Source organism: Urocitellus parryii, chromosome 3 (genome assembly GCF_045843805.1).
Source record: "Urocitellus parryii isolate mUroPar1 chromosome 3, mUroPar1.hap1, whole genome shotgun sequence".
NCBI lineage: Eukaryota > Metazoa > Chordata > Mammalia > Rodentia > Sciuridae > Urocitellus > Urocitellus parryii.
Window position 1 is genome coordinate 88335499 of NC_135533.1, and position 69976 is coordinate 88405474.

General features: G+C 52.0%; 1 protein-coding gene across 3 annotated transcripts; it reads left to right on the top strand.

The window, feature by feature from the left end:
- The first annotated feature begins 12572 nt into the window (after nucleotides 1-12572).
- On the top strand, nucleotides 12573-53657 carry Adcyap1r1 (ADCYAP receptor type I). 3 transcript variants are annotated; one of them, XM_026401549.2, is made up of 17 exons: nucleotides 12590-12650; nucleotides 14125-14230; nucleotides 27190-27297; nucleotides 29614-29634; nucleotides 30645-30686; nucleotides 33026-33135; nucleotides 33684-33781; nucleotides 34209-34341; nucleotides 35157-35310; nucleotides 35646-35706; nucleotides 36286-36355; nucleotides 39834-39925; nucleotides 42669-42752; nucleotides 47011-47094; nucleotides 50170-50299; nucleotides 51893-51934; nucleotides 53368-53657. In XM_026401549.2, exons 1-17 carry the CDS (start codon nucleotides 12600-12602, stop codon nucleotides 53554-53556), a joined length of 1575 nt encoding a protein of 524 aa, XP_026257334.2. In that variant the 5' UTR covers nucleotides 12590-12599; the 3' UTR covers nucleotides 53557-53657. The 3 variants fall into 3 exon arrangements, with proteins under 3 accessions (XP_026257332.2, XP_026257334.2, XP_026257336.2); XM_026401547.2 differs by lacking the exon at nucleotides 42669-42752 and having other exon boundaries at nucleotides 12573-12650; XM_026401551.2 differs by lacking the exons at nucleotides 29614-29634; nucleotides 30645-30686; nucleotides 42669-42752; nucleotides 47011-47094.
- Nucleotides 53658-69976: the final 16319 nt, after the last annotated feature.

Genomic DNA, 69976 nt, shown 5'->3' on the forward strand with positions numbered 1-69976 from the left:
TTTCCTCCCTGCAGGACTGGCTGCTCAGGCAGAGAGGAAGTGTGCCCAGGGTGGGCACCATGCCCACCTGCCCACACCCAGATGTGTATCTGAGAACAGAACAGAAAGCAGAGGATCTGGAGCCCGGGGTAGACCTGGAAAACAAAGAATATGGAACAGGGGATAAGTCAGGAACTAAAGTCAGACCTTCAAAGTTAAGGGACCATACATTTCCCCGGTAAGCTAGCCTACTGTGGGTTACCCAGATCTCCACCTGTCCACACACTCCCTGGTCTGAATGTCCTGTGCTCTGTGCTTCCTGATTCAGACTCCTGCAGCCTTGCCTTCCCTAGTAGGGTTCACAGTTTATAGAACACTTTCACACATAGCACCTCATTTGATCTTTCAGAACTTGAGCTGGAGGTGACTATGGAAGCAGACTCCCAGAATGTGGGGGCAACAAGCAAAGAAGGGGTCCAGCTGGGTTCCACAGGGAGGTTTTACCTGTGATTCTAATTATGGCACAGCTCCTCACCTTCTTCTCTCCTTTTTCTGATACAACTCATTCTTTTTTTTTCCCCCAGGTACCAGGGATTGAACTCAGGGGCACTCAATCACTGAGCCACATCCCCAGCCCTATTTTTTTTTTTTTTGGTAGTTTATTTAGAGACAGGGTCTCACTGAGTTGCTTAGCATCTCAATTTTGCTTTGAACTCAATATCCTCCTGTCTCAGCCTCCCGAGTCACTGGGATTACAGGTATGCGCTACTGTGCCCAGCTGACACATTGTTCCTCCAGGAAGTTTTCTTGGACTAAAGGGATATGAGCCATGCAGACAGTGTGGTGTGGCATCCTGGGCCAGTGTTGATGGGGGTAAAGAAAAACCTTCAGCTTGCTGCCTGCACCTAGGAAACTCCATGCACCTTTCTGGGTCCTCAGATTGTTCCCCTAGGTTTCTGTATGGGCTCATCTCCATTCTCCAGTCCTCTTCTCAGTTAGTTTGCAGCCCTTAAGGGAAATCTCAAGTGTCTTTTTCCTTCCTTGGGGTCTCCAGTTAGGTGGCCACACTCAGGACTTGGACCCACAGGGAGTCAGGCCAAGAACATACCTGAATAGGGTAAGGACAGACCTGGTTGCAGAACTGAGGTTTGGAGTATGGAGGAGGCTCTCAGGATGCATAGCCTAGGGTAGTGACCACAAACTGAGATCAGATGCAGGCAGCAACAACCCCGGGGGCCCACGGATAAAGCAGAAAGTAAGTAAGTACTCATTTGGGACTATAATGGCTTTTTTAGGCTGTGGCTCCACTACCACTGGCTCTGCAAACTTGATCTGTGTAGTTCCCTGGATTAAGCCTCAGTTTGCTCATTGGTATTAGGAGACTGTGGAACAGGACTACAATAACAGTAGCAATAGTAATTTATTCAGCATCAGTGAACCAATGAAAACTACTCTGCTATGCATATACTATTCTAATTTACTGCTGTTGTCATGAACTTGGGAATTGATACTAACATTCCCTTATGCATATGAAGAAGTTGGGTCTCTGAGAGGTCAAGCCACTTCCGCACGCACACTCACAAAGCTGGCCGGCAAGCAGATTAATTTAAATACACCTCTGTGGTGTAAGCACCCCGACCCCTCTTCTGGCTATAGAAACTTTCTCCAGAGCATTACATTTGAGGGCTTCCAGGTTGGTACCGCAAAACTAGCTAACCCCCCTCACTCCCTGTCATAACCCGGGATGTGAAGTGAGAAAAGAGCCCAAGGAGGATCTAAAACATGCCCAGGGGACATAGTAAGGAGAAAAGGGCTTTCCCCCGCTGGTGTCATGCAGAGGGTGGAAAGGAAGGAGGCGAGACAGGGAAAGGCCCCACTCAGCCCCGGAAGCTCCGAGACAGTTGCTTTTTTTTTTTTTTTAGGGGGGGGGTAGATGGGAGAGGATGGTGGTGGGATGGAATGGAGGCTGTCACCTCTGCATTCGCGCCCAGGGCGGAGTGGTCCTGGCGCCACAGCTCCAGCTAGGTCTGTGCGGCCGGCAGGGTCCCCACTGCGCTCGGTACGGGCTCCCCTCGGCCTAACTCCGCCCCGGGCGCTCATTGGTCTGCACCCCATCCCCAGCCTGCGAGCTCCGTGGAGGGAGGCGGTGGCCGGTCGCCTCCCTCCGGTCCCCTGCCTGGCTTCGCAGCGGAGGCGGCGCCTCTCCCGCAAGACCGAGCCCCGCTGGGCGGCCGTGAGGCGCGGGGCCGGAGAAGGCAGGCGGGGCGCGCCGCGCTCCGGCACCGGGCGGTGACTAACGACCGCGGCGGCGGCGGCTCCAAGCGAACGCGGTCTCCGCGTGCGCACACGCACACGTAGCCGCGCAGGGACACACGGACCCCGGTCGCCCGCGGCCACACGGACGCGGCGACTCGGCTCCGCGCGCGCGCTCCTCGGCTCACACGCTCCGCATTCCCCGGCGGCGCCGGGCGCGGACTCGCCGGCTGCGCGCCCTCCTCGCGGAGCCTGCCCCGGAGGACCCGCAGCCCCCAGCCCCACGGCCAGGCCCCGCAGTGAGCAGGTAAGGACCGCCCCGCCGCCCCTGCCCCTCCACTCCCGGCAGCCCTCTCCCAGCTCCAGAACCTTCGCCTTGCAGGGACCTGGGACCCCCTCCTCCAGCTCGGCGGTCTCCGCAAGTCGCGTCCTCCAGCGACAGAGAACTGGCGCGGGCCAGCGCGGGGCAAAGCTTCGGAATCGGTGAAGCTCTCCAGCCGCTGCTTGTTTCCTGCGCGTCAGTCAGTCTCACCCCTCTCCTAGTGTCTGGGGCCATTGCTTGGGGGGCCCATTCCTGCAGCTCACTGGAGTGGGGGTCGGCCTAGCCATCGAGCGTCCATCCTGGTGCCAAGAAAGGACAATGAGGGCAGGGATGACACAGAGGCCAGAGGGTCCCCAAGGGACCTGTCCCCCTAGCCCCAAGGCGGGCGGACGCGCCTACGCGGATTCCAAAGGCCACGGTGAACTGTCCCCTGGGGCTAGGTGCCGCAGTCTGCACGGGGTTTGAGGGGTGGGCAGGTGGAGTGCTGGAAAGGGGTGGGGTGGAGGCCAGTGGAGAATGTCTCCCTACAGGGGTACATTCGGAATCATTCAAGAGCGTAGTAGTCTCCGGTTTCCCGCGGCACCAAAGGATGGGATTAGGAATGCCAGGGCTTTCGTGGTCCCGCAAGGAAACGCCCAAAGAGGCCTGTGGGACAAACGCGCGCGTGGCCCCCCGGGGCTGAAGTGGGCCCATTCAAGACCCTTGCCCGCAGTCTTAAAGGCCCAGGCTCCTGCGCCAGCTGCGGGAGTCCGGGGGTACATCCTCAGCTGGAACTGAGCGGGTTGGGGACTCAGAAAAGACCAGGGTGCCAAAGAATGGAGTTAAATCTTCAGGAAGAAGCCCGGCGGGAAGGTGATGGCATTTCACACGTGGAGCTGAGGAGGGGGGACCCTGAAAGGAGCTTAGGCCCCCTTCAGAAGATTCTGGGGGTGGGGGGTGGGAGCCCTGCTCATTTTTCAGACCATTTCCGTCTTTCAGTGCAGGTGCGTCAGATTCCCTTTCTTTACCTCCCCCAGCCTCCTGGTGTGTACCACAAGCCCCCATCCTGGAACAAAGACAAAAACAAGACAGCATTTGGCTTTGCCTGTGAACAGCCCTGGGGTGGGGGGATTGGATGGGACTAAGCACAGTATGTGGAGGGCAATTTGCCCAGACTGCAGTTGGCCAGAGGCACATTGGTACCCTGAAGGTCAGGCTAAAGGCTTTTGGTGGCTGTGGGCTTCTGAAGGGGATTAGGAATTGTGTTGGAGCCATGAGGGCCAGGGCAGTGACAGCTCCTAGGTTTTCTCTGGAGCCACATCTGAGTTTGGTGCTACGTGCATCCAGGCAGTGGAATGCCCAGTCCCAAGCTGAGTCTGGGGTTCCTGCTCCTCACTGACCTTGGAGAGGGCAGGCAGGAGCATCAGTCTGGGCACAAGCAGGAATTTGAACAGTATAAACTAGACAGAACTCACTAGGGTGGGCCCTGAGCCAGATCCTCCAAAGAATTCATCAACAAGTGTGCGTGGTGTGACCAGGAGCCAGATGCTTCTTCTGCCATCAGAACTGGCTCATTGGTGGTGGGGTGTCTATGACAAGACCCCCAGGAGTCTGCCCTGAGTGTAGTGAGGACGGTGTCTGTGGGGAGCCTCTAGGAGCCTCTAGGACGCCCCTTTCCTGCATGTTAAAGACTGATTTGAGCAAGCACGCATTAAAGTCCTGCTTTGTGCTGTGGGATTGACTGGAGAAAGACTTTGGGACCCACTCTTTTTCATATGGCCACCTCTCTTTGCCGTCCTCCTACTTTGGGACACTTCACCAATTCGTGTTGAATAAACAGGTCTATACAACGAGTGTTTATAGGTCAGTGTATATGAAAGAGGCTGAGAAAGACAGCAGCTAAGGCCACAAGGTGGCTTTCCTCCTGGGGAGGCTTGAGTGCCCCAGGTTGCTGGCCTCCCAGGATGGACATTTCGCTGAGCAAGGGCTGGCATTGATTAAGTGGAAGACACCCTGTGCTGCCTGCCAGAGGACAGGACCAAGATGTGCCAAGTGCAGTGCACCAGCTCTGCTTGTGCCAGGCAGGTTTTGCTTGCCTGACAGCCCCTCACTGTGGAGCTGATACCAGGGGTGACAGTGAATTTCCTGTCCTGAGGAGGCTTGTGATCAGAGATCAAATGCTCCAGATGGGGGCTACCTGGGGGCTTTCTACCCTGAAAGGCCTACAAGCCTCAGGAGCCCTCTGTCACCTCTGAATAGAAGAATCCAGGGGGTCTGAAGTGTGGTCCAGCTGCCCGGCAACATGGAGGCTGGAAACTCCTCAGCTGTGATGTGTTTGTACTGAGCTGTGGATGCCGTCAGAGGCACACGGTGACAGCCACCCCCACAGTGACACATAGAGAGGGAGTGACACACAGCCAGGGAGGCATGTGGGCTTCCCATGACACCTACCAAGGAGTCTGGACAAAATAGAGTAAGGGAGATGAACAGAGAGAGTCTTCACACAGACCTGAGCAAACCTGGGGACTCAGGCATTTGCCCAAAGACCACAAAGAAGGTCCAGATGCATGTTGAGCTGAGTGGAGAAAGTGTGTGTGTGTGTGTGTGTGTGTGTGTGTGTGTGTGTGTGTGTGTACACTCTGTGCTGTATGAACCTAGAACGAGGGTCAGCAGCTTTTTTTTCTTTTTGTAAATACAGTGAATATTTTAGATTTTGTGGCCAATATTCCCTGTTGCAGTGATTTATTTTGTCTGATGTAGCCTGAAAACAATCAGACAACCGTCGAAAATATGTAAATAAAAACAAAGCCTAGAGGATATGTTCTGATAAACTTCATTTGTGGACACTGAATATTTTAATTTGGGGCCACTTGCATGTATCAGGAAGAATGCTTCTTTTAATTTTTTTCGGACCATTTAGAAACGTACAAACCATTCACTGGCTGGCTGTACAACAGCAGGTGACAGGCTGGATCCAACAGGCCTCAAGGGTTTGCCGACTCCCGGACCAGCAGTTAGAAAAGAGAAGGCGTCCAGGAGAATGAGGAAGGCAGGTGATTGGTGCTGGGAGCTCAGGACACCTGAGGGCACCGTGGTGCTTCACCCAGTCTATATGGAGCTCACAAGAGCCTGTCCCAGGGGAGGTCCTGCCTGGCCTCTGCCCTCTACCCCAGACCAGCCCCCCACGGCATCCACACAATAAATTTCTACTCTGAGGACACCTGGAGAAAACAGTCACGAAAAACTAATTGATGTCACCTGATCCCCAAAGGGCTCCTGAGCCCCTTTTCCTGTGTACCCTCTGTGCCTGGCTCTAGATGCACCCCCACTGTGAGGGATATCACCCTCAAACCTGCAGGCTCCTTGTTTCCAGATACAACTTGAACCTCACCGTGAACATGACAAGACCCGAAGCAGCCTGGGCAGGAAGGAGAGAGTTTTCATCCCAGGATTGGGGGTTCTCAGAGGAGGATGAGGTTAGAGGGGGTGGGTGCAGCCCGGGCGGGCTTCCTGGAGGTGGTGTAGGAGGTTAGGTTGGCCTTGAGGCATGGCTGGGCATGCTCCTCCTGGCTCTCCAGACTCCATGCATGGCCCTGGTTGTCCTCACCTCTCCTCTTGACAAATGGGCGCTGCAGGGGGCTGGCAGAGAGTAAAGCATAGAGCTCCTGTGCAGGCCTCTCGGAGTCTCCCAGCTGCTGATTTATTAGTTTGTGGAGTGAACCTGCCCTGCCCTCTCTTTCTTCCTCCCCCTGCTGTCCCTTTGAGACATTTCTTTCCTGCCACCTACCCCAAGATGAGCCAGGGAGACTTTCTGTTTTTCTGAGTCTTTGGATTCTGTCTCCCCATTCTGTTCCAGCTGCCCCTCAGCTCTACCCTGCTCTGCTCTGCTCACCAGCCTTTGGAGGGCTCTTCTCTAGGGGGCAAGCAGAGCTCCCACTCCCCTGCTAGCCCTCTCCAGGGCCCATCCCTTCCTGTGTTCCAGCCCTCTCGTGTCCCAGCTGGTCACCTTCCCAGGCCATCCAGCAGGCACTCATGTGCGCACTCTGGGCACATACCTGTGTGTGCAGGGGCCAGGAGGTCGTGCACAACGGAGCTGGGGCTAAGGGAAAGTGCGGTCAGTGGGGCTGGTCACCACTCCGTCCTGAGCCACGCCCCCTGCCTGGCCAGGAGCTCAGTGAGCATCGTCCAAAGCCACGCCCCCTCCCTGCTCCCGGGGCTTCCTGTTCCCCTCCCACACCCGCCCACCTTTCCATCACCTCTCAACCTCTTTCCGCTTTCCCCCAGCTTTGGTCTTCTGCCTCCTCCTTTAGCCTGGCCTGGGAGCGGGCAGCTCCCCCTGACCCTGCAGGACAGGAGGTGCTCCTGCACTCTCTGTTGTGGAAGGGGTTCCTCACAGGACATGGGTTTTTTTTTTTTGGGGGGGGGGAGGGTAAAGGACTTCACAGTGTGACCTTGGAGAAGCCTCTTGGGACCCCCCCACTGTCATTGATGGAAGGGGTGATTCTGCCAGAGTGCACCCCAACCCAGCCCTTCCCCGTCCTGAGCCCTGGTCCCCACTCCCATGTGAAATGAAGGGTGTGGGTGGAATCATTCCTGGGGCCTGTCTGGTGACCTGGCTCCTGTGGCCGACTGTGGACAGAACCTGAGCAGTTCTGAAAGGATGGCTTGGTTTGGTCACCAAAGAGGAGAATCAGTATGCATGATTGATCTTGTGATTGCTAGGAAGCTTCTCACCCAGGGCTCAGCCTTCATCAGCTTGGGCCTTACTAGGAGGAAAGAGGTGCTCGAACTCCTCCCTCTTCCCTGAAGCAACTTCTGTCCCTTCTATTGAGGGGAATGGGTAGGAGGAAGTGTTTCCTCTTTCACCTTCCCTCTACGTTTCCAGTTCTAGGAGGCAGAGGAGCAAGTGGGGTGGGACCTGTTTTCGTCTCATTAATAAAGGCAGCATGTGGAGAGCAGGGGAGGTGAGTGATGCTCTTTTCCTGGCCATCTTTGTCTGTCTGGGGTCTAAGCTTGGCACTGCTCTATGAAAGGAAGGGCTGTGTGGCCAGAGGAGAGGGAGAGGATGGTGCAGTCCTCACACCCGCCTAGGGGCCTCTGTAGGGCAGAAGACCCAGTGCTGCTTAGGGCTGGCTGCGAGGAGACCTGGAGACATCGAGGCTTCCCTCTGAGGTCCTGACCAGCTGCTAGAGAGGGACAAGAGACGCTAGCCAGGAGCCTGGCCCACAGCTGGGGTGCTGCAGAAGGGCTCCCGCTGGATCTGGTGCAGCGAGGGGGTGGCTGGAGGGTCTCTGAATCTCCTCCCGCTCAGATGTGGAGAGCAGCGCCCCGTGAGTCACCGCCTGCTCCTGTGCTGACTGATGACGCGTATTCCGTGTGCTGGGCCACCGCTGCCTGAGCCGAGACTCATAGGAGGACCGGGCGGCTGCTGCTGCGGCCAGTTCCAGGCTTCATCACTGGGCTTAGGGGGCAGGAGGAGGTCAGGCTAACCCCGGTTAAAGGGGGGGATGGTGTGCCACTGGGTCCCCTCACACTCCTCTTGGCTCACTTATCTATTACGCATCCCCTTCACGCTAGGCCAACCTCCAGGGTACCACGCTGTGTGACCTTGGGAAGTGTCTCCCCTTCTCTGACCTCAGTTTCCCCAGCCGGACCATGAGGAGGTGGCCTTTAAGGTCTGCTTCAGGCCTGAGATGCTGTGTCGATCATTGACTCTTCCTAAGGAGGGAAACAGATAGAGATGGGCAGGCAGGGGGTCATAGAGGGCCTGACCAGCCCTGAGGGTCGGGGTCACCCTGGGGCACCCGAAGGCTCTGAGCTGTCTTCCTTTGCCAGAAGCAGAGCAGCAGAAGCCCAGGATGCACAGACTTGGGAACCAGACTGCTTGGGCTCACTTCCCTGGTCCGCCATGAATATGCAGTGTGACCTTGGGGGAGTCGCTGAGTCTCCCTTGGTCGCCTCCTCTATAGAAGGAGGAGGGTGCTAGGAACCACTTCAGAGGCTTCAGGAGGCTGGAGGAGTTATTGCACACTTATTACTTGGAAGACAGCCTGGCACAGACTGAGTGTTTGATAGATATTAGCCATTGGCCAATAACTGTGGGTTTAGTAGGCTGTTGGGGGTGGAGAGCCGCCAGGGTGCGCAAAGCCTGCCCAGGAAGCCATGAGTCAACAGTACTGATCATACAGAGAGCCCCCGCTGGGGGCCAGGCTCTGGTACCCTCTGCAGTTTTTGTAAATAGTTGAGGGCCTTGAAGTAATACCCAGGAGACAGGCACTACGGTTACTCCCATTTTACAGAGGTTACAATGGAGGCAGGGAAGGCTCAAGCTGCTTGCCTAAGATCCTGAGGCTAAAAACTCTAGCAAAAAGGATTCCTTTGTCTGCCCCGTTAAATGTCCCGAGGCAGAGTTTGTCCTCAAAGCCCACTGCCCTGCAGAGCCTAGACCCAAGAGCAAGGTCCTGGGACATGGGTAAACAAATCATCCTGAGACATTTTAAGTGGTTGGGTCCAGGAACCTGATGACCGTCCTCAGAGCTGTGGTGGCTTGGCCCTTGTGGAGTGGGTCACCTGAGGAAGAGGCAGTGGAGTTGGGGTGGAGGAGGAACAGCTGATAGGGTGGCAGACTGGGGGCCTCAGAAGACTGTCCTTGAGCAGCGGAGCCACACAAGTGCCTGGAAGAACACTGGTGTGGGGACAGGACAGGTGACCTAAGTTTGCAAATTCTGGGCTCTGCCCATCAGGTCCAGTGCAAGGTGTGGGCAGGGACAGAAGCGCCTGGAGGGACTGAGGGTATTAGCACCCTGGGGAGGCTATAGAAAGTGATCTGAGGTCCCCAGAGGTGTGTGGTTGGGAAATCAAGGCCCTAGAGCCCCAGGTCCTCTCTCCCTGTCTTTGCTGGGGAGTGCCTGCCCAGTTGCACAGGGGATGGGCTGTGGCAGGGATGCAGGAGAGTGCAGCATGGGCGTCAAGAACTCTGGGTCTGGTTCCAGAGGAGGTGCTGTGCGGAGAGCCCCCAGCTCCCTTACCCCGTGCCCCTGGACTGAGACGTCTCTCTGCTGGCTCCTGTGGTAGCTTGAGCAGCCTGATGGTGATGCAGATTGCCGTGAAGGGAAGGGCTGGGCTCGGCCCTCTTCTCAGTCCACTGAAGCTGTGGTGGAGGAGCTGCTTGCAGAGCAGGGCGCGCACCCTGCAAGCCCAGGCCTTCCCATACTTGTGTGCACGTGCTCGTGTGTGCCTGCGCTCGTGCCCGTGCCTGTACCCAGGTCTGCATTCATGAGTATCTGGATGCCTTGATGTGTCTGGATGACTACAGACGGAGCACGAGCATCAACATTTTCATGTCCTGTTTGATAGATGTGTCTGAATGTCCCAGTCTCGGCTGCTGCTTCTGCACGTGATTTGGTTCTAAGAGTGTGTGTCTGTCACCATGAAGGAGTGTGTGTGTGTGTGTGTGGCGTTGTCTGCTTGGTCCTCAGGGGGACCAGGAGCTCTGTTTCCCTGTTTTTGACCTGTTCCGCCCTGTGTATCCCATCTTGGGAGTTTATACTGAGACTTTCAAGTGGGAGCCCTGGGGATCCGTGTCTCTTTTGTCTTTGTGAGGTTGACATGTCTTTATTGCATCTCCGTGGACCTGTTTCTGTGTATTTGTGCGTGTGCGCACAGCGTGTGGATCAGAAAGAGAATTTCGGAGATCAACCAGCCCTCACCTGCCCCTGCTGCCATAGGCCTCCTGTTGGAACCCTTCAAACCACAGCTCTGTGTGCACACTTCTGGCCTCTACTAAAGGTTAAGACAAACCCTTAGAGTTCTAATTCTGCACGATGCCACCTGGGAACACAGAACAGGACTGACCCCGGAGAGGCTCTGATTTCTCTCACGGAGGTGTCCTTTGAAGCTCTGCAGGTGACTCCAGTGGGCAGCCCAGGTTGCACACGGACCGGGCTGAGCAGTCACAGCTTGGGGAGGAGGCATGGGCCACCCTGTGGCGGCAGCTCTGTCCTATAGTGGGCCTTGCTTGTGCCGGCTCAGGCGGTCCCTGAGGACAAGGAGCTCTGTTTTTCTGTTTTTGACCTGAGGTTGTCCAAGGTCCAGGGCAGTCACCCCCTGATCTCAGAGGTTTCTGCCTTGCAGTAACTTCTCTCCCCGCTCTGCTGTCCCGGAGAGATGGCCTCCAGCCTCTGCTGAGGATCACTGGGACCAGGCACTTCTCTATCCCAGCAGGAAGGACAGGAGGCCATCTCTCTCTAAGCAGAATCTTGTACTTCCCAGGGCAGATGGAGGTGACTGAGTCCTTTGGGAGCCCCCCAGGGCCATGTCAGAGGCAGCCTATAGCCACCAAGGGTGTGTAGGAAGCTGGGAGAGGGTACAGGAGGTGGAAGCTTGGGTGTCTGGTGTAGCCAGTCCTTGGTGTCTGCCAGTGCTGGGGCCAGTGCTTTCCATCCTCCCTGACCCGCAGTCAGCACTGGACTTCTCAGGGTCTCTTGAGGTACCTAAGGCTTGTCTCAGCATCTCTGAGTGAGCCCTGGGCTGGGGATGACATGGGGGCCCCTTTTGTTGAGCCTTCCTGCAGCAGCTTCTATTTCTCCTTTGGGTGCTGGCTCATCACCAGCTTGAGCTTGGAGAGGCTGTAGGGGAGGCCAGAAGAGATGGACGGAGACATGGTTAGGTCGAGAGCTGGGCACAGGGGACCAGGGGTCACAGCAGCTGTGCACACTGGGCATGCACTTGCAAGGCCTAGTGGTTGCAATGCAGGGGCAGCGCTTGCTCCAGCCCCTTTTGTCCCAAACCAGACACGTGCCAGGTAGCGGTGCCCCTAATTTGAGCCTACTCAACCTTTTCTATAGCAATTTAATAATAACAGTAATGACGATTTTAAGCTGAGTGTGTGGTATTCCATTGTGTGGCCCTGCAGAGCCTGTTTAGCAGCGCGTGCTGGGTGGCTGCTGCTCTGTCCCCCTTTTTTTTTGTCGCAGATGCTATTTTAAATGATGCCGTAGTAAATAGCCTTGCTTATCCTTCTTTTGGTTCAACTGCAAAAATTTCCCAGATGTGGAGTTGCTGGGTTGCAGGGTGTATGTATTCGTCATCAGTTTCAGAAGCAGAATATCCTCTGTTGGGAGTGAGCTGGGTCCCTGCAGCTCCTCAATTGACTCCGTGTAACCTCTCTGGTCCCTGCCAGGGTCCCAGTCTTTGCATGTTTGTCTTCTTGGGGGGTCCGGGTAGCTCTGAGGCTTGAGCACACCCTTTAGTAGTCACTGTGCTTTCTGTGTCACTTGTTTCTTGAGGACAAAGTGGGGTGAGGCAGGGCAAAAAGAAGGTATATTCTATAAGGTGCCAGCCTAAGTGGCTGGAACAAATGGGTCCTTAAGAGAGAGTAAATTAGGTAGAAGTTTATTTCCCTTGCAGTGCAGTCTGGGGCAAGGTAGGCCATCCAGGCTGCTTAGCTGCACTCAGTGGTCCTGGCTCCTCTCAGAGCATTGCTCTCCCCGCCCACAGCTGGCATCCTTGTCTACACTCGGGAAGGGCAAGAAAATAGGAGAGGAGAGCATGCCAAGCCCTTGTGTATGGGATGCTGCCCACAAGGCTCTCCTGCTGCCAGTCGCATTCCTTAGATGCCAGCTTGATCCCATGCTCAGGAGCGGGGGAGACAGGGAAGTGTCACCTTTGGGTGGGCAAGCCGGTGCTAGGCAAAGCTGTCCATTTGTTGTGGAGCAAGGGGAGCATGCCAAGGTCGGGGAGACAACTGGTCTGCGGCAGATGAGAAAGCCATTCCAGACCGACCGTTCCAGTAGACTGTCGGGGCTGAGCCAGCCTGCACCCCACTCTATCCTCAATATCTAGAGGATGTAGACCCTGGGCCTCTCCTGTTTGTAGGAGTCGAAAGAATAGGATGGACGGCTGCAGGCCTGGAGGGAGTTTGCATGGGAGGCTGGGGACCAGGCTGCAGGTGGGTGGGGGAACAACCTAGGACTCACGCCTTTCCTTCCTCCCTAGCCTGTGGACCTCTGGGGGCTGAGCAGCGGCTGCTGGCGTGGGAGGCCAGCAGTGCCGGCTGAGGAGCACCATGGCCAGTGTCCTGCAGGTTCCCCTGGCTGCACTCCTCCTGCTGCCTGTGGTAAGCCCCGGGACCCTCCCCTCCATGAATCTGCAGCTCAGGCTCACCTGAGGCTTTCCCCAGAGAACCTATGACTTTTCTGTGTCCTCATCCAAGCTGAGATACTTGACTGGTATCTCTGCCAACATCCTACTGGACCATCTAGCACCTTTGTGTGAATTAGAAGAATGCCCTTCCTTAGGATGCTGGACTGATTAGCCCAAATAAATTTGAAATTTCAAATTTATTACGAGAGTGGCATGTGTGGTCACCTTTGGAGTTGTGCTCAGCCGTATGCAGGCATCCTGGTTAGGGCTGCAGAAGGGTCTTTTGATCTTCTCGTCTCCAGCTTAGGAGGCCTGGCCAGATTTGAATCCAGGAGGCTGCTCTCTGCTCATGTCTTTTCTGAGCAAGGATAAGGAGAGAAAGTGGGAAAAGGAGGCTTCCCAAGTACTGGCCCCTCCATTTGACCTGGACCAGCAGAGGTCCAGGTCTTTGTTCTGCTTCCCTGTGTGACTACAGACAAGCGCATCCCTCTCTGGGGGAGCTGCCTGCATATCTGTGAGCATTTGGGATTGGAAGTGTCCCTGAACATGGCCCTTGGCAGCTCCAATGTCTGCTGACTGCTTCTCCACGCATTGACAGTCCCCAGGGAAACCATCCTGCCTGGGGGTTGAGTTAAAGTGACAGCGTGCAGAGGCAGCTGTCATGATAGCATGCATGGCTGTGAAGTTACTTGATCCCGTGCTAGAATCCAAATCTGCCAGCAACCACTTGGGCTGCGCTTCCTTAACTCCTCTGAGCCTCACTTTTCCCTCTCGGTCAAGGAAGAGTGGTGAGCGGGCCTCTTGGCCTGCAGCCGCTGCTCCTCCACCTGCAGCAGCTAGAGGGCGCCACTTCCTCACCAGCCCTGAGAAAAGAGACCCTGAGCTCGCCCCCACCCCTTGCTTGCCCCTGAAGTGGTTAGATCCTTGTGGTCTCTGGAGCCAGAACATCTGGGTTCAGATCCCGACTCTACGGTCTACTAAGCCATGTGACACTGAGCAAGTAACTTCATATCTCTTTGCTTGTTTTCACATATGGAAAATGATAAAAAATAATACCTACTTCCTAATACTTCTAAGATATCTGCATACATATATGTGTGTCTGTGTGCGCATGTGTGCACACACACACAACACTCAGAATAAAGCATGTACTTAGTAAAGTGGGATTGCTAAAATTATTATAAGATGTGGAAACTGAGACCCAGGAGGGGAGTGGGATCTGTCCAAGGCCAGGCATTGAGTTGGTGACTGAGAAGAGCCCTCGTGGCCCTCATGACTAAGAGGATGTCCCCCTGCTGCCCTGAGGTCTTTCTGGCACTCTCCTCTTCCTGGTTCTGCCCTCCCCCCCCCCCCCCCCCCGCAACATGTTCTCTAGGACACGCCCCTGGGATTAGGTAGGAGGTGTCATGGGTGGGCCTCCCACCACCCATACCATGTGTCCCCTGCAGGCCACCGCCATGCACTCCGACTGCATCTTCAAGAAGGAGCAGGCCCTGTGCCTGGAGAAGATCCAGAGGGCCAATGACCTGCTGGGCTTCAACGATTCCTCCCCAGGTGAGCCGGATGGCTGGGAGGGCACGGTGTCCCCAGAACATGCAGGCTGGCCTTTGGCACCAGCTTCCTGGCCCCAGGTCCACCTTGGACGGGGTGGCAGAGGGTGCAGGTCTCTGGGAGATGGTGTCCTTCATCTGCCCTGAGCAGTGCGGCAGGGATTGCCCTGCTTGGAGCCAGTCTGTCCTGGGTGGCTCAGGGCTGTTCTGGTGGCTGGATGTGACCACCTTCTCTCACCTAGAGGCTATGATAGAGCTGGTGCTGGGCCGGGCAGTGGCTGTCAGAAAGCTTATTAGCAGGCCACAGGGCCCTGGTGGCAGCAGGGACGCAGCTGTTGCTGGCAGCTGGGCTGTAGAGCACCTGGTCAGCTTAGGGCAGAGCATAGGGTCATTTCCTGTCTTCTCTGCTCATTCCATCAGAAGCCAGGGGGAAAGGCAGCAAGCTCCCCAGTCTCAGAGACTGTCTGGTGCAGGGGTGGCCTCATTTGGGGAGGGGTACCATGCCCTGTGCTGGATGGAGCTACATAATGCAGGACATTTAGCATCCTTAGCTTGTCCTCTTAAATGTCCACAACACCCCTGATCCCAAAGATAAACAAAAAGTGCCTCCCAACATTTCACATGTCCCCAGGGACTGATGCAGCCCTGATGAGCCCCAGTGGTCCCATGTCACCCTCCCCTCCCAACTCCCCTGCTTTGCAGATGGGATCCCAGGCCCAAAGACTCCCTCTGCCTTCTGTCTCAGGGCCTTTCAGGGGCTGGCTGGGGCATCCCAGCGGCCCTTCCAGCCTCACTCCTGCCTCGGTTGCTGGAGGGCTGGCTGCGGGTCTACCCCAGGGTGAGGCTGTCTGCTCAGACCAGAAGGATGCGCTTTTCCCCTCCAGATCTGCCCAGCTCTTCTGAGCACCATCTGTTTGAAGACTTTATTAATCTCTAGCCCAGTTAAATGTAGCGGTCCCACTGGGCCCAACTCCACAGCCAGCTGCTTCTCCGTGCAGACTGGCTGGGAAGGCACTGCTCCGGGCTGGGCCTGCCTGCCCCACTGACCAGCGGACACTGCTTAGCCCTAATTGATGGCAAAAGTGGATGCTGGGCCCCACCAACTAGGGACACTCAGGAAGGGACCTCAGATGGGACCCTCTTCCAGATGGGTGTGGTTGGAGGAAACTCAAAGAAATGAAGACTTGTCCCGACCCGGTCTTTCATGGAGAGTGGGCTGCTGAGGGCAGGCCATGTTCAGAGCCCATGTGGGGGTCTGGATTGCAGGTGTCCTGCCTCCCAGCCCAGAGCCATTGTTCCTGCATCCAGGTCTCAGGGTGGAGCCGCACAGGGGTCCAGGAGGCAAGGGTAGAGGTTGAGGGTGGGGCCAGGGCAGGGACTGCAGGGAGATGACACCCATCTATTGAGCCCTGGGCTGAGAGAGGACAAGACAGGCTTGCCCATAGCGGTGACCTGGCTGAAGCAAGACAGAGACAGATGTGGGGACAGTCACCATTCTGGGACGGGCTGTCTAGTGCTGGGGAGTGTGCTCAGGATGGGAAAGAGGTGAGTCCTCCGTGATGAGATGGGGAGGCGCTGCGGGGGAAGGTGGCGTTGAACCGAGATCCTTGGTTTCCAAACCTGGCTGCACGTCAGGATTGCCAGGAGAGCTTTTAGAAGAAGGTGCTCAAACCACGATCCTGCAGCTTCAGTCAGAACCTCACGCAGTTTCTGTCAGGTTCAGAAGCTCCCAGCAGGTTCAAGTGAGAAGCTAAAGCTGAGAACCCCTGAGCTGGGCCCCCAGGATGGGTGGGCATTTGACCACAGCTGAGAACCGAGAGTGGGTGAATCAGGCGAAGGGAGTCATAGGAACAACAGGCCAGGGGGCAGGTGCCTGACCTCTGGGGGGACGGAGTGCCCCTGTTTGCAGCCCCGTCTGGGGTGTGGGGAGGAGCCATCCTGGGGGCTGGCTGTCCCAGGGAGTGAGTGTCTGCACATTTCAAGTCCATTTCCACTGGAGGCGGAGGTAGGGGCACAGCTGTGGCCAGTCCCCACTGGGTGAGAATCCTTCCCCAGGACCCCATCGGGCCCTCCTCAGGGACCCTGTGGAGCAGCAGTGACACAGGTCACTCCCAGACCTGAACTTGGGTGGGGGACCTGAAGCCCGTAGAGGACACTCACTGGCCCCCCACACCCAGCTCATTCGTTCATCCACTCCCTGGCTCCGCTCTCTCATCTTTCCTGCACTCTTGGACTCACAGGAGAAGCTGAAATCTTAGGTGTCTGGCCTGGGTGGAGTGAGGGCAAGGCCAGGGTCAGGGAATGCAGGCAGACATGAGAGCCCTGAAGTCAAGTTCAGAGAGGTTGGAGTCAGTGGGGAGAGCTGGAGCCCGTGGACTGGGGATTCAGGGGAGGAGAAGGCGCCTCTCACGGGCAGGTGAAGGTAGGGAAGAGCAGGCCAGGCCTAGAGGGGGCAGGGTGTGAAGGGTTCTTCAAGAGTGAGGAGGGCACAGGTCTCTTCTGAGGGAGGGAAGGAGGGATGGAGAAAGGGAGAGAGACAGAGAGAGAGAGAGAGAAAGAAGGCTTTGCCCTCCCATGGCCTGTTAGAGGAGAGAAGAGGATCTCACATCTCTCTCTTTGTCCTCCCTGAATCGAGGGGTAGAGCTTTACCGGATAGGGCTGACATTAAATTAAGCAGAAGGAAAGAAGAGCTATCAGGAAAGATGAAGCACTTTTCTGAGGGCCCAGCTAGACCACCGACTCTGTGGCTGTGGACCTTTTATAAAATGAAGATGGTGGAATGGGTCATGTTAATGGCCAAATACTTTATATAGACTTCCTTTATTCCAGTCACTGTGTGTGTGTGTGTTTTATTCAATCACCAAAGCAACCTAGCAGGCTGGTCGATTACTGCTCCTATTTGATACATAAGGAAGCTGAAGCATAAGGAGGTCATACGATTTGCTTAAGGTTGCCGTCCATTACGAGGCAGAGGTGGACCTTGAACCCAGACAGCCACTGGGACATAAAGCCTCAGAACCACATGCTTGGAACCTAGCACCGGTTCCCAGATCACCAACTGTGGGACCTTAGGAAAATACATCACACCTTAATTTTCTTGTCTGCAAAATGGAGGAAAAAATAATACCTACCACATAGGAATATTGGGCTAAGTGACGAAATCGGTGGGAAGGGCAGGGGATGGTGATGGGCTTTACTGAGCTCTCAGCAGAGACAACGGTTATTACGAGTAGTCATGCCACAACATGGGGGCCTCCAGGGTGACCCGTCTTCCTCTAGGTCTGAGTTCTGGGGAGTGTTGAGACTCCTCTAGGCATGCCATTTGGAATAATCCACAAAGGCTTTCTGGAAGAGCAGGGAGGGACTGGGGGCCAGCTTGGGCCTTGGAGGGAAGGAGGGAAGAGGTAGGAATGTGAGCCAGGTGGGGATGGCCTGGGTAAAGGTGGGAAGGGAAAGAGGTGGGTGGCAGGTGGCAGGGAGCGTCACAGCCAGCACTTAGAAGGCAGTCCTTGGGTTCTCCATGTACACCGCACCACGTCTGGGCAGTTTCTACCCCCTGCTTACAGATGAGGCTGTTCCCAAGAGCCTTCATTTCTCTGCCTGCTCACATCTAAGCCCACACAGAGAGGGTGGAGCTGCGGTGTGCATTCAGATGGTTCCAGAGCCACCTTTTCCACCACGGCGCTGCACTGCAGCTCAGGAGTGAGGAGGCACCCGCCCTTCTCTCCTTGTTGGAGGGAAAGGTCAGACAGCTGCGGAGGAAGTTGGAGCTGGAGAGTGGAGCTGGGAGAGGAGGGCCCTGGGTGTGTGCCCCAGGCCTGCCCTTTTCTTAGCTCTTGAAGGCTGGAGGGCGTTTGTTTTTATAAGAGCCAGGTTCTCAGCCTCCAGTGACCTGCTTGGGAAGGAGAGGGGCAGCGGGCAGGACGAGGGGAGGCCCACTGCGGGAGGCTGACCTCCAAGGAGCTTGCATCCGGCCTGTGGTCTGAAAAGCTTGTTTCCGCAGATTGAGGTTGGAGGACCCTCCTCAAGGGACTTTAGATCAGGCAGCCTCTGGGTTCCTTTCCAGGGCTTAAGTTCAAGGACAGTGTTATCCCACTGTCAGCTGCCAAACAAGGGCCTTAATTCCTCCTCAGGCCTGCTCCTAGGAGTGCCTTTGGCTGGAGCTGGGCTTCTTCGTGGCTCCAAATTAAACACACTTGTGGAATATGAACTGCAACCCCTGTTCGTGGTTCAGCCCATTAAAGCTCCCTGGGAGATTGCAAGATGCGGATGTCCAGAACTTCCCAGGCCCAGCCTCATCAGCATTTGTAGGGGCTACTCCACGTTGGTATGTGTTAAGATCCTTTAAGTTAATTCTGAAGAGTACCCAGGTTGAGAACTACTAGTTTTATTTGAGAACAGCACCCTCCAGGGTGTGCTATAATGTGAAGCCGGAGAGCAGCTCCCATGGCACAGGCCTGGCAGGGAGCCCATTCCCCGCAGAGACCAAAACCCGAGAGTCACCATGATTGACAGCTGTGCACTAGGCTATTAACCTGGGCTGGGGATGAATTGAGAGAGGCCAGCCCTCCCGCTGCACTGTCCCTGAGCAAGCACACCTGCAGAGAGGCTGGCCCAAGGGCAGCAGATGCCCTTGAAACACAACTGAACATGGGAAAACAAAGCCTGATGGCTTGCTCTGGTGTCTACGAGTGTGAACTCAGGGCAGTGCTTTTACACATGTGAGCACACACACATCTACCGGCATTGCTTGCTTGGTGGTAGTGAGACCCTCTGAGGAATGCCTTGTCTGTGATTTGGGGGTGGTGTGACGTGGGTGCTATAGGGCAGTCACTCCACGTGGCCCCTTGGTTCCACCAGGAGATGCCGTGACTACAGGATGTATGAGGCTGCAGAGCAGGGCATACAGTTTTGCAGTAAACTTTGATAAGTAGAAGAATAGTCTATAATGATGATACTGATTATAGTACAGCAAATATGAAAACAAGTAGCAAAGCTGTCTATCATCAGGTACTGTGTATGGTATATCATTGCCTGTGCTATGCCTTTAAATGACTGGCAATGCAGGTTTGTTCCCACCACAGGATGCAGGAGTCGTGCACTGTGTCATGTACAGCAGTACAGTGACTGTGATATTACTGAGCTTTGGGAGTTTTCAGCTCTGTTGTCATCTTATGGAACCACCGTGGTGTGTGTGTAGCCCATCACTGACTTAAACGTCATTATGGCATGTGACTGTACATGACCTGCTTATGTACATTGAGTTTCTCCCTGTAATCCTTTAGATCTAGTAAAGTGGGTCAGTTGGTCCTGGTGTGGTAGAGGTGAGGGGCAGGCATGTGGCCCTGTGTGTGTGGTGGGGGCTGAGGGGCTCCCGGGAAGCCACCTGCATTCCCTCAAACTCTGGCTCCTCACTCGTTCTGGGACCGCTGTCCCAGAGAGAACATGGGATGGTCAGGTGGATGGTGGTCTTCAGAGTGGAGGCAGCTGGGAGAGGCTGAAGGTGCCGACAGGGAGGTGGCCACCGACAGTAGCAGCAACTTGCTTTCTGGCTGGGTTTTTGAACACCCTCTACGTGTCTTAAAGGAGTTTCTGGAGAAGAAGAGGAGGAGGTCTGGAGATGCATTTAGTGGTTTTCATCTCACTCCAAACCCCTGAATGCTGAATGAGTCTGGAACCAACCCCAGTGCAGCTCTCACGTGACACAGATCCGCTGAGGTCAGAGGTGGTGGTCACTGGCGAGTCTCACCCAGGGTGAGAGCCAGCTCTGGGCCAGTGCCCAGGTCTGCCATCCCAGCCAGGGGCTGCCATTCTGCTGCAGGACTCTTGTGGCCAGAAGAGGTGGAGAAAGGACGGCTCTGCGTGGGAACTGCTGCTCCATCACACAGTGCCCGGTGCCCCTGCGGCCCTCAGGGAGCACCTGCTGGGAGACGCTTTGTTCCCTCTGCTGTCCTGGGGCATCCTGCCAGCCCAGGGCCAGCCAGCATCTCCTCTTCCCAGGGCTGCGGACTCCCCTCAGCCTGGAAGCCAGGCTGCATCCTGGCAGGGTTGTTCAGGTGTGGTTCTCCATGGGGTCCCACCTGCTGGGGGACATGGAAGAGGGAGGTTTTCTGAATCCTGTCCAGAAGGCCAGGTGCCTCAGCCCCTCCACCCTCCTCCGAAGGGGAGAGGCCCCCAGGAGGGAACCCCTTCAGGGCCAGGCTGGGGCTCCCCCACCCTTGAAGCAGGATGAGCTTGCTGTCTGGTCCCCTCAGCTGCTCAAGGGTGAGCAGGCCCTAGGTGTGGGGAGACAGGGGTCTGCAGGGCCTCTGGCCCTGCTCAGAGGGAAGTATTCCCTGTAGGCCTGGATGCCATATCTGACAAAGGGTTCCATTTCTGTCCAGATCCTTGTCTTCCTGGCTGGGTCCTTCTGGAACTCAAGCCTATAACAGACTCTCCTGGAGGCTTGTCAAATGCAGGTCACTGACACCCATCCCCAGGGTTTCTGATTCCTAGACCTGGTTCTCAAGTGGTGTTGCTGGCCTGGGGCCCACACTTTAGAGACCCCTGGATTCGAAGGAGGAGGGCTGTGTCTCTGGTCCTTCCTCTCCCCTCCAGCACTCACCTCGGGTCGAGGTGGGGGTCCTCACTGTTTGAACAGAAGCCTTGGCTGTAAAGTGAATTTCAGTAAATTGAATCATTTTTTAATATTTGAATTATAGGCTCAGATAGGGGGCCCTGTTCTCACAATACCTGAGACTCTGGGGTGGCTTTTGGAGGGAACGACCACCGCTTTGTCTGTCGCTCTGGTGTCCCTGGTCTAGGGGTTCTGAACACTGTGTGGAACTGGACAAAATCATCACCATGACAACCTGAGATGAGCTCCGTATTTTGTTCCAGCCGAAGGCTAATAGCTCTAGTGCTCTCCCTCAGTCTGACCTGCCTAAGTGGTCTCTATCCTTCCTGTTGTCACCATCCCTTGGCTACTAGGTGGGAATAGTCCAGAGAGTGTGCAGTATCCCCAGCTGCCCACCGCCCAGATTCCTCTGACCAAGTTCCACAGCGGGGTCTGGGCAGACCAGCCCAGAAGGCGTGGGGCAGGGGTGGCACAGAGTTGGGGGATGATAGGAGGTGGAAAGGGAGTCTGGGGCGGTGGGGCTGCCGAGAGCTGAGCGTTCTCTTGAGGGATGGAGACCTGTTCTGACGTCTGGACTCTCTGGAGGAGGAAACGGAGGGGTACTTGATGCTAGCTGCGCTTGACTGTCTGTCTCCTCCCTGAGATATGCTTTCCTGGCTGGCGTGCTGCTTTCCTGTCCTGGTGTCCCTCCTCTGACTTCCCTGCCAGCTCCTCTTCTAAACGTTGGCATCCTCTCTTCTGTCAGCACCAGGCTATTCTTCTTTCTTCTTTGAGCTCCACTCTCTTGCTGGACTATCCAGTCCATGGCCCAAATAGCATCCCTGCTGACCCCACCCACTCTTCATCTCCAGTTCTGACTTCTGTGGACCCCAGACATTTATTTTTTCTTTGTACCAGGGTTTGAACCTAGGGGCCCTTAAGCACTGAGCCACATCCTTGGCCTCTTAAAATTTTATTTAGATATTTATGGGCTTTGCTAAGTTGCTGAGGCTGGCTTTGGGGCTTTGCTAAGTTGCTGAGGCTGGCTTTGAACTTGGGATCCTCCTGCCTCAGCCTCCTGAGCTACTGAGATTCCAGGCATGAGACACCACAACCACACCACACCTCAGACTTTTTAGCTGCCTGTTTGATACCTGTCTCCACTCTGCTCTTAGGGCCTCTCAAACTAAACGTGTACTAGACCAAAGTCTTGATTTCCAACTTGCCGAATTCCTTCTCCAGCCAGGCATGGTGGTGTAGGCCTGTAATTGCAGCTACTTGGAAGGCTGAAGCAGGAGGACTGCAAGTTTGAGCAGCCTAAGCAATTCAGGAAGACCCTATCTCAAAATTTAAAAAAGAAAAAAAAATCCCCTCTATCTGCTGCTCACCCAGCCCTTTCCACTATAGTAAATAGCATAGTTCATTCATCTATTCATCTCTCGGTCAGTCCATCCCTTCATTCATTCATCCATCCATCCAGACGCCCAAGCCAGAGATCTGGGTGACATCATGGTACCTCTCTGCCCTTCCTTGTGTGACTCAAGATAGTCTAGACCACACAGCAGTGACAAATCAACCGTATGCTCTCAGAGATGTAGCGCAGTGACATTTCTTGCTGGCCTATGTCACAGGCCAGTGGGGTCAGCAGAGGTGGGGGCAGAGTCCCACTTCACACCGTTTATTCAGGCCCCTCCCACACGGGAACACTGCCACCCCCACGTGAACTCTGCAGGTGACATGCCAGGGTCCTACAGAGAGGGAAGAGAGGTAAAGGCTCTGGAATCCTGTGAGGGGCGTTTTAGAGATGAGTCCATCATTTCTATCCTCTTGCTGTGGCTAAAAAACTCAGGATGTGATGATAAGTCACGTGAGATGGGTGAGCACTAACCACCTCTGGCACTCTGGCAGTCATGTCCAGCTGGTCTGCCTCCAAGCCCTGTCATCCCTGTCTCCACCTTGTCCTATACAGGACTCTTCTCTGCGGCCATTGCTCCCTGTCAGACGCCTTCACCCCTCCCCAGGGTGTCAGCGGTGCCCTGACAAGTCTTTCATGTCTGCTTTCAGCTCTTGAAATGTATTGTCTTCACACACCGCGGAATGAGATCCAAAGCCCTTTGGTAGGCAGAATAAGGACCCTTGCCACTGTCCAGAGATAGAAGACACATCCTGTTCCCTGGAACTGTGTGCATGTGACCTTACATGGCAGAGGGATGCAGATGTGCGTCGGCAGTTATGTTGAGGGTCTCGAGATGGGGAGATCCTCCCAGGTTACTTGAGCAGACACAGTGTAAGCACGAAAGTCCTTATAAGTGAAAGAAGAGGGGAGAGTCAGAAAGGGAGAGTTGAGAAGGCTCAGCTTCTGACTTTGAAGATAGGGGAAGGGGACCATAGGCTAAGAAGGGCAGGTGGCCTCTAGAATCTGGAAAAGAAAGGAGACAGGACTCTTTTAGGACCTCTAAAAGCGCAGCCCTGCTAACACCCTTGACTTCAGCACAGCAAGACCCATTTCAGACCTCTTACCCCCAGAACTAATAATTTGTGCCATTTGAAGACAGTGAGTTGCTTACAAACTTTTAGCAGTAACAGGAAACTTAAGACACCACCATCTGGCGGCATCTGAGCATTTAGCATAATATCCAAAATCATTAGCAGGATCTGGCAGACTGGAAGTTCTGTGAAGCAGAGACAGGGTCCTTTCTCTTCACTCCTGTAGCATTCTGCAGGGTCTGACTCGTATTTCTTGAGTATGGATCATAAGGGGGAGGGGGAGGGGAAGAAGACAGGGAAAAGAGAAAAAAAAGAATAAAAGGAGGAGGGAGAGGAGAAAGGAAAAAAGGCATCCTTGAGCTTCCAATCTCACCAAAACTAAGGTGTGTTGAGACTGGAGTGTGAAATGAATGGGAATGTGGAAACAGGTCGCATTTTACCTGAGTGGCAGGAAAATATCTTGCTGTCCTTAGCTAGAGAAACCTAAGGCCCTCTCAAGAGCCCCTCCTGCTCTCCTCGGCTCCAAGGCTGTGAGCTCCCATGCTCAAGGATGTCCACTAAACCGACACTGGGATTAGGACATGGGGTGGCCAGGTCTCGTTTTAGGTTTCCTGTCTACTCCGATGCCACAGGAGTTGCCCTTAGGACTCTGGAGGGGACCCAGGATGGGGACTGAAGAAGACACCAGGAGGACTTTGAGAGTTGTGCTAGAGGGTCCTTAGCCTTTCCAGGTCATGGGGTGGGGTGGGGTTGGGTGCTGTGTCCAGTGCTCCTTGGAGGGCAGCTCCTGCTTGCCCTGGCCATCTCCGAGGCACCAGCAAGTCCCTGGGGAATCTCTGTTCCAGATTTGAGCTCTGGTCACTCAGAGTTGGACGTCCCAAGAGACACAAGGCCCTTAATGGGCACCTCAGGAATGAGCCATGGCAGAGGAGGCCAGAACACAAGTCTGGGGCTTCCAGTGCAGATGCCGAGGAAAGACCCTACCCCCTGTGAGCTTTGTAGCTTTGTGTGTTTCCTCCAGTCCCGTATCCTGGTGCCTAGAGGGTCCCTGGCACATGGCAGACACTCTAAGTGGTCTTGAGGAGAATGCACCCCTTTCCCTGCCACCACCTCTTTACCCTCCATCCCAGGATCCCCTGTCACCCCTCGTGCCACCTACTTGACTCCTGCATCCCAGCTGCCTCACAGCCCTCACATCTCTGCTTGCTGTCTTGAAGTCGCGTCCTCTGCCCTGCTGGCAGCAGCAGCTGGCTATGCTAGGGCCTAATGCTCCGCATAACAGGAACATCTGTTGGCTGGGATCCCTGGAGTGTGGGCCAGACATGGTCACGCTCCATGGCTGCTTCACGGTCAACACAAACTGTGGCGGCCAGAGATATGCTGTTGGGTCTCTTTCAAGGACATAATGTCACAGCCAACCACATGCTGGCTAGATGTCTTGCTGTAGTGGATAGACAGGTATCCCTGACAGTGGCCTATTGCTGGGACCCAGGGCTGGCACCCCTCATTTGATCCTCAGTGTCCTTGACCTCTTGGTGTGCTGACTCAGAGTATTGCAAAGTACTGCATTATTCCCAGCTCCCAAATTCTGACATTCCAAGAGCAGAATGCTATAGGTCAGGGTGTGGATTCTAAAATGGCAGGATCTACATTCTGGGAGAAGAGGTCTTCTACATCCAGAAGCCATAGATATCTCCTGGTCCTAACAGCACCCAATAGTGTGGACCCTGACAGAGACCATGGCCTCATGCTTCAAGCCCTCTCCCCTGCCTGGCATCTGTCCAGGGACACCTGACTAAAACAGTGAAATTGATGCTAATGACAACAGTGTGTCTGCATAGAGGGAGCCTGGTGCTATTTGGAGAACTTTCCATGTAGGAACTCATTAGTGCTCCTAGCGGCCCTGTGAGGTGGAGTGCAGAGGTCACTTGCTTTCCTGCTGTGATGTGGGAGTCGTCTCCGTGGCCCATGGTCTCTCTGCAGACCAGGTTCCTTTCCCGAAGCTACTCTGCGGTCTGATGTGCTGTGCTTCGGCCACCCCACTGCACCTCTGCATGCTGTCTAACTGTGTCTTTGTGTGTACTTCCCTGGCTTACCCCATAGATGCCCATGAGGGTCCCTGGGCTTCCTTCCTCCATGATCTTCTCACTTGACATCCTTTTCTCATGACTTCCCTTATGCTGGAGTTAAGGATGGCAGGTGGACTGTGGGACTCGGTTGAAGAACTGGGACGCTAAGAGAACGGAAAGCTTTTAACTGCTCCTGGGGTGGGTGTGACCCAGTCGGAGACTCATTTTGAAAACCAGTCACAGCTGGGTGGGGTTGATGGAGATTCAAGAAGAGGCTGTAACGGTGGTCCCAGGGAAGGGTAGAGGATTCCACGATCATCTGGAGGGAAATCCAGCAGGATTCGACATGGAGCACCAAGGAGGAGAGAGAACAAGGTGGGGTGGCTGTCACGCTTCTGGGGCTGGGAGAGATGAGGGTTTAGTGGGTGATGCTGAGTAGAGGCACGAACTGCTTCATCTGCTTCTGATTGGTCTTGGGTCCCCCAAGGTGGGAAAGTCCAGCAAGGTAACTGGCCACAGACCCAGCCCTAAGGGAGTGGCTGGAAACAGAGAACTGGGCATTGTCAAGTATCTGAGTGGGGGGAGCTCATTCCGGGTGTGTGGCCGGTGGCTCAGGTCAGAGCAGCTGGCAGACGGCTGAAATCATCCTTTGATTTCAGCAGGAAAGAGGTCAGTGTTGACATTGGTGAGATCAGTTCAGCATAGAGGAGGGACAGAGGTGATAAACAGGAGACTGGCTGTGGCTGGAAGGAGAGAGTACAGCAGAGGGAGCAGGGGCCTCTGAGCTCCCCAAATCCAAAAATCTGGTTCTTCTTCCTCACAACTCATGTCCAGGGAGTCGCCAGATCCTCAGGATTCCTAGGTACTTCTCAGTGCATCCTTGCCATCCTCTCCATCAGCCTGACCCTGTGACACCAGGCTGGCCTCCCCCATGGTCCCTGCCTCCTTCATGTCATCCCACTCCAAGACTCCAAGTCCTTTCCCAGTTCCAGCAGTGGCACACGCAGCCTTCTGCCTGGATGGCCTTCCCTTCTCATCTGATCAATCTGTGCTCCTCCTCCAAGGGCCAACTGAGGCCTGACTGCGGGCTCCATCCAGGCCTGCCCTGCGAGGCAGGTGGGGGCCAGGCAGCAGCCTCAGACCCGCCACTTGCAGCCCCCACCCCGAGGGTGAGCGACCACTGACCACCACTGAGGAGGTAGAGCCGAGGCCAGACCACACCGTGCTGACCCTGGGAGGCTGCTGCCGAGGCAGGAAGTCTGGAGCAGGTCGTGTGGGAGGGGCTGCTCTAGGGACCCAGCAGCCTCTTTCTGCAGGGCCCTGCCTGGCCTGGTGCTTTTCCCCTCCCCACAACCCTGCAGGACTCAGGGGCTGTGGGCCAGGTAACATCAGGTGAGGCCCCCTTTCTACCTCAGGACCACCTGCAGAGGCAATGTGCCTTACCTCCTCTTTGAGAGGCTTTTCAGGTACAGGCCTGGCCTTCCCTCAGACAGGAAGTCCACTTTCCTCTGCAGCTGCTCCCACCCACTCGGCAAGAGCCTGGCTCATGAGCGGTCCACCCTGCCTCTGTGTGGGGGGCGGTGGGGGAATACAGGTGTGAGCGTCCAAGTGTGGTGTGTATGCTGTACATGTGGGCATCCACAGTGTAGCGTGTGTTGTGGGATGTGTGCATGCACGTGTTTGTGACTGGTTCTGTGTGGTGTGGTGTGTGTGCACTAACGTGGTATTTATGTGAGATGATGTGCATGTGTGTGTGTGTGTGTGTGTGTGTGTGTGTGTAGACCCATGCTCACCATGGCTCTCTTCCCCCAGGCTGCCCTGGCATGTGGGACAATATAACCTGCTGGAAGCCAGCCCATGTAGGGGAGATGGTCCTTGTTAGCTGCCCTGAAGTCTTCCGGATCTTCAACCCGGACCAAGGTGGGTAGAGCCCAGTCTTTAGGCCACGCTGATCTAACCTGCTCCCTGAGCTCAGCCCAGGCTCCTAAAGACAAGCACTAAGGACTGGCTCCCTGTGAACAGATAGTCTTTGCTCCAGAGCACTTGTAGGGGTGCACAAGCCTTCCTTCAACATGGCACCCAGTCCCCAGGGACACCTGGGTGTGCACTGGTGTGGGGTTGATACCAGCTCTGTCTCTCACCCTCCTAAGGACTTGAGCAAAGCAGTTCACCCCTCCCAGTTCAGGCCCTGGTCTGCCAGGTGAGAATGTGGCATGGTGGCTCCCTCATGGGGTGTCTCTGAGGATAAAGTGAGGTCATGCATGTGGGTCATCGTGTAGTGCAGGACTTGGCACATCTTGAATGTTCAGTGGTCAGTGGTAGCTGATGTTGTCATTGCTGTCACACAGTCACAGAGCCTCTCAGAGGCCCAGGGGAATGCGTGGACAGGGACCAGCAGTTAGACACCCTCAGGCAGAGCGGGAGTGTGAAGGGTGCAGTTGGGCTCATGACGCTCACCCACGTCCACACTCATGGACCACTTGATGTGGGCATGGTGCCCAGGCCTCACAGCAGGCAGGCAGGCAGGCATGTCTGCTAACAAAGCGTTTCCTTGGCCCTCACTGCCCTTAGGTAGCTATGAGGGCTCAGGAGAAGAGAAGCTGGGGGTCCTGGCCTCCAGGAGCTCCTGGGCTCCTAGGAGAGGACACTATCCACAGGGGAAACAGTGTAGTCTGTACCTTATGGACGCTGGTTCTGGGGTGAGTGTATGGTGGCACCCTTCCTGCCAGGGAAGTGGGGGGGTCACAAGAACTCAATTTTGGGCATGTCTGAGTTTGAGATCTCTGGGGGCCATTGAAATTCTGTGGAGAGTTCTGGGGGCCCCAGATTGATTTAGGAGCCTGTGGGATAGACATGGTGGCCGAGCTCCGTGATGCAGGACACAAAGATATGGGGCAAAGGCAAGACAAAGTCCAAATGGCTCCGGAGGCTGAGGCAGGAGGATCGCCAGTTCAAAGCCAGCCTCAGCAATTTAGCAAGGCTCTAAGCAACTTAGCTGGGGATGAAGCTCAGTAGTTGAGAGTGTATCGAAAAAAAATATATATATATATATATACTTTATATACTTTATATACTTTATATATATATACTATATATATACTTTATATATATATACTATATATATATTTTATATATATATATATATATATAAAGTAAACTCTAAATGGCTGCATATCCACTGGGGGGTTCCTATTATGAGAGGTAAAAGGCAAATTCACTTTCAAACCTGACGTTCCAGCAATATCGTGCGTAAAGCAAGGGATTTGCAGGAGATGGCCAAGAGAGGTAGTGACACATGTTGGAGTCTCATCTCTGGCTCCCATCCCAAGAAGGTGGGGCCTGTCTCCCACACATCCCACCTTGCTTTGTCCACATCCCTCACACCTCCAGACCTCTGCCAGCCCAGAAGGAGGGTGGCAACTGAACTCCCCACCCCAAGGGCTTGGGGACTTGGAGTGAGTGACCCCAAACAGGCTAGAGAGTGAATTCTGGCCAAGGAGACAGGCAGGGAAGTGCTGGAGCAAGGAGCACAGTGAATGGAGGGCTGTGAGGCACAGTGACAGCCTGTGATTCAGCCCCGTTCCTCATTCATTCCTCTAGAAACCAACTTAGTCACTTCCCCCATGAATGTATGGCTCTCATTCAGTCATTTATTTAAAGTTTACTGAACATCTTCTCTGGGTCAGATTCCATGCCAAGAATGCTTCTTGCCACAAAAGGCAAAGAGATTCTGCAGTCGAGTGAGATTTCCTGGAGATGCACATTCCTCCAGCTTCTCTCCCTCAGCAGCAGGCGGGCGGTGAGGTGACACCCATTCCTAATGGTTCATTAAGGCGGGGACTCCAGCACCTCTGTTCACAGGCTTGGTTAGTGGGCTTGCCTTGCCACTTAGACGTGTGGGTTGGATGTCTCCTTTGCTTTCTCAGCTCTCAGGAAGCTCCAGGGGTAATGCAGCCGGGCAGGACCTTGGAGATGTTGGAGGTGTGGGGGCTCCACCCTCTCTCCTCCTCCCAGATGCCTCTGCACATTTCTGTTCCGGAGGTAGAGGTAGAAGTCTCTTATGCCTGATGGTGCCCAGCGTGTAGTCCTGCTTTCTGCACCCCCTGCAGAACTCTCTCCGAAGTTTGGGGGTGGGGAGGAGGAGGAAGTGGTCAGTGAGTGCAGACCTCCCACTGCACACTCCTGCTTACCTCTGCATTTTCTCTCTTTCTCTCTCTCTCTCTCTTTCTGTTGCAGTCTGGGAGACGGAAACCATCGGTAAGAGGAACCTTGGTGAGGACAGACCGCTGTCCATCTGTCCATCTCTGTATGTAGCAGGAGCCTAGCCTCAGGAGATCCCAGGCTCTGACTGCCGGGATCAGCGTTTGGTTGGGTGGAATGGCAGGCTCTTCAGGGACCAGGTTCTTCTCTCCTTCTCCCCTCCCCACACCTCTGTTCAGCCACCCTGAAGGTGGGAGCAATGGAGGACACAGCCTTTGGCTTCCAGGCCATCATGAGCTTGTTTGGAAAGACAAGACTCACCAATGCATAGGCATGTGCGCAGGCACATGCAGGCCTGACCTGTGAGTGAATCCGTACAGATGCTCATATCCCCAGTTGCTGAGAAGGTGGAATGTACGGGAAGCCAGAGAATAGAAGAGAGCTGATGATGCAGCATATGGGCAGAGCAGTGAGGTCATGGGAGGCTTCCTGGAGGAGGTGGCATGTCAGCTTGGAAACCGGATTTTTGAGAAATGGAGATGAAATGTGGGTCCATTGCTAGGCTAGCATAGGATTTGGGCATAGGAGAGCGTGGGAAGGGGAATAAAGAATAAAGAGAGAAGGATAAAATTCTGGGGATGAAGTCTTTGAAGTTTTGGGTTCCCTTTGATGAAGAGTGGGTCTGGAGACCGAGATGAGCACCAAAGGAACCCCAAGTCCTAGACCCCTGTTGCTGTTCTTTGCTCGTTTCTATTCCTTCCCCTTCCTCTCTACTCAGCAGAAGGCCCTCCTGCCCTCCTGACAGTGCCGATTTCCTGTTTCCTGAGGGGTGGGGTGGGTGGTTGAGTCATGCATCATCCTTAGCATCCAAGAAATGCAAACCCAAGGAGATGGGTGTCAGAAGGTGCTGTGAGTCAGAAGGGTGTGCAGCCACTGTGTGTGAGGCTGTCTGGTGACCTTGTCCCCAGGCCCTCCAGACCCAGGCACATCAGGGAAAGTAAGCAGTGGTAATGCATCAAGTTGATCAACCAGGCATTTTGACACATGCCCACATCTGTGTTTTACAGGAGAGTTTGATTTTGCTGGCAGTAACTCCTTGGGTCTCTCAGGTAAGGGACAGGCTGGGACCCACCATGGACTGGCTGACCGGAGGGTGTCTGCTGACATGGGAGCTTTGAGAGCCCCATTGCAGGCTGAGCTCTGCCCTCTGTGGCTTTGAGATCTGAGACTGGTTGGTAACTTTCGAGGTACAGGTACAGCTTGTCTCCATGGCAAACGGCAGTTAAGTGCCAAGGCAGAACACGGTTCCTACAATTTCATAGGAGCTGGAGATCTCTTGAAGCCCCTTTGTGGATTCTAAGCAAAGAACCCCTGTTTTAGACGGTTCCTGATAGTTTTGAACTCTGATACGTAGGGTAGAGGTTTTCAAACCAAATTTAAACTTGCACATCACAGTCCTCTCCTGGGCTTATTAAAACACAGATTCCAGGGCCTCACCCTCAGAGTCTTCTGATTGCCTGGGCCTCGGCCTCAGGATGAGCATGCGCATTGCTAGAGGGATACCCAGGTGTTCTGTGGTCTAATATGGGCAGGTGCTCATTCAGGAACCCTAAAATTCCCGGCTTCTATGAAGCTGCTGGGGCAAAGCAGCCTGGTGATGTGGGCGCAGTCACTGCAGGATTCTGACAATCTGGAGAACGCTCTTCCGGAGATTTCTATCAGAACAATATTCAAGGATCAGTTCTGGAACAAAAAGGTTTATACTTTTCTGTGCCTACATTAGGCTATAAAAAGAAAAAAAAAAGAAAGAAAAGAAAAGAGAGGAAATGGCTTTTCTCTCCAGGACAGTTTTATAAAAAAATTGTTTTTCAAAACAACTTCCCTTTCCTCTTCTCACCACCTTGAGAAGGGCAGAGTTGGGAGGAGAGGAAGCCCTTATGGGGGAGCAGCTTGGGCAAGGCGCTGCCTCCCCTGGGACAGTCAGACTTTCTGAAGAAGTGTTTAGAGGGACTTGGAAGGAGATTGCCAGAGATTGCCAGGGGCAGCCTGAGCAGATTTTCTGGAAGGAGGAGCAGCTTGGCACCACACTGTGGGATTGAAGTGAGCTCTTTGGCTTTGCCTGGGCCTGCCAGGTTTCTCCCCAGCCTGTCCACAGAACTCAGCACTGGAGAAATGATAGAGGTGACAGAGACCAGACTCTCCCTCCCCGCTGCTGGGCAGAACTCTCCTTCCCTGCAGGCTCATGTCTCCAAGTCCCAAGAAAGATGTTTCTGACTCTCCTAGGTGAAGAGACTGGCCTTCCATCTTCCAGCTCAACCAGCAAGGATGTGGGCTGGAAGAGGAGTCTCTCCTCTTGGCCTCTGCATCCGGCCATGGGTCTCCTTGAACCACTGCCCACCCGCCTTGGCGGCCTGGGTCACAGAGGGGAAAATTCTACCTAGCCATCTGTGCCCTATGCCCCTTGTCACTGAGTCCTATGAGGGGGAGAACCATCCCCACGTGTCCTAAGAGGCCAGGTAACTCCCAAGAAAACATTCTGAGGACTGACGTCTCTCCGGGGCCACATCTAGGTGTTCGCTGGAGGAAAGGGGACTGCTTACCTCCCCTGATCATGTGTGGCTGTCCCTTACAGACCATCTGGTGATGGGAGAGAGAAATGAACCAAGCAACCATGGGATGCTAAAACAGCCCCACGAATAATGAAAACCAGGCTGAATGCTTTTTTTTTTTTTTTTTTTTTTTTTTTTTGTAGCTAGCAAATGGCTCAATGGCTGTGTCTTACCCTGGCCTCCCCTGGGTATCACACAAGATGGCCTTTTAAGGCCATCAGAAGAAAAACTAAAGTACATTAGTAACAGGAAATAGACCAGCAAACCCTGAAAGGCAAAACTTAACCAAAAACCAAACTGGAGTATATGTCTTAAAAAAGGTCCTAAGCTAGTTCAGTGTCCTTGTTAATTAAGCAAGGTGTCTCATTGGTGCCGAATGTCAGCTGCTAGGGTAAAGTTCACCTGCAGAGTGGGCTCAAGACACACCTCTGGTCACCTGAGGCAATTCCTGGACACACTCAGATGTCCTGCCGAGAATCCCTGGGGCTGCAGGGACTGGAATCTGCATTTGTGATGAGTCTCAGGATGGTTCTTCTACACATGGGCCTTTGAGAAGCACTGATCCAGAGACTTGAACATTTCCTGGCAGGTATTTGGGAATATTCCAGAAGGAGAGCTGCAGGGCTGCTGGACTCACAGGCTCAGTCCCCTTACCCCAGCCCTATGGTTCTTAGTAAAGACTGAGCTGCAGGCCATCAGCTGTCACTGACTCCTTGGACCTCATGTCTTCCAGCGGACACATGGGTTTCTGGTTCCTACTTAAGCAGTAATGTTTGCATCTGCATCTCGGGGCTCTCTGAAGTCATTCTGTGCCTCACTGAGTGTTCTCTTCTCTGCAGACATGGGTGTGGTGAGCCGGAACTGCACGGAGTATGGCTGGTCGGAGCCCTTCCCTCATTATTTCGATGCTTGTGGCTTTGACGACTATGACACTGAGACTGGGGACCAGGTGAGTGTCTGTGCCCTGTTCCCCAGAAGTGGTGGGACAGCGGAGAAGACAGGTCTCTAGATGACATTCATGGTCACCTACTGTGTATCCAAGCTAGCTGCTGTGGCGAGAAGCAGCTGTCATGCTGCCTTATCCTCCAGCCCCTACTTCCTGTCCCTTCTGGGGACACTGTCTTGCCGAGGATTCAGAACCTGAGGAGTTAATTCTGGGCCCCACATGGGGGCTCCCCCTCCTACCACCCACATCTAACTAAAGGATGCTGTCTCTACGGACTGGTTAGTGCTCTTCCTTTGAGCAGATGCTGGGGATGGAACCCAGGGCCTGGTGCATGCTGGGTAAGGGCTCCATCTCTGCACCACACCCCCAGCCACATCTGCAGAAGGTAACCCTGCAGAGCGGAACAAGCAGCTTAGCTGGGAGTAGGGGAGTGGAGGTAAGATCGCTAGGAGGAGACAGGGAGAAGCTAGGCCCAGAGGGTGCAGGTCTGGGGGTGGGGCTGGGAGGGCCTGCCCCATGTGGATCCCTGCATATCCTGTGTCCTGCTCTAGGATTATTACTACCTGTCGGTGAAGGCCCTCTACACTGTTGGCTACAGCACCTCCCTCGTCACGCTCACCACTGCCATGGTCATCCTGTGTCGCTTCCGGTGAGACTCCAGTGACACTGGAGCCCACACAACCTACCTCTGCGGAGAGTAGTGCCTCCCGTCCCCTCCTTGTGGATGTCAGCCCTCACCCCTGGGGTAGCAGATGGGAAACCTGACCCCAGAGAGGGCAGCCTACTTGATCAGGGCCACACAGCCAGGCAGAAGCTGGGCAAGAGACCTGCATTGCTCACTTTCATCTTCCTAGTGTAGATAGAGAGGCCTGAGGAGGGAGAAGGGGCACAGGTGACAGGGGCCTGGAAACCAGGATCAGAGAGGTGGGTAGAAGCAAGTAGACTCGGTGGCAGACCCCACTGAGACAATGGCAAGAGCAGGTCCAGGGCAGAGCCCAGGGTGGAGGGTGTGAGTGCTTTGGGGTTACTTGCTTGGGGTCAAGTCCTCCTCCTCCTCCCCTGGCCCGCTCCTGCAGGAAGCTGCACTGCACCCGAAACTTCATCCACATGAACCTGTTTGTGTCCTTCATGCTGAGGGCGATTTCTGTCTTCATCAAAGACTGGATCCTCTACGCCGAGCAGGACAGCAACCACTGCTTCATCTCCACCGTGAGTGAGCTCAGAGGACCCCAGGCCGCTGCTGCCAGGAAGTCCCCCTCCCTGCACCACCGTCTGGGACTTGTTTCTCAGCCTGAGCCCCTCGAGTGTGTTCCTGGAATGAAGGCGTTGTCCCCCATTCACATGGAAGCCCAGGAATCAACATGTCCCAAGGGTCACTTCTAGACAAATTGTCTTCAGTCCCTCAGAGTACTTGAGGAAGGTCAGCCAACTCTGGAGGCCACTGAGGCTCCCAGAGGGCTGGTGTGGGCCCTGGTCACTTAACCAGCTGAGCCAGAGCCCACGTGCTGGATGGCTAGGGGTCTTTCCATGTGTCTCCTCATGCCCCCGGTATTTGGGGGAGGCGCCAGGTGGGAAGAATGGTCTGGAGTCCAGCCCTTGACTGAGAGGGCTCACTTGAAGGTTTTCAGTGAGAAGGGATCTCTGGGGCCCGGGTGAGCATTCCCTCCATCTGGGAGGGATCCAGGTCCCTGTTTCACCAGGAGCTCCCTGTGGGGGACCTCTGGCTTCTCCCTGCTCATCTTCCTTGTGGGAGCTGAAGGGGGGGTAGGTGGGCCTGGTGGGCTCCACCCCTGTGTACCTGTCCCTCTCCTGCCAGCGCAGGCCTTTTGGACTGAGACCCATAGGATGCTGCAGATCTCAGCGCCACAGTTCGGGAGTGTTGACTGTCCCGGATCCTGGGCGTGTTTGGGCCCCACCCAGCATCACTAGAGCTGAAGGTCCTCAGGACTCCCCTGGGCTTTAGGGGTTCTCCTGGGGTCAGGAGAGGGAGTACGACGTTCCTTGCCTGGTGGCTGTCCCTGTAGGTGGCATGCAAGGCTGTCATGGTTTTCTTCCACTACTGTGTGGTGTCCAACTACTTCTGGCTGTTCATCGAGGGCCTGTACCTCTTCACGCTGCTGGTGGAGACCTTCTTTCCCGAGAGGAGATACTTCTACTGGTACACCATCATTGGCTGGGGTAGGTCCCTGGCCGGGCCTGGACGCACTCGGGCCTCCTAGTCGCGTGTGACCTTGGTACTGCCCCAGGCAGACGCTGACTGCTCGTTCTTGGACCCTGCCTTTCTCTTCCTGCCTGTGGGAGAAGTACTGCCCAGGAGTCCTCCTGAGAGACAAGGTGGTCTGAGATCTGGGGCAGATGTTGACCTCCCAGGAAGCCTGGGTGTGAGGGACAGTAAGAGTCCCCAGGAACTCCAAGTGTGAGGGGCATGGTGGCCTCTGGGAGCCCCAAGTCTGAGAGAACAGTGGACACTCTGGTTTTCCTGCGATTAGGGGCCTTTTTTCTTGTTTTCCTAGGGACCCCAACTGTGTGTGTGACCGTGTGGGCTACACTGAGGGTCTACTTCGATAACACAGGGTGAGTACACACCCAAGAGTCAGGGCCAGAGCAGAATAGATTCCTACAGATGGGTTCTCAGTGGCTGTCGACTTTCCCAGCAAACCATCCAACATTGGGACCAGACTGAAGCCCAGTGCCAGGGGCCACCTGAGCACAGACCCCCATGCAGGTCAGCTACATCTCATCCAGCAGCCCAGGAAGAGAATAGGAAAGGTTTCTGAACCCTCTTTGCTCTGGGCCCAGCTCTGGGCCCTCCCTTTGGGGAGGGTAGGAAGATGGTGATGGTGAGCTTATGCCTCAAGAGTTCTGGGTCTGAAAGGGACACAGGGACCTTTCCCAGGAGCCCACTGGTGACCATAACTCTTTGACCCCAAATCCTGTCTTGACAGGGATGCAGAGGGAAAGAGCAAGGCTCAAAAGAAGGGCATTCCTATAACCAGGGTCTGGCTTCTGCAACTTCTCCTTCTAGCTGACCCCTCTTCAGGAGCTCCAGGGGAAGAAAGGGCCAGACCCTCAGCTAGCCAGGGCAGTGTCCTGTAGGCATCTGGGCTCATCCCTGGATGTGATTTCTCTTCTCTCTGTCTGTCCATCTTTCAGCTGCTGGGATATGAATGACAGCACAGCTCTGTGGTGGGTGATCAAAGGCCCTGTGGTTGGCTCGATAATGGTGAGTGTCCTTGGGACAAAGAGGAAGAGAAGAGACGGGGCCTGGGCGGAATGGCACATGAACAAGAAGGGGACATGAAAGAGTCACTGAACAAACTGGCCTTCTTCTTTGTTGTGACTGCATTATATTCCATAGCACAGACACACAAATAATTTAGCTGTCCCCTAGGGGTGGGCATGTATCTTACTACGTTTTCTTCATTATGAAAGGTGCTACTAGAATAGTTTTGTGCATAATTTTAAACATTTGCAAATATTTCTTTAGAATACATCTCTAAACATGGGAGGAATAGGTCAAAAAGGGTATACATCTAAAATTTTTAGGTCCCAAATTGTTTTGCAAAATTCCTTTAGCAATTCACACTTCCTCTGGAAGGGTAGTGCATTTCCCCAATATCAATCATCTAAATTTTTACATATTCTTATGGAGGATAATAGTAATCTCACAAACATTTCTCCATATTGTTAGCTAATTGACCAGTTTTTCTGAACATTTAATCATATTTTTTTTTCAATTCTGAATATTCCCATCTATCTCTTTTGCCTAGTTTTCTATCAGATTATATTTATTATGGAGAAGGATAATAACCCTTCATTTGTTATATGTGTTGTGTTTCTAAGACAGCATAGCTGTTCTGCAGTGGAATCCTCCGGCTTTATAAATTCTGAGCCCTACTTCTTGTTTATAGAGTTCTTTCCTAACCTAAGTTATAAAAATACGCCTCTTCCTTGTTTCGTAATACTTTTGTGAATTGTACTGTTATGTATACACCTTTAATCCAGCTGAAATTTAATTTTTTGTCTGGCCTGAAATGGTATTTAATTTTATCTTTCTAATGGATGTACATTCCACATTCTCAATTCTTTTTATTGCATCCTTTTTATTGAAATGTTATTTTTGGATCCAGACTTTCACTTTTATGCTGCTAATCTATTTGTCTATTCCCTAGGCAGATTCCCCATTTTCCTAGTTACTGAGACCTTGTAGCATGCTTTGTAGCAGATTTCTCCTCTTATTTTGTTTTTCTTCAAAAATTCCTTGCCCATTTACTCTTCAGGTGGACTTTTGAATATCCTTGTCAAGCTGCAAAATTGTAAAATAAAAAAAAAGTATGTTTGAGATCGTGTTGGAATCACACTGAATTTATAGGCTAATTTGGAGAACTGGTTTGCTTAAATGGTGGAGTCTTTCTCTCCAAGAGTGTGACATGATTCTCCACCTATTCGGTCCTAGTTACAGAGTTATTTTGGTAAACTTTTTTAGATTTCTTTCTTGTTGTTATGTTCACCTCTAAGGTGTTTCCCAGTTTGGCCTTTTATTGAATCTAGGAATCATTCTTTCTTTCTACTTTCTGATGGGTTACTGGTGGAGTGTAGGGAAGCTCTTGTCTTTTGTGCATTTTTTTAAGTTACATTTATGAACTCTTTTATTAGTTCTTGTCCCTTTTCTGTTGGTTCACGTGGGTTTTCTAGGTAGAAATTACATGATCTGCAAATGAAAAATGTTTTTATCCTTCTTTTTCAGTATCGTGTCCCTTTTATTCCTGGTTTCTGTACAGGGTGATGTTTTCTCTAACTTTTGGCAATTACCCTGCACGGAACTGGAGAAGTTTCTCTTCCTGGCTTGTTTTAGTATGAATTCTTAATATCTCAAGCATGGATATTGGATTTTATCAAATGCATTTTGGAGATATTGAAGTGATCATACCCATAGTGATGAACATTGAGAGTATTCCAATCTAACTTCATTTTGAACAAGGAATATATATTTGTGCCTTTATTTGAACATATGTGAATATTTCTTTAGAGTAAATCTCTAGGAGTGGAATTCCTGGGACAAAGATATGTGCATTGTACATTTTCATAGATAGCAAAAATTGCCCTCTATGAGCAAGGTATCATTTCTGGTATTTCCCCTACCTTTGCTGATGTTTCTGTGACCAACTCATTCACCAGTCTTTAGGGATTTAATGGCAGCTTATTGCAATCTGTTGTCGTAACAAATATTAGGTTTATTTTTGCATTTCTAGTTTGAAACCTTTGTGGTCATGATCTGTTTGTTCGTTGAATACACTGCTAAATTCTCTTTATTAATATTTGTTTTAACTTTTTGCCTTGCTCTCTGTAAATTCTGTGGTCTTCTATGTCTATGTGCCTGTGAAAGTGTTTTCTGTATTCGCCTGGCTTTTGTAGCAGGATTTTGTTAACTTCTTGGGTAATCTATGAGGTTTTATTTGCTTTAAAACAATAAAGTAGCATGTCAATTACATGTTCCTTAGAAGTTCATAAAAATCATTTGGGCCTAACGTCTTTGAATGCAGACACCTTGACTACTTTTTAAATTTCTTCTGAGATGATTACTCAGATTTCTCTACCTCTTCTTGAGTTGTGTTTGTTAATTTTTATTTTCCCAATTTGCTTGGTATTCTCTCACAATTTAAAATATTCTGCCCATCTTGTCTTGTCCTCTTTCTCACGCCTAAATTGGTCTAACTGTAGTTTCTCCTTTTGGATTGATGAACACATGCAGTTAGAGGTATTTGCTGAGCTAATTCCAGGCACTGATTAGACAGCAGGCATGGAGCAGAGAACAAGGTGGACAGAGTGTGGTGTGTGCTTCGTCATTCCAGTTGATCTATAAAAACAAAGAAGACAAAAACAAAAATAAATTGTCATTTTTGTCGATCCAATCTCCTATTTTTTTTCTATTTTCTTTCTTATGTCTTTTGCCCATATGAAATTCCTTCTTCTATAAGTTCCATTTGAGGTAATCTTTTCTTAGCTTTTTTTTGATTTGAAGGCCTAATTAGTTTTCAGTAATTATGATTTTTTTTTTTTAAATAGACTAACTTGAGGCTCTCTGTTTTTTCTTCCAAGGCTGCTTTGGCTATCTCCAAGACATCCCTGAACAGTCCTCATTTATTTATTTGCTCTCCTTCCTCCTCCTTTCTCACATACACACAGCTTCCCACTTTGTTTAGAAAGCATCTGTCAAAGATCTTTATCTGATGGCAAATACTGCTATTGCTGTTCCCAGGCAGTCCTGAAATTAGCAAGGCTTATGGCCACACAGATTCCCCATATTCCATGAAGCTCATCTTGGAGTTTTTCCAGAGAAGAGCTCTCACCTCTGCAGTTGACTCTTTTCTCTTAAGTTGTAGCTTTCCCACCAGCCTGGTCCTACTTTCTTTTTCTCTTCTAGACATGGCTCACCTTCCCCACTTACTCATGACACCCTTCCCTATTTTCCGGAACTCCTGTGGAATTCTGTTTCTCGTATCTCTTCTTTCATTGCAGTGATACTGTGGTGCGTAGGAGCTACATTAGCGCTCTCCTACCGCCATCTTGGATTAGAAGTCTAGAGGGGATCTCGACTAGCTGGGGAAGGTACCCGTGGGGAAGAGGAGCCTGTATAGGGGCAGGAGTGCACAAAGTCTTGGCCCAGAGTCATGTCTGTCTGCCTTTTCTTTGGCCCTCAGGTTAACTTTGTGCTCTTCATTGGCATCATCGTCATCCTTGTGCAGAAGCTGCAATCTCCAGACATGGGAGGCAACGAGTCCAGCATCTACTTGTAAGTACCACCATGTGGATGCCACGGCCATTTGCAACAGCCACACAGGCCCGGCGCTCAGGTCACCAGCAGGAGAAGGCTTGGGCTTGGCTGATAGGGTTATATCATAATGGGCATTGGCAAAATTTCTTCCTGAATGAAACATAGCCTTTAAAACATAGTTGCCCTCCCTCCTGGGCTTCAGCCAACCCAGGAGCTCCTAATTTCCATGCCATTACACATAAGGGGAAAAAAAAAGAGAGAGTGACAGAGCCTATGTGACACTAGAAAAATCAAAGTGGAGAACACCAGATCCCCTAAGGTAGTTCAGGACCTGGTTGTTCAGAAGCTGGGTTTCCTGTGGGGATGCTGGTCTGTGGGAAACCTGTGAGCACACTGGATAGGCCCAACCCCCAGGACCACACGTAGAACTTGCTCAGCGTGCCTGGTGACACAGGTGGTCATTCTCACTGGCCTGGGTGTTGGAATTGGGGTTCTTTCTCTCAGGGCAGCTCTGCCTCTGCATCTCTCTGATCCTTCTTCCTCCGTTCCCTCCTCCCTGAGAAGGGGAACGTCTGATCACTTTCTGTGTCGGGGGTTCACGTGCAGCCTCTTTCCACTGAGTCCAAGACTTTCTCTACTTTCATGGCCATTTGGCTTCCTACAGCTGTTTTTGTGTCATGTCCCTGATAGCATCTTCCCGCTGGCTCTCCCAGCCTTGCTCTATCTGAAATCAGACTCGGCATCTGCCCCCTCACCCTTCTGGCCTTGTGAATGGAGCGGGACCAGCTGGGGCTCTGAGCTGGCGGGGGGCAGGGGGGGCATTTCCATTCTGAAGAGAAAGGTTGGTGATCCCCTGCGGTTGACTGGGAGACCCAGTGGAGGCCAAGGGTGTTGCTTCCTCTGTTCCTTTCGAAATGAGCAGGTTAGAAAGAGCTGCGGCCATCATTGGTCCTGCCTTCACCAGAGAGCCCAGCCTCAGATCACAACCTTGAGGCCGCCCAGGGGAAAGAGAGGCGCAGGGAGGGCTCAGCACAGGGCTCCACAGCACCCCAGCATTCTCCTGGAGAGAGGCAGAGGGAGGGACTGCTCAGAGGCCAAGTCCCAGATCCTTCGGGAGGCTTGTTCTTGGCTTGTCTATCCACCCTGGTATTTCCCCTTGGAGAAGCCCTATCCATGGGGGCTGGGGACTATTACCATATTTTCTTTGCCGGTCTGATGATCACATCACATTAGAAAAGAAACTTTTATTTTCCTGTCCATTTACTGTCATTTTTTTTTATAAGTTTTTGCCAGCTCTTACTTACATGTGTCTATTACATAGTGGGAAATTATTCATTGATAAAAGTCATAATGTCTGCTAGGGCCAGCCCTCTGCCACTACCCAACCTGCCCTAGAGACATCCTTCCTACTTTTATCTCAGGAGTCTCAAAATAGGGCCCTGCTCCTCCCCTCCCCTCCCTGTGGTGTTGGAAACCATGTCCTTGTGTGGCCTTAGTTTCTCCTGCTTGCTTGGGAATTGGTTCACCCACTAACATTTATGTCTGGTATTGGAAATCCACAGTAGCTGGGCCGGTTGTTGAGTCAGCTTCATTCCCATTTGAGCAAGAGCAGCTTTATCTCTTCCCCTTTCTGGTAGGATCTGTTTCTTCTTCTAAGGCCCCTGGGACCTCTTGTTTGCAGGCCAGGAGTGGGGGTCCTTCCGGCTTCCCCTCACTCTACCTGTGCAGGGATACCCACAGAGGCTGCTTGGTTCCAGCTGCTCAGCCTAAGCAAGGATGCTCCGAACCCTGGCTGACTCAGACATCCTGCCCCAGGCAACAAGAGACCCCAGGGTCAGATGGGAAAGAATCGTGGGCCTGGGTTTCAAATTTTCCACACTGTAGGCGCTGTGGAGTCCTGTCCTAGCACAAATGCATAGGTGAGAACCACTTGTCATTAGCACACGGCTTATCCATTTAAGTGTTGATCCAAGACATTTGAAGAGACAGCTAGTTGTTTTCCTTCTTTAAAAGCATCTCCTTGCCTACTCAATAAATCCTTTTATTAGAGAAAGCCAAACCTCTGCTAGTTTCAAGCCTGGAAGATGAAAACCTCAGGGCTGTGAACCAGGTGGGTGGGCTGATGGTAGACAAGGAATCTGTTTGATCCCATTGACATCAGCCACGTGTTGGAGTGTTCCCAGGGTCGAGGACACCCTTTCCATGAACATGAGCAATAACCCAGTGACAATGCTGCTAAGAACTGCAGAGCACTTAAAGCACTTGCAGGTTGGCCTGTGCACATTTTATGCTCACAAACACCCAGCACATCGGGTGGGCTAGGTAAGCAATTCCCCACCTTAGAGCTGAGGGAATTAGTTCCCAGTGCGATGAGTCCTGCAGGATAGATAGCTACAGTGCAGGGGGTGGGGGGCATTTCTCCAGGCTATTCTTATCCTTGATTCGCAGACCGGCAGGTGGTGTCCAACTAACTGATACAATGAGGTTTCCTGGATGAAGAGGCTCCTAATGGGCTCCAGCCTTGCGTAAAATTGTCCCCAGCCTAGAGGGTGTGGAAGAGGGGCTGGCTGTGAGCAGGGAGGTGTGTGCATGGGGAGGAGGGGAGAAGCTTGGGGGGAAGGTGGAGAAGACCGGGCTTGGTGGGAGAGGGAGAGGCCAGGACTGTGCCCCATCCTCTGGGGCACCAGAAGTATATGCTGGGCTGCAAAGCCTCTTCATATCTGCCCACAACAGCTCTCTGGTTTTTTTCCTCTGTTTCCAGAACAAATTTAAGCCTGGGAGTCCCCAAGAAAACCCGAGAGGACCCCCTGCCTGTGCCCTCAGACCAGCATTCACTCCCTTTCCTGTAGGTTGGTTCCAGCTGCTCAGATGATAAAGGGTTTTCCTACGGAGACCAAGACGGCGCTCCTGACCCAGCCTCAGAAGGACCTGTTGGGGTGTGGGGCCCCTGCAGGGGCCAGTGGCGCTGAGCCACCCACACTCCTACCTGTTGCTCCTGGTAGAATGAATGGCTGGAATCAGGGTTTGGCAATGGCCAGGGATGGAGTCAGGGCCTAGGTCAGGGTTCATCATGGGTCCACAATTGGCTTGGTCTCAGACCGGAGTTAGGGCTGAGCGTTAAAGTTAGGGCTGAGCATTCCGCCGGCAGGGTCGGCCTGCCTTTGGCGGCAGATCTGAGTTTACCTGGTTCCAGAAAGGGAGGGGTGAAGTTTCCAAGGCAGACATCTTCTGTACAGGAAGAGCCTCAGGCCCCCGCTCTGGCATGGCTCAGCTTCATTCCCAGTCACCTCTAGCCAGAAGATGGGCACTGGAAGCTGCATTTTGGGTATAGGGTAGGGGTGGGAAAGCTTATGTGCACCCCTCTTGGGGCTTCCTCAGCCCCATCAGGGCAGACAGTGTGCCCCTCCCAAGATTGGTCCTGGTGTGGCAAGGCCGCTGTGCAGCCAGGGGCTCAGTCCAGGGCCTTCACCCACAGCCAGAGGCTTCTGGTTCCACTCCAGAGTGCCCCTGCCCTGCCCTGCCTGGGAGTGTCCCCTCCTCACCGTTCTGCTAGAGGCTGATCAGCAGGGAATTGTTACCCTCATTTTGCAGAAACTGATTCCTCAAGAAGGAATATGATATAACTTGAGTCACCCAACACATTAGTGGCTGAACAAAGCTTTGAGCTTGAGTGCCCGACTCCTCATCTAACACCTCTCCATGCTGGCAGGGAGCACAGGGAAGAGGGGAGACATGGTGTTGAGCAGGAAAGCTTCCAAGATCTGCAGAGCTGGGGTGCTGGTGTGCTGGGGAGCACTTCCTTGGGCATGGGCAGGGTGCTGGTGTACATAGCACCTTAGTATCAGAAGAGACCCACTGAGGCATGTCTGGCTCAGACCACCACATTCTGAAGCCCCCCAAGGGCCCAGCACCACACTGATCTCTAGGATCACAGAGGTGAAGAAGATGGGGGTTCTGCCTGCAAAGGTCCTCCACAGACGTCTCTGTCTAGCAACCTGGGTGTTTTCTGGGGCTGCAGTCCAACCAACCTCTCAACAAAGACCACTGAAATGTTCTTGGAGTTTGGCTCCTGTAGACACCTTTTGCCAGATCCTCGAGTTCTGAGACCAGGGATGGCTTTGACCTTCCAGCAGACACAGCAAAGCCATGGCAGAGTCGGGTCCGGAAGTCAAGGGCCCCCTGACTTGCAGAGTGGGTCCTGTACCTGCAGCCGGGGCCTCCTGCCTTCTGATTCGGGCAGCTGTTGCTCTCCAGGCAGCCCCACCCAGCACCCTCATCTGAGTTTCTGGTCCTCCCTTGGAGCCAACTCGGAACTGATCTCATCAGTCCGCCTAGCCTTATCTCTTCCTTTTAATGAAATTCCTTTTCTCTTTTTACTAATTGTCCTGAGACTCTCCCTTCTCTTTCTTTCTCACGCTCCTGACTCTGGCCAGCCTGCTGCAGTCTTGTTTTTCTTCTTTTCAGTGAGTTCCTTTGCACAGTCCTTGAAGGTCTGGGGAAGGACATATTTAGGGAAAGGGGCCTTTCCCCTTTCCCCTAGATCCATCTCCCCTGAGATGCCTGTGCCCTCAGACCCCCTTTACTGCTCATCCATCTGTCCTCCTCTTCCCCCATCACGCGCCGCGTCTCAGCTAACTTGTCACATAATAGTCTTTAGATCATTTTAAAAATCTTGGAAATAATCAGAGGATGCCATGTTTACTGTAGAAATATCTGGAGTCCAGGAAGATCAGGGACACTTTGGAGCTAAACAGAGAGGGATCTCAGAGAACTGCCAAAGCTTAGAATTCAGGGTGATGGCGTTGGCGCAGGCTCTGCTGCTGTGGGTAGGTCTCTGGCTTCTGACCTTGGTTTCTGGGCCATTTAGGGGAGACCAGGCCATCTAGGGGAGACCAGTCAGCCTTTCAGTCCATGCAAGGGAGATAATAAGGATAGAATGAATAACTACCTTTCCTGTATGACCTAATGAGCCCTTTTAATTATTGAGAAAAAAGTCCTTATTTGCATCTGTGTGTCTTCTTGTATATTTGTAATGGAGACTTTGGGCATTCATTGAGGACACATGAACAACTTAGATGCATGAATAGCTGGGAACTCTAATTAAAAAGCAGATCCTGAGTCAAGCAGGCCAGGGTGGCCCCAAGAGTCTGCCATTTCTAAGAAGTTCTTAGGTGGATCCTGTTGCTGCAGGTCTGGGGAAAGCAAAGCATCAAACCACACCACACATTTCTCTTCTTCAAAAATGGGCTCACAGTAACCACCTTGCAAGTAATGAGAACAGAAAGGGGCCATTTATAAAATGAGAACCACAAACCCACAGAGGCACAGCACAGATGCTGGGCAGGCTGGGGTTGGTCTCATCTTTGAAGCATATGATACACATTTTTAAAAAAATTTTGTTCTTTTTAGATACACATGACAGAAGAGTGTATTTTAACATGTTACACATACATGGAGTACAACTCATTATACTAATCAGTATCCCATTCTTGTGGTTGTAGAAGGTGTAGAGTTACACTAGTCGTATATTCATCTATGAATAGAGGAAAGTTATGTCTGATTCATTCTACCATCTTTCCTATTACCATCCTCCTCCCTTCCCTTCATTCCCCTTTGTCTAATCCAATGAACTTCTACCCCCCCCCACACACACCCCATTGTGTGTTAGCATCCGCATATTGGAGAGAACATTTGGCCTTTGGTTTTTGGGGATTAGCTTACTTAGCATGATAGTCTCCAGTTCCTTCTACTTACCAGCAAATGCCATAATTTCATTTTTCTTTATGGCTGAGTAATAATATTCCATCAGAAGTGCATGATACACATCCTTCCCTCAGCAGAATGACATGTCCCCACATGTCGCGTGCCTTCGGACTTGTACTCAAAGAGGTGGAGTCAAAAAGAGCATATCTATGAATGCCAAGGATCTAACCTCTCCCAAATATCTGACTTTATGGACATCTGATTCATGTTTAATATATCAGTTCACCGTCCAGTACTAGGAATCTCAAGGCCACGTGTGTGGCCCCTGAGAAGGGCTTTGAAGGAGCTGTTCCTATGTGTGAGATGATGCAGCTGTTGACCCATCTTGAAAGGAGAATAAATGTCCACAGCTTGTGCCCACTCAAGCATGAACAGGAAGGAATGAAAGAGATGGAGTCTGTATACCCTGAGGCTTGTGCCCACCCAGCAGGCTATAAAGCTAGACTGGCTTTTGGGCCCACCTTCTTAAAGTCGCCTGTTTCTGCAGGACATAGGGCAGTGCTCCAAAGCTATTCTCTCAGTCTTCAGCACCTGCCCACTGAATTCCCAGCACTATCCAGAACTCTCCACGGCAAGGGAAATGCCTGGCACCTGTGCTGTTTGCATGGTCACCCCTGGCTACGTGTGGCCCTTGAGCTTTTATGATATGGCTAGGACAACTGAGGAGGTAGATTTTTAAGTTGATTTCATTTTAATTGATTTTAATCCAAATAGCCGCCTATGGGTAGTGACTCTCAGAGTGGACAGTGCAAGTCCAGACTAGACCGATGAGCAGTGCTTTCAGTCTGGTCTTCTGTAGATAGCACTCTTGACCCTGGGAGGAAGGCCAGCCGGGGCTGGAGGAGAGAGGGATAGAGGGGATGACCACAGGACACCTAAGGTGACACACACAACCGAGCTCAGAGCTCACTCTGCCCAGACCAGGCAGCGTGTGATGAGGTCTGTGGTGGGAGTTTCCAGCTGTCTGTCTCACTGAGTGACCTGCAGCAAGACTGTGTGCTCAGCAGCTTGGGGCTGAGCCTCGGGCTCCCTGCCTCGGCCCCTGCCCACATCCCACCTTCTGAACACACACCTTCCCCCTAAGATCATCGACCCGTTGGTGGTCCCAGTGAGTGCTTGTGGGTGTGTGTGCAACTAAGCACACACCTACACATGTGGGCGTGCCTTTCTTTGTCCAGAGCCGATTGAGTCTTGGCCTTAGGCTTCCTTGTTCTCCTCATGAATGTCCTGGCCCTGCCTCCACCCCCCTGTTCCTCTGCCCTCCCTCCTTCAGTCCTGCCTCAGTTTCTTCCTTGCCCGGTGTCCCCAGCTGACAGAAGTGCTAATCTTGTCACACCCAGCAGCTGCGTGCAGAAATGCTACTGCAAGCCACAGCGGGCTCAGCAGCACTCTTGCAAGATGTCAGAACTGTCCACCATTACTCTGTAAGTGTGCGTGGCCGTGGCTGTGGCCGGGTGTCCTGGAGGGGAGGGGGACGCATGCCGCCACTGCCTCGAGCTTGCGTCTCGGCAGGCTGGAGAGTGGAGAGCCACCTTGTGCTTCCCAGCCTGGCCCTGATCCCCGGCTGTTGCATGTTGACGTCTGTCCCCGTGTCTTGTGAGTTCTCTGTAATCTTGTGGTCCTGGGGCGGGAGGGCGAGGTGTGGGGACGGAGCTGCAGTCATGGTAGCAGCATCCTGGGGGCTTGGCTGGTGCTGAGGAGGAAGCTCTACAGTCTTGGTTGCTGCCTTGTGTGTGTGACCTTTCCCCAAATCCCCCACTTCTCTGAGCTTCAGTCTTTGCAATTGCAAAATTATTTCTAATAAGAGTGAGAACTTTAGTTTATCGAGGCCAAACCCCTGCACACAGGAGGGGACCCTCACTTCGATACTTAAGAGTACTCGATGTGCAAGTTGGTAGCAAGTCACTTGTTTCGGCAGCCACTCTATGAGGTGGGTCCTTGTATTGTCCCCATTTTACAGATGAGAAAACTGGAGCACAGAGAGGTGAAGTGACTCACTCAGCCACTTTATTGGCAGGGTGAGAATTTGAACCCAGGATTTGAACACTGTGCTTAGGTTGACTCTGACCAGGTCAGCCTCAATTTGGATGTCCACGTGGACTGGGGGTGTCACTGCCTCCTTGGCAGCCCCTTGTCGTTGATGCAGCTCCAATCACTGGAGGCTCTTCTTGGCATTTTAGGATTCTTCTGCCTATTGAAGTCTTCTCAGGGCAGTAGGACATTGCTATGCCCTGTGTCACTGTCTCTCTGGGTGATCAGATTATAGTGTGAGGCTTATATCCTAAATTCCAATTGTAGGGCCTCCAGGCAGGTCAGAGGTCCACAAGCCCCACCTCACTGAGCTTTAGAGGTCTTCTCCTCTGTCCTCAGTGCCCTGTCTGCCAAAGGGGCCCCTGCAGCCACCTGGGCCCCTGCCTAAAGTCCCTGACTTTGCTGAGGCTGCTGCAGGGTGCTGGGGAGGGAAGCTGCCCATGGCCTATCCATGGGATACCCTTGGTGCAGCTACCACTTCTGTTCTGGGCCTGGGAAGAGCCTGAGCCCCTGCATGAAAAGCCCCACTGTGAATCCAACGCATCTCATGCCACCGTTGACACTGGAGAGGTTTGACATCTTGGTTTCCAGGGCTCTTCTCAGACGATAAGGCCAAGTTCCTGGAAACTGTCCATTTGCAGGACAGGAAGACAGGAGGGAGGGAGGCAGGCACCCCAGTCCTGTTTCAGGGCAGCCTCCCTTCCTGAGCTCCTTCAACAGGTGTGTGTTTTAAAGTGAGCCTGTTAGGCAGGACCAGAGCCACATTGCATTTCCAGCCCCTTTCCTTGGCTCTTCTTAATCTGTCACCCTCTGTTGCCTTCTGGTTCCAGACTCTGGGCACCCAGAGATGAGCAGCACCCACATGCCCAGATGTCTGGCTTTAAGGACTCTGGGCTCTTGTGCCTGTGTGGTCCATGGATTCCTCCCTGGAGCAGGCATTTCTGGGCATCAGGTCCAAGCCCAGAGGTGCTTGCTGCAGGACATCACAGACAAACAGGAGCCTCTCTGCCTTCTTCAGGGAGCACTTTCTAAGAGGAAGGCTGAGAGGACAGGCTACTCAGGGCTGCATCTGGACTCCCAGCAGGGACTGCTCAGCTCCTGTTGGCCCTGCTCTGGTCTAAGGACCCTCAGGGCCTGCAGAACAGGCTGTGAGCAGGGAGGAGGTTGGCCGCACTCCAGTGGCCTCTTCCCTTCTGGGCTGAGCTTCCTCTTCCTGTAGGTCTTCTCAGGCTGCTCCTCCTCCTTATTCCCTGTGTTTCTTCCTCTTCCTCGCCTGCCTTCTCCCTCCTGCCTTCTCCTCACAGAAGCCAAGATACCAAGACCTTGCACAGATCTCATGGTTTCAATCTTCTAGAAGTTTGGAGCCTCCACATTCAATATAACGTTCTTTCCTAGAAAATCTGGGATGGGGAGGAAGGAGAAGCACAGAGTATAGTTGCCCCTATCAAACAGGCACCCTAGACTCCATGTCCACTTTTGTGAACCATCCTCTGTGGGGAGAGCATGGTCTGACCCTCCAGAGAGCCAGGTTGGGTGCAGCTGAGGGACAGAACACATCTGCAGGACAGGACTGGGCCCTTTGGGGGAGGCCCACAGGGAGCCAGTAAGCTGGAACAGGTGGAGATGGGGTCCTGGGAGCTCCTGGGAGAGTTTGCTCCCTGGAGAGCCCAGCTGCCTGGTGTCCCCATCCTGGGTCTCTAAGCCTCTGCACCCTTAGAACAGGGCACCACTCCACTCTTGACCTGAGAGCCAGTGGTGGGCTGAGAGTCAGGGAGAAAGTGGGCCACACATCTGGTGGTTCCCCTGTCTGTCCCACCTTGGAGCCAAGATTGTTCTCTCCCCTTTACCCAGAAGCTTCTGCCCAGTTTCCTGGGCAGAAGCTTCTTCCTGCCTGGGAAGAGATGGTTTATGCCCAGAGTCTGTAGGTCCTTCCTAGAATCCAGCCGTGGTCCAGCCAATGCCCTCCCTCCCTGTGTTCAGCACTCCTGTTACTTTCTGGGAATGTCCTCCACTCACCCCAGACTCAGAAACACAGAAACTCTGTGGCCTTCAGGAGCAACTTTTGTGGCACATAGAATTTCCTTCTAGAACAGGGAGAAGCTTTGCTTTGCCTCCAGCCTCCTGAATACCAGTCCTGTGTTTTGCTCTGAATTTATTTACCCCCAAGGGTTTTACACATTGTTCAGGGGGGTCCTATAAATAGTGTGTACATTTTTAGTGGCTCTGCAGGATGTTGACTGGGTGCCTTGCAGACTGGGGAGGCCCGGCCCCACAATAGCTCAGGGAGTCCTGGAAGCCTGGGCCCTGGTCAGTTCCCTTCTTTCCCAGGTCCCTTGCACTGACATAATGCTGAGCAGAACTGTTGACAGGGACCTGGGGGAGAGCCAGGGGCTGGGACTGGATCCTCTGTGGCTCTGGTCCTAAGACCTGGCAGCCTCTGGAGCACATGTGCTACTTTCTCTCCACAGACGGCTGGCCCGGTCCACCCTGCTGCTCATCCCGCTGTTTGGAATCCACTACACTGTATTCGCCTTCTCCCCAGAGAACGTCAGCAAGAGGGAAAGACTCGTGTTTGAGCTGGGGCTGGGCTCCTTCCAGGTAAGGCATGGCACGATTGGAGGGAAGAATTCCCCAGAACCAGGGGTAGTTCTGGAACCTCTTCACCTCACTCCAGGTCTCAGTGTTTCTGTCTCTGAAATAAGTACTAGAATAGAAGCACTCTGTGAAAGCTCTAGGAAGACACGCCAATATCTGCACATCACTATGACTGAGCTTCCTATGCCATGCCCCTTGGGCAATCTGAGATGACAGTTGTCCATCAGCCTGGGCTGCGGGGTGGATGGCTTTGAGAGCCCTGTGTGTCCACATCCTGATTTCAGCCTTCTAATCCTGCACCCCTGCAGGGCTGGAGTTCTGTCTTACTCAAGTCAGGGTCCCTGGCACAGGAGTCCCCAGCATAGGACCTGGCCTCAGGAGCTGAGTGAGCTTGGCAAGGACATGAGCAAATAGATGCATACCCAAGTGAGCCAGGAGATGCGGGGAGCAGTGGAGTAATGAGTCCACATGGGGAGGGATGAATGATGGGCTGTGAGTCCTGGTGTGCATGGGCAGTAACAGTGGGTTCATAGGGGAGGGATGGCTCCCTGGGGTGTGCTGGGTAGAGTGTCTGTCCCTGAGCCATCTACTTAATATAGCATTTGAGCTTGGTGGTCAGGACATTATTCTGGACATCTGACTGGTGTCTTGCATTCTAATTCAAGGCCACTTCACCTGGCTCAGCTTCTGAACCTGCTCAGACTGGGACAGATTTTTATAGAGCAAGTTCTGAACCAGGAAACAGAACCCAGGGCTCCCATGTTTGGACTTGCTGATATATTCCAGTCCTTATTCCGCTGACACCTTCAAATGACAACCTAGGGCACAGGGATTGCAAGAAATTTGTTGGCAGTATTCAGGAGAATGTTCTTGGTTTTTTTTTTTTTTTTTTTTTTTTTTTGGTGTACATGTAGAATGGCTAAACCCATGTTCCATGCCAAGGACTGACTTTTCATGGTCTTTGGCTTTGCTGTGATAAGGGTGGAGGGTGGAGGGAGAGTGGGGAGACAGTAATAGTTAAAGAAAACATGCTTCTGTTATATCCTGGAGGGCTCCTGTCTCAGGAGCCTGCCATCCAGTTGGAGAGCCCAGAGAACATTCTGGGGCATTCAGGGAAGTGGGATACAGCCTGTAATCACAGTGGCTCAAGAGGCAGAGGCAGGAAGATTGCAGGTTTAAAGCCAGCCTCAGCCACTTAGTGAGGCCCTAAGCAATTTGGCAAGACCCTGTCCTGTCTCAAAATAAAAAAATAAAAAAAGGGCTGGGGATGCAGCTCATTGATAACTCATCCCTTGGTTCAATTCCTGGTCCCACAAAAAAGAGGGGGGGGCAAAAAGGCATTTGGAAGGGTTCTACCAAGGGCACATGGGATTCAAAGCCTGGGTGTATTGGTGGGTTTTCGCCCACCAGCCACCTGGCTTCCTGACTGCCCATCTTGGTGGAGCAGAACACATCTGTCTCATCCCAAAGCCTTGGGCAGGGTCCCCTATCCAGGTCTTGGCATTTTTCTGCTTCCTGTTGTCATGCTCTCACCCCTGCCCTCCCCCACACCCCCTGCATATGGCATTCTGAGGTTTATTTCTTCTCTTTCCCCAGGGCTTTGTGGTGGCCGTTCTCTACTGTTTTCTGAATGGGGAGGTAAGACCCTGGCCATTTGGCTTCTCACCAGTGGAAGTGGGGATTGCTGGGGAGCAAACACCAGGATAGATCCCCCTGACAAAGAGTTTTGCTAGGCTCTCAGCACCTAGGGGAGGAGCTGGTCACACAGCTGCAAGTGTCCTGTTTTGTCAGGGTCTCCTGACAGCTTCCACCTGGGTCAGGACCTTTCCCACTTGGCCGCTGAGGCCCACCCTGAGCACAGAGCTCTACCCAAAGGAAGACAGCAGCTCTGCTGAGTCCAGAGCTCCTGCATGTGCACTCATGAGAGGCAACTCAGTGAGGAGGAGGTGACAGCGAGGCAGGGGAGGACACAGGCACAGGAACCACAGGTCAGGAGGCTGTGATGGGCAAGATTGCTAGACCAGGAGCTGTCCAGCATTCAGCGCTGCCCCACAGCAGACCCCCCTGCTTCACTGAACCAAATCCATCCCCTGGTAGAGCAAGGAATGGGAGGATTTGGAAGAGACCTCAGGGAGAGACCTGGAACCTTCCAGTAATGCTCCACTTGCAGAGCTCACCTATGGAGTGATGCTCTTGAGGAGAACCCAGACAGGTGCTGGGATGGGGCCGGGGCTGGACGTGTGGGATGGGTTTGGAGGGGGAGCAACAGTGCTCTCTGTGAGACTGTGACCTCAGCAGGCTCTTCCCTTGTTTGCATCTGAGAAACAAAAAGATTGGCTCAGCCATCACTGGAATGACCTAGAGCAAGGGTCAGATTAGGACAGATGAGGAGCGACAGAGAGGGCCTTGCAGGAGTGACGGGGAGAGCAGACACGGGAGAAGGTGTAGCTTGTCAAGAGCCTGCGGTGGAAGGGGAGCTGGACGTGGAGAGGGGGAGTGTGGGTGCTGCTTCTAGTCCTATTTTGTGCACTGCACAGAGATAACTTGGCTGAAGGGCAGGTGGAGGCTGAGACTCACTTGGCATGACCCCCCAGTTGCCGTGCTAAGTAAGGGTTACATGGGAGTGCATTTGCCAGAGGACTGCTTAGTGGTTCGCAGCCATGACGGCACACTGCAATCACCTGGGATGTTGTAAAAGCTACTGCCATCTGGATCTTAGCCAGAGATGGGATGTAATTATCCATATGGTCTGGGATCTGAGACTTTGAAAACTCTCTGGGTGATTCTCAGGCAGCCCAGTGTGAATGGTCAGCAAGAGTGGGCTTCCTTACCCTGATCCATGTGCCCCGAGGGACTGCTTGTTAAAGACCCACCCAGCTCTTTTTGGAGTGGGCCAGAGACAATAGGAAGCTGTCCGAAGGCCTTCCCCAGGCAGTGACTAGGGGGAGGTCTGCAGGGGGTACCAGGAGGAGTACTGGAGGTGACAGCCTCGGAAGGCCCGCGGTCAGGGTGGGACCTGGTGCCTGGAGAGGATGTCGCCCAGAGGTAACAGCCCCAGTTGCTCCCTGCAGGTGCAGGCAGAGATCAAGCGGAAATGGCGGAGCTGGAAGGTGAACCGTTACTTCACCGTGGACTTCAAGCACAGGCACCCATCCCTGGCCAGCAGTGGGGTGAACGGGGGCACCCAGCTCTCCATCCTGAGCAAGAGCAGCTCCCAGCTCCGCATGTCCAGCCTTCCGGCCGACAACCTGGCCACCTGAGTCCCCCTCCCCTCTTCCTCTCCTCCTACACAGGCTGGGGCTGCGGGCAGGGGCTGTGCACGTTCGCGCCTCTTCCCTCCCTTTGGGCAGGCCCTGGGCTGGCAGCTTGGCTCCTCCTCAAGTGGGGAGAAGGTGGCGGGGCGCAGATTGTTATTGCCCCTCCTGTTTGGGTACTGGTCCTGCCCACCATGGTCCCTTGGTCCCTGATTGGACATGTAAATACTCCTTGAATTTGGAAAGTTGTCCCATCTCTTCTCTTCCACCCATGTCCCCGCTCACTTCAGCCAGCCCAGTTCCATTGCACTGCGTCTTGGCCAGCCTCGGTGATGGCCTGAGCCCAGGCACGAGGCCTCGTGAGCTGAGGCTGAAGAGACCCTGCTCTGGAGTGGCTGGTCTGATGCCCGCCTCAATAACCCCCTCAGTTTTGACTTCAGATATGGGACCTTTTCTTGTCTGAGCCTAGTCCCTGAGGCTAGCCAGAGGTCCAGCTGGGGTGGCCGGATCCTTCGATGCAGGCCAGCCCCAAGGCTCCCTCATGCTCACCTGGCATCTTGGTGTCCAGGTCCCCAATCTCTGGGTATCAGGGTGGTGGGAAAACTCCACACTCTTTCAATCAGAGACTTCAGTTGGGGGTGGGGTTTGAGAGTCAGGAAAAGTTCTGGTGCTTTTCATTTGATCCAAGAAGAGCTGAGAGCCAGAAATGTGAATATGGTTGAAAAGGAGATAGAACGGTTTGAAAGACCCATTCAAGAAGACTGCCTCCATCTCCATTGTTGGACCCCGACATGAGACAGGCAGGGTTCACCTGGTAGCTCCCCTTCTGCCCTTCCTGTCCCCAGTAGATGCCCCAGAGTCCCTAAGCCCTCCTCCTTCCTTCCCCTTAAGTCAAAGCCCTCCTCCCTACTTCCCCTTAAGTCAAAGCCATGACTAGGTTGAACCAGCCGACTTCCTGTGATGTCAGCAAATCCTGGAGCACCTCACACCTCCAATGTGCCCAAGTCCTGGGCCCAGGGCTCCCCCAGGCCCTGCCTCCATGGGTGACGAAGAGCCCCAGTCACCAGGTCCTCCGACCTGGACTCAACTACTGAACTCTATCTGAGACCTCTGTACTACATCCCCCTGTGTGCCCTTGACATTGAATCACTGTGGGCTGCTAGGGAGCTTGAGGGGACACCATGCCTACACACCCATTAGCAGAAGCTATTGGTGGGAGGAGCTGATGCCCCTCTGCCCCCCCCCCCAACCCAGTGCTCATTCTGGCTTCCCAGCTGCAAATGGCACAGCACCTACAAATTTCAAATAGGGCAGAGCCAGGTTCAGGGAAGGTTGAGAAAAGTGCTAGAGTGCCATGGCCCCGGGGCCCAATTCATTCCACCTCAGCTCTTGGTCTTGTTCCTGTCTCTGTGTTTGTGGACTTGCTTCCTGACCATGTTCTGAAATGCTTGGGGGTTGGGGTGGGGGTGGGTGTTGCTTTGTCTTGGTTTCACAAAGAGGAAGGAACCCTGGGGGCCTTGGCAGTGCTTCTGGAGACCCTTTCAGAGGGACTGGAGAAGGCTCTAGTTGCTCTAATTTGGAGACGAGTCTTGCGTCCTCCACAGGGAAGTAAGTCCCCCTGGGTCTTTGTCAACCACCCAGAAAGGGTGCCCTTTCCTCAGCATGTTGAATGATTTGGACTTGCCGTGGGGTGTGCAGTGGTCCCTTCTACCCTGAGCCAGACCTCCGGATCCCCTCACCCTGCTTGGGGAGGCAGGTGCATTGCCCAAGAAGTGTCTACTGATCACCTTGCACTTGGGTCACGGCTGGAGTCCCTGAGTTGCTTGGAAGAAGCCCCGGCCTGGGATTCAGAGACCAGGATTCTGCCCCAGCTGGGTTCTCATGGCTGTGACTATGGACCCAATTCTCCCTATTCTGGGCCTCAGTTTCCCCATTCATGAAATGAGGTGGCATCTAATGTTTCTCTGGGCCCTGTACTGTTCAGTTTTCCAGTTCAAAACGAAGGCAGGTAAAAGGGCATGCATGCATGATGTGTGTATCATCTGAGGTTTTAAGGAGGGGGGTCTGTAGGTGAGGGAAGAATGCTGTTTATTTTCTCTTCGAAACCCAGCTCCTTTCCCTTCCTTTTGGACACCATGATGGAAGCCAGTAGAATGGAAGGGAGGCTCAGGTCACGGACATTTGAACAGGTGCCTTGGGTGTGATGTGCAGACCAGCGCTCCACCTGGCTTGGGTAGGGTGCTGTGACTAGGTGGCAACCGGATCCAAGGAGCAGTTATATGGACCTCATTCATTTGTCACCACCCTCACCAGCAGCGCTGTGTCACTGTGGAGGAAGAAACTGACTTTATAGCTACAACATTGCGAAACAGCAAAAACAAGTCAGCCCCGCGTCCCGTGTCCTGCACTACTGCTGAGCCCTGGGCCTCTGTCCTCCTAGAGGTTCTAGGTCCCCTCGGTTTGTTTTCTGTTTGAATGGATTTTTGCCAGTCTTGTGAGAAGATATACCTGCTGTGTTCTGAATGTTCCAGAAGTTTCTGGTTTAGGGTCATGGGGAGTGGGAGGGTGGCATGAGGCCTGGGACCAGATCTTCTGTTTTCAAATCTGTAGCATGGGCAGCAAGACTAGATGATTCTTACGTAGCCCGACACATCCTGGAATTCTCTCTAAATACCAGCCATCTCCTTGGAAGGGGCCCCAAGTAAGGATTGTGTCATTGCCTGGACTCCCAAAAGATAAGGAGTCCTGCTGTGTGAAGAGGGGTGGGGACACTTGGGAAATGTTCACCTGGAGAAGAACAGGGTTGTTGGGCTCCATGCCTGCGGGGGTTCATTCCTGGGAAGGGTTTTTTTTTTTTTTTTTTTTTTTTTTTTGTTCTATGCAATTCTAAACCTCACCCATGGGTGGCCAGATTCTTCTTCTCGGGATAGGGAAATCTCACACCTGACATGACTGTCCAGGTGTGGGACAGGCAGGCAGTGTCAGGAGAGGCACAAATTAGGGGAGCTGAGGCTGCCGTGGAGCCAGTGAAGAGCCAGAGAGTGGAATTTAGGGGTTCCGCAGCCTTGTCACGGTCCCCAGCCCTGTGAGCCTCAGGACTCCCATCATACTTGGGGCCACAATACATTCTCTGTTTCAGTAGGCAGCCCTCCCTGTGACCATCTGTGACATGTCTGTCTTTCTCTAACCCCATCTTCTGGGTTAGAGCTGGGTCCTTGGGAAATAAGGCTGGGGAGCCACAGCCTGGCCTGAGGCTGGAAATAGACCTGCATCTGTTATCATCTGCCAAGGCCTCTGCTCCTTGATCAGTCCCTCTCTTTTCCTGGAAGAGACTCTCTCTTTAATTCTTTGAGTACCCTTATCCCTTTCAGGGCCACTCCAGAGTGAAAGGAGTGAGCATTGTGTCGTGTGAATCACTTGAGCCCCAGGCAGCATGGAAACCAGCTGGAAGAGCCCCAAGCAGGGAGCAGGGACCTGGGCTTCTCCCTGCTTTGCCACTGACCTGCTGTTTAACCTTGACTCATTCCCTTGTGGCTTTGGGGAGACACAAAAGGCTAGAGCCAGGAGAAACTTGGAGATGGACACATCAGCTGTCACCTTCAGACCGATGAGGAAACAGGTGGGCACCCAGGCATCAATCTGAATGAGGAAATGGCCCCACCAGTACGTACACATCCCTGCGCATGAGCCAGAACGTGGTGCTCAAAGCATCGACATCTAAGAAACACTTGGCCTTGTGTAGCAGAGGGGCTCTGGCTACTGAAAGCTGTTTAGGACTCCAGAATGCAGGAGAAGCCGTGGAGTTGACCTGCTGGGCTTCGCCACCTGCTCTGTGAGACCATCTCCAGGCCTCTGCCCTCTAATCTGAGAAATGGACGGTTGTGATCGGATCATCTGCTGCACAGGCCAGGGATGAGGTTGAAGTGAGAGACCCTCTGCGTGTGAATGGATTTTGGAAATGACACAAATTTGGTCTCATTACTGGGGTGAAGCCCCCTGAAAAGGGGCTCTTTGCTGTCTGTTTACTGCATTGAGTGCTCCTGGGTTGACTTTTACCCCATTTGTAAAACCACCAGCACTGGGGATGAGGAGGAAGCCAGAGGGCTCTGGCAGACGCAGAGTCTTAGCTTTATCTTTAACTGATTCTGTTTGCACTTGGGATTAGGATGGGGAGAGGACCACATGGGTGTTTTGAGCTTTTCGATGCTACCCCTCCTGGGAATCCTTCAAGGATGTGGGAAAGTTCTCCAATGGGCCATATGCCCATCCCTTCTCCTTCCCCTGAACTCCAGGTCTGGGAATGTGTCTGCAATCAGCCACGTGTGTCTTGTCTGATGTCTGTGTTCTGTCGCTTTGCACCTGCCAGGGTTGGAGTGGTGCAGTCCCTGGCATCCCAGATGCAACTCCAGGCTCCCTTGTGGGAACTGGATCAGCCTGGGTTTCATCTCCCATGATACAGATGAGCCCCATGGACCTTATTGCTACTGCTGCTGCCATTAATGCTGTGCTCACAACCTTGTCCGGGAATTTAAGGATGTCAAACTGCTGTAGATGACTCAATAAATGTCTTATCATTTTTTTCCTGGTGGCTGTAATTGATCAAAAAGGAGGTCATGGAGAAGAAGAGGTGGAAGGGGAGGACTGATCACCCTAGAATAATCCAGTCTGTAAAATCCTGTGTCTTTTGGGATTCCCAGCGAGTGATATGGGAATTGGGCTCAATGAGCTGAGGTTGGTCTTGGAAAACCAAAGGAAAAGTCTTGGCCTCAAAAGAATCTTCGTGCAATCCTTGAGTGGACTCAGGATCACTTGGATATATTGAGTTCCTGGAAATGGAAGCAGCTTACTCTGTAATCTGATGCTTTATGTCCTTCATATTGTTCAAGAGGAGTGCCCACCAGGTACCCCTAAATGTTTTGCAAACAGGGAGGCATTTCATCCAAGGTAGTCACAGGTGTGCCCTCGGCTCCAGGAGTCCATCCCCTAACCCTCTGCAGAGTCAGAGTCATCAGTCCCTGCCTGACTAGGTGCCTAATCTCATTTCCTAGAGGCTCTGTTGATGGTCACAAGTGTGGTGCCCACTTTTATATTAGTCATATGAGTTTGAGTTGCTAGCAGATAATTTGGGCTGATAAATCAGGAAAGGAATTTGTGAAAAGAAAAAAAGTTGGGCAGGTCTTAGAATTCTTGTAAGACTGGAGACACCAAAAAAGTTATCTAAAACCGCATATTATGTTCCCAAACTGATGGTGAAACTTAACTGCCCCTGTTACTGCCACCAGCCAGTCCAGTGATGTATCTTTCATGCTAGGGACTAGGTGTCCCAATTACCACTCTCTTGAAGCACATAGCATTGCTTCCATTCTCACCAACAAATCAGATCCAGATCCCACGGTCTCCATGACTCCCTTGGGTTCCCTGGGTTGCACCCAGGGGAGACTGGAAACTATACTTCTCTGGATTCCACCTTGGGGAGGTCCAGCTCACAAATCTGGAGATTTTCTAAATATTCCAATGGTGTTAAAAGTCCTGTGAATAATTAATGTCCATATGATTGAAATCTATGGAAAAAGTGACAAAGCTAGCTTCCTCTGGTGACCAGATGGGCCACGATAGAATTGGGTCAACGAAAAGGTGCATCCTAATCCAATAGGATATGAGTCTACAACTGGATAGTCTGGAGAGGCCATTCACCAATGCATCCCGGCATCTAGTGGGGATGTCCCAAGCTGGTAACCTGGGAGGTGCTGCTCCCTGAGGCTGAACCTGCTACTACTTCCTTTAGAGATATTATCAGGCTATGTCCTATGGCTCATTTAGCAGACAACTTCAGCTGCTTCGAAAATGCAACTATGAATTAGAGGCTGTGAATCCTGGGTGTTAGACTGTGCTGGCTGCTTTCACAGGAGAATTCCTTAGAGTATAGACAAACATTATTTTCACTGATGTGACCATGACAGATTGAGGTCCCATGTATTTCATTCTTAGAAAGAGGTCACATTCAAGAAGTAAAGGCAAAGAGTCAAAAGCAAGTCGAGAAGCTGGAAATACATATTAAGCTTGAGTTTCTTGGTGGCTGTGAAGATCAAGCTACTGAGTGCATATGAGTTCAGTCCTGATTCATACATCTACCCCTCAACATCGAGTCCTCTTTTCTCCTAACCCCCTTAAAAGAATGTCTTGAATCCTGGTTATTCCTAGGTAACAATTCCTGGTTATTGGTGGGTACAAACACTAAGTGTAATTCCTTTTGGGAACTCAGTAATTCTCTAGCTTTAGCCTGTATCAGAACCCCTTGAGGATGTTTCATGGAACTTGAGTGGAATCAGGATCACATCTATATTTTGGGTCCTGGAAATGGAAGCAACTCACTCTATAGTCTTTGATGCTTTCAGTATTTCATATTCTATGGGAGTGATCACTACATACCCCAAAAGCTTGCCTAGAGGGAGCATCTGTTAAAATACAGATTGCTGGACCCTCTCCTATAATTTCTGATCCCAGCCTGTTGGACCTGGCCAGTGATTTGCTCCCTAGGAGGCTAACAACATACACAGACATTAGCAGCTTGGGATTTAATTTAATTTCCCTTCAGGCTAATGTCTTAAGATCATGAGGCAAAAGGGTTCAAGGGGCAATCAGCTTATAGATGTTCAAAGATGGCCCAAGAATCCAGGTCCAAGAATTCAAATCATCTTGAATCTCTGAATCCTTGGACCATCTCTGAATCAATCAGGATCAAATTCAGTGAGCTATGACAGGGGAAATCCCACTAAAAATGGCTTAAAGAAGACAAGTTTAGTTTTTCTCATACTAAGTCCAAAAACAGAAAATTCAGAAATGATATTGTATTTATGGTCTCTCTAGGGACTCAAATTTCTTTCTTTCCACATCCTTTGCATGTGAGTCTTAGGGACACTTGATGGTCCAAGGTGGCTCCTGGAGCTCTGGGTGCCAATGAACTCAAGTGGGAGAAGGGTAAAGCTCTCTCCTCCTTTAGTCATCATCTCTGAAGAAGCCTTGTATCTCCTTCATGTCTTGGCCAATGTTTAGTCTCATGGCCATAACTCACTGCAAGGCAGACAGTGTAATCCCCCCTTAATAAAACTGAAAGGAGAAAGTGGATATTGACTGCTAAAGGGTGGTTTGTGTCATAATCTCAACCCCTAATCATTGGGCAATCTCGTGGTGGTCACTGGGCTCATCTCACATCTGTGCAAAAGGAGAGAGGTATATGTATGCTCCACTCTATTGAAAATGACAAACGAGGGGGTGCAGTCTCCAATCTGACCATAGAACGACTTTGAAGGATCCCTGGATCAGAACTGGGGAAACTTGTTATATTACCATCTAGTGGTGCTAGGTTCACTGTCTCTCTTCAGCAAAGAATCGGAGAACAAGACCCAGAGACAGCAAACAAGAAGTAGGTTTATTGTAAAAGTGATAGAGATACAGAGGTAGACTTTTCCCAAGAGAAGGGGTCCCAAGCTGGGAATCTAGTGGGAGAGTTTTGGCTTGTTCTTTCTAAGGTCTCTGGAATTTCCTCTTTTTTTTTTTTTTTTTTTTAATCTCTGCCCCTGTCTACATGCTCCTCACTATTGTTGATTGGTGCTCTCCTGTGTCCACAGTCTGTTTTAGTTTTTCTAATGGATTCCCCTGCTTAGGAGCATGAGCACAGAAGTGTCTGTCTGATTGTATCTGTCTGATTGGTCCCCCACTTATGTCCACAAGCACTTTCGTCAAGCAGGAAGTTGACCTCATTAGAAGACCCTCTCCATGCTCCTTTGTTCTGGCCCTGCCCCCAACCTCCTCACTAGCCATCCTGCCCTGACTGCCTAAGCCCCTCTATGTCTGCCTCAGTTATTCCCACCCCTGAAACTGAGTCTAGTTTCAAGGGGTGAGAATGTGATCATGTCCTTTCTGATTTCCTTCATCCTTTGAAATTTTGCTCACAGCTGCACTTCTTGAGTGGGTTCTGTGCTCCAGAAACTTCCATATGAATTCATCTCTTTTTAATTTGGGGGATTCTTTGAGTTAGTTTTTTTTGGGGGGGGGCAGAATGAGAGTCCTCTATTTCATGATCATCAGTTATCCCCAAGGGAACTCAATTTGGATGCTTCTGAGCCTCGCAGGTTTGTTAGCCTCCCTCTCGTTGGACAACTTGTTGCAGTGGCTCTGATGTGAACATGGAGATGGCTCTTCCCTTCCAGATCCTAGATGCAAGGTTAGGATTCCAGATCCCAGACAGAGATGGCCTGGGATGCAGACATATGTGCGCTTGAACACTCCGAGACCCCCAGCCTTGTTAGACCACTTCCTGTGGGCCTCTGCAAAAGCCTATGGTGAGAACATCCCAGGCAGAGAAACCACCAGGAGTAAACGCACTTGAACATGAAATAAACTAGGATGCAATCTGTGTTAGTTTCCGAGGGCTGCCTTAACAAACCATAACAAACTGGGTGGCTTGAGACAACTGAAACTTCTTGTCTCACAACTCTGAGGCTAGAAATTTGAAATGAAGATGTTTCCAGGGCCCTGCTGCCTTTAAAGGTGAGGGAGAAGTTTCCAGGCTTTTCTTCTAGCTTCTAGGCTTGCTGGCAGGCCACTTTTGACATGCCTTGGCTTATAGAGGCCCCTCTCTGATCTTTTCCTCTGTTAGCACAAGACTTTCTCCATGTGTGTCTTTTTCTGTATTTCTATTCTTCTTTATAAGGACAGTAGTCACATTTGATTTTGGACCTACTGTAATCCAATACAGCATCAATTAATTCATTAGATCTGCAAAGACCCTATTTCCAAATGTGGTCCCATTCACAGGCAGTTGGGACATCAGTATGTCATCAGGGGAGACATAACTCAATCTATAGTAAAGGGCAAGGAGGTTTGGAGCGTCACTGGCTGAGCAGGAACACTCATGTTTACTTGAGATTATTTATTTGGAAGAGATGGAGGGTTGATGTGAATATGTGAGGCGAGTTACCATCAGTTCAGCCACCCACAGTCACCATGGATGCAGTTAAGTAAAAGTCCAAAATAAAGTGCAACAAACCTGATCCCAAACCCTCTCACCCTGGTTTTCACATGGTCCTGTCTAAACATTTTTCACATTTCTTGTGTAAACTTGTAGCGCCTGAGTTGTGACCTACTCCATCACAGCAGCATCTAGATCCTCAGGGGACCCAGGCTCAGCTGTGAAGTCAGATGAAATTCTTAAACTCTTTCAAGTGGGCTGAACACTGACTTTTTCTTACTGCCTCAGCAAGCCCAATTTTCAAAGGAATTGAGTGTCTCTTTCCGAACAAAAAACAACATTTACGAAAGACAGGAACACTCATGAGAGGCAGGAGCCTTGGACAAAGCCATCGCGTGTGTATCTATTCTGACTCATGCAGACTCTTGAGTGGATGGGCATTTGGGGGTGGGACCTCAGTTTCAGGGGGCTCATCTTTCACCAACTCAACAAGAAGTGTCTTGGTTCTGTCCCTCAGGGTTCTCTCGGGGCCACTCCTCTCAGTCACACTCCCCTCCCTTCCAGACAGCCCCACCCCAACCCATGGTATTCTAGCTACTTCCTTTGCCTCACATAAGGTTCACCTCCTCTCTGTTCCTGCCCTAGACTTGTGCATGGCTTATGGTCTGCGTTTTCCTTGAGCTGATACTCTTGTGCCCCTCTTCTTGGGGGTTCTCTGATACATGTGGTTCTCTTTTACCTCTTCTCTTTAGACCCTCTCTCCATGGGCAAAAGCATCCATTGCTATGGCATTAACCATGCCTTGGCTGATAAACCCCACTCCTCATCTCCAGGCACAATCTACCCTCCTGGCCAAGGGCTTATGCAGTAAATACCATGGAGAGAGCCCTGCAAGCTTTGGGTCCAGCACCACAGACAGTTCTGAGATGCCCCACCTTCTGGGGCATCTATGAGGTCTATTTATCTGACATGAACAAGTGCCAACGTCGGTTTTAGGTGGCTTGAAACTCATGTAATTTGGGGAACCCTCTTTAATATAAAACTACAAAATTTTGAATTCAAAATTAAGTATAAAACAAGGGCTTTTTAATAATAAGAAATGCTGAAAATTATCATAAGCATCACAAAATCCAGAAAAGCAACAAGATTTGTATTGATTAATTCATGATAGTTTTTGCCTATATTTTTTCACCACCTACACTTGGATAACAATTTTAGTGGACAACAATTTTCTACCAGTTTCTATGAGGATCATTGGAATATAATCTAATCACACGGTGAATCAAAATCTGTGCTTTCTGGCAACCTGGGTGGCTACTGAGAGCTCATTTGAAATTGAATCCCAACCTCCCGGGACCCATGGAAACCCTGCAGACCATCTCTGCCTGCAGCACTAGGACTGTGCTTCCCAAGAACCACCAGTCTCCTCAGTGGTCCATGGTGCAGAGGTGCAGAAGCAGGTCCCCCCCCCCCCCGCCCCCGCTCACTCAGGAACTGTCCAGCAAGACTTGGGGCTCTCAGCTTCTATTCAAGTCCCTCCACTGCCAAACTGCAGAGGCCCCTGGGGAACCATGGACCCTCCTCATCTGCAGCCCCACACACCTTGCCCAGGGGGCCCTGATGAGTGCACTTTAACTCTCTCTTACAAGGGGGTGGATCCTGAGATAGCAGGTCATGGCTCCTCTGTGATACAGAGGAGGCCACCAAGGAAGTGATAAAGAGGCCAGTGGACAAAGGAATTCCAAGACATTGATGAAGAAGAGTGACAGAAAAGCCAGAGTTCCAAGAAGTGGGGATTGGTCATCTGAATCAAGTGCTGCTAATAGTTTTTATGAAGATCAGGACAGAAACCTCAGTTATAGGACATCTCTTTCCTGGGTTTGATGTATTAGGTCTCAGTGTTTGTAGGAATCAGTGTTTGTGACTCATTCTGGCCTCCCCAGGAGTACCAGATTTTGAAGTCACCAAAGAGTGGTAGTACAAGGAGCCAGCTCAAATAGGTTTGGCCTTTTCTTTTTCCAGAACTGGGAATTAAACCCAGGGGTGCTTTACCACCCCCAGCCCTCTTTATGCTGTTATTTTGTGACGGGGTCTCAATTGCTCAGGCTGGCCTTAAACTTGAAGTCTTTCTGCCTTAGCCTCCCAGGTGGCTGGGATTAGATTACAGGTATGTGCCGCTGAAGCCAGATTTAAAGATATGTATGTAGTTAGTATAGCTAGGTAAAACGGGTCTGAGATCGGGTCTAATAAGGAAAATGGAGTCTGCTCTGAGCCCGGGGAAACCAGGACTATTCTTGGGAGATTGAAATGTCATTGTCCCCAAGGCCCCATCCATCCTAAAGGACTGTTAGAAGTAGCTCCCAGCAAATAGGGAGGTGCTGATCCAATCACCCCAGGCCCTTCCTGCGGGATCACTCCTCCAGCCCCAAGGTCCACCTGCTTTCCACCTTTTGGCCTTGCCATCTGCAACCCCCAGCACATGCAGGGTAGAGGGAAATAAGCGAGATAAAGGACAGGAGTGTAGGAGGACAAAAGAAGACCTTAGATATAAAAGGGATAAGACCTCCCCATCCCAGGGATCCTGGCTTTTGGATCCCCTTCTTCCTGGGGTGGGGTGGGGGCAGGAGGCTTCTCTGTGATGGTTAATAGTTTCCTTTCCACTCTACACTTGCCTCATTGTGCTTCTCTGGTGTTATACTTTAGCCTTCGGGGAAGCAAGGACTCATGGTAACCGACGGTATCACCACTGTACCTACTGGGTGGTTTGGCCACTTTTTTTTTTTTTTTTTTTAAAGAGAGAGTGAGAGAGGAGAGAGAGTGAGAGAGAGAGAATTTTTTTTTTAATATTTATTTTTTAGTTCTCGGCAGACACAACATCTTTGTTGGTATGTGGTGCTGAGGATCGAACCCGGGCCGCACGCATGCCAGGCGAGCGCGCTACCGCTTGAGCCACATCCCCAGCCCAGTTTGGCCACTTTGTAGTCCTCATTATTTCAGCTGTTTGGGGACAGACTCCAGCACATTTAAGAGACATGGGCCTCTCTTACCGAAGCCCAGGTCTTGACCAGCCTGCCTTGTGGCTCCAGTGAGAAACTGATGTGACTCCATTTTTGAGAAACCAGCTTCTACCTCAAGGCCTGTCCAGAGGGAGGGGGTGTGACTGTCCTTGGAAAAACCCACAGAGCCTTCAAGGCATATACTAACCCTGCTAAGTTGTTTGTCTGTAAATAACAGGAGAGATCTGGGCCAGCTGTCCCTGGCTAGGTGAGGACCCCTAGCAACCACCAATCAGCATAAGACAGGGAAAATATCTGAAATGCCAGCGGACCCTCCCAGTAGTTTCAGTGATTGATAACATGATTAGGCCACCCTGCAGTTTAGCCTATACACTCTTGCGGCCTAAACCAATCAGTTCAAATATATCCACCACTTGAACTAACCCATCACCCTTACTCAGATTGTTCCCACCAGTGAATGTGCTAATCAATGTGAAGAGTTGTTGTTTGATTTTCCTTCGGTATGAAATGATTTGCTGTGTGATGTTGTGACCCATAGAGCATCCCCCCCAGAAAACCTATAAATCTTCACTGAAATAAGAATCAGGACTCACTCCTTGGGACGGATGCGTCTGAAACGATTGTGAGTCCAGGCTCGAGCTTGCCATAAAGACTCTTGTGTGATTGCATCGGATTCGGCTCCTGGAGGTCTATTGGAGTCCCACGAATCTGGCATCACACCAGAACTGAGAACCAGGCTACAGAACTGGCCATAGGGAAGAACTGCAGCTGGCTTGGAGGGGATGGCTCATTTGGAAGCATCCTCTTACCTCCAAGATTGGCTGGGATCACTCTAGAAACTATTGGGACTTCTCCCAAGAGAACCCAGTTCTCATCCCTGCCCTTGGAGGATGGAGGGGGCAGCTTTCAGGCCTCTGAATCATGCCCTCAAACAAGGAAGGCTTCTGCCTGGAAAGGGATCCATCATACCCCCCGAGAATGACTTTTGCTGGAAAGGAGCCCTTCCACTGGAGTCAAAGAGGCAGAAGATGCAGTGATTTCTGTCTTTCAGAAAGTTCAAGGAAATCCTGACCTTTGTGGTCCACTTCTCCCATTGAGCTAACAGACCTGCCCCAGCTGGCCACAGTCAGAACCCCACCCTCAGTTCTGAAGGGTCTGCATGCTCTTGGGCCTGCATGACACACAGGCTGCACACAGCCTCCTGGTGACACCAAGGCCTGAGGCCCATGAGCAGCGAACATGGAGGTCAACAGGGTGCAGAGGACAGCCTGGTGGGCTCTGCGAGTGGCCTGGGGAGAGTCTTGCCTCTTCATTCTGTTATCCTTTACATGACAGACAGAGGAAGTCTTCAAGCAGACCAGGACACAACCACAGGCATTAAATCTGAAAGGCAGAAAAGAGAGACAGCAGCCAATATAATATACCTGGGAAGTGAAAGCCATTTCCTCCACCCGCAAGTTCCCTGACCTTTATTTCTTCAGGGCAAAAATCAGAGCACAGATCTGCAGTGCCCTCTGCTGGCCACTCAGTTGAGGACAACAGCGGCATGGGCACTCCCTTCTGGAAGTCACAGGGAGTCCTCCCAGCCCATCATCAGGCTTGTTTCCACACAGTGACTCATAAATGAGATAATGAGGGGCAAGAACTAGCTAAAATATTTACTATAATTAACATCAGGAGGAGAAACATATCTTGAGTTGCTTAAGAAAGAATGTGACCCACAGAGGATTTTGCAGTGATTCAACCCTATGCATTTCCTGTTGATAAAACTCAACAATGGCACTTTTGTCTGACCTTATAGAAACCTTAAATCTGGAAACCGAGCAAATACAAGAAGCATGTCATTTAGGACGTTCATGTGCATCTAAGAATTTTCACACTTAATTGTAAATACCAATATACTAATATTCACCAGTTTGTTCACTCCTTAGATTTTTCATTGAGATAATCAGCTAAGTCTTCATTCCAGTGAGGATACCTATCCAATGTGGATACCAAAGTAAGAGACAAGAGTCTCTCTCAGGAGCTTATTGCTTGTGGGGAAATGAGTGAATGCACTTGGCCCTTCATACCTGTGGGTTCTGTGTCTGTGGACTCAGCCAACCTCAGATGGAAATTATTGCAGAAAAAGAATGTGCCCATACTCAACATGTACAGACTTTTTCTTGATATTTATTATCAGTGTAACAACTACACACACACACACACACACACACACACACACACAACATCACATTGTATTAGGTATTGCAAGTAATCCAGAAGATTTAAAGTATAAAGGGGGATGTGTGTAGGTTCTATGCAAATAATACACCATTTTATAAAAAAGGACTTGAGCATCGGTAGTTTGATACCTATGGGAGTTCCAGAACCAGTGCCCCATGGATTTGCAGATAAGGGGAGGACTGTAGACTAAGGTAAATGGGGAGGCATGCCCAGCAGATGCTGTTGGTGCCACCCAGCTCCCTTCTCCATCTGGTCATCTGGTTGCTGCAGGTGTAGGCTGCTATGGCTTTCACACCCCCTCCCACCCAGGCAATTGCTGACAGAAGACTGAGGAGTAACACAGCCCTCCTGCCTCCCTGACCACTCAGCATGTCCTGTACAAATGACTGATGGGATTGGTCTAGACTGATGGGGTTGGTCTGGACCGATGGGTAGGATGGCCCTGACCTCTGGGAAGGGCAGCCTCTGTGGTCCAGTGCACACACACCAGCTCTCCGTGTAGGGCCAGGATGTTTAGACAGCTCCACCTTCTTTACCCTCTCTGTCTCCACAGCACCACCAAAAAGTATTCCCTCCCTAAGTGATGGGCTCAAGAATCTCCATGCCAGGCTCTGCTGCTTGGGAATCCAAATACAAACAAGGGCCATTGAGCAAGCCCAGACAAGATGATGTCCGGCTTGAGAATCAGGGAAAACCTGCCAGATTCAGGCACTTTAGAAATACTCATTCCTTCCACACAGCCTTCCGGAAATCACGTGTTCTCTCAAGCCTTGGGGACACAGCAGCAAATGTGACAAAATCTTGTTATCCCTGGCACTTGTTTTCCAGTGGAGAGGGAAAGGAAAAGAAAACAAATAATGCCCACTCCAAAGAGCTTCGTTGGGCTCTTGAGTATAAATAAAATATTGCAACAAGTTAATGTCGTCAGTTCTCTTTCTTACAGTTCTCCAAACACTTGCCCTTGGGGAAAAGGGTGATTTAGTCCAGCCTTTCTCCCGGGAGTAAGACTGTAATAATTCTTTACCTCCAAGGATTACAACTTCAGTCAATGCCAACTTCTATTGAGTTTCTGTTGTGGACGCTCATTTTCAACCACGGTGTTGACAGCAAACATTTTTTAGACACTTCCAAAGAACTGCATTTAGGATCTTGGAACATTCTCCAGTCTTTCCAAATTACATGAAAAGCATTGAAGTGTTTCGTTTAGGCTCTGGGTTCAGAGCAGAGAGGCTGTGTAAAGGACAGGACAGGAGGCAGGTGCCAGCCCTGTTGTCAGCACACACCTGTGGCTGGGGTCAGGGGAAGCAGGCCTTTGAGGGAGCCTAGGGTGCGCTCTTCCTGCACAGCTGTGGGTTCTGTTCTTTGAGGGTGTATTAGTTACGGTTTTCTAGAGGAACAGAACCAAATGGAAGTATGATTATAACAAGGGATTTTTTAGATTGGCTTATACGACCAGAACTGGATAGTCCACAATGGCTGTCTGCAGGCTGGAGAGCTGGAAGAACAAGGAGCTGTGCAGTCTAAGAGGCTGGAGCCTCAGAACAAGAGGGATCCACGGTGCTACCTGAGACCAGAGGCTTCTAGAAAACTCCCTGGAGAATCACTGGCAGAGTCGGCTTTGGAAGAGTGAAGAAGCAAGAGTCTGATATCCTCAGACAATTGAAGCAGCAATCGAGAACTAATTCAAGAAGAAGGGAGCTTGCATCTGCTCATCAGCTGCTGCTCCCTTGTTCTTCCAACTTTTATTCCATCCAAGCCTCCAGCCTATTGGACAGCGCTGCTCATGCTTAGGTAAGGTCTCCAGTTAGCTCTTCCACATGCCAATCACTCTTAGATACACCTTCACTGACACATCCAGAAACCTCTTAATCATTGGCATCTGTTAATCCAATCAAGTTGATGATTTAAATTCACCATTACAGAGTGGTTGTCCTGGATTCCACACAGTCTTCAGTCTTGGAAACTGAAGTCTCCTCTCTCTGGTCAGTAAGCTCCCCGTAGTAGGGCGTGTTCCATTCATCTTCCTATATGCTGGGTGGGCCCACACACTCATCACACAGGTGTTCGCCAGAGAGGTTTGAGGAAACAAGTGAGTTGCATGTCCTTTAAAATGCAACTTGTCCCTATTCCTCATGTTGCCCTCTGGGCAGGCCTGAATCCTCTCTCTATTCCAGAAGCCTTCCTGCTTTCCAGCTGTGGTGCTGCTGCTCAG

Coding starts and splice junctions, on each gene's coding strand:
- Adcyap1r1 (XM_026401549.2), top strand. CDS start 12,600: ATGGCCAGTGTCCTGCAGGTTCCCCTGGCTGCACTCCTCCTGCTGCCT. Junction 30,687..33,025: donor TAACTCCTTGGGTCTCTCAG/GTAAGGGACAGG, acceptor TCTTCTCTGCAG/ACATGGGTGTGGTGAGCCGG. Junction 42,753..47,010: donor CAGCATTCACTCCCTTTCCT/GTAGGTTGGTTC, acceptor TGTCACACCCAG/CAGCTGCGTGCAGAAATGCT.